The sequence below is a fragment of the Pelodiscus sinensis genome, chromosome 3 (genome assembly GCF_049634645.1).
Source record: "Pelodiscus sinensis isolate JC-2024 chromosome 3, ASM4963464v1, whole genome shotgun sequence".
Classification (NCBI taxonomy): domain Eukaryota; kingdom Metazoa; phylum Chordata; order Testudines; family Trionychidae; genus Pelodiscus; species Pelodiscus sinensis.
This window is the reverse complement of record NC_134713.1, coordinates 98,240,457-98,312,545: the sequence shown is the minus strand read 5'-3', so window position 1 is coordinate 98,312,545 and position 72,089 is coordinate 98,240,457. Positions and strand designations below refer to the sequence as shown.

At 44.9% G+C, this 72,089-nt stretch overlaps 1 protein-coding gene across 2 annotated transcripts; it reads right to left on the bottom strand.

Moving 5' to 3' along the window:
• Positions 1-13,539: 13,539 nt before the first annotated feature.
• TNFAIP3 (TNF alpha induced protein 3) lies at positions 13,540-33,957 on the bottom strand. 2 transcript variants are annotated; one of them, XM_075924266.1, is made up of 9 exons: positions 33,601-33,957; positions 28,886-29,197; positions 22,801-22,991; positions 22,350-22,497; positions 21,991-22,161; positions 20,865-21,045; positions 18,552-19,444; positions 16,674-16,903; positions 13,540-15,674 (listed from the first exon to the last, which is right to left on the bottom strand). In XM_075924266.1, exons 2-9 carry the CDS (start codon positions 29,181-29,183, stop codon positions 15,393-15,395), a joined length of 2,394 nt encoding a protein of 797 aa, XP_075780381.1. In that variant the 5' UTR covers positions 29,184-29,197; positions 33,601-33,957; the 3' UTR covers positions 13,540-15,392. The 2 variants fall into 2 exon arrangements, with proteins under 2 accessions (XP_075780381.1, XP_075780380.1); XM_075924265.1 differs by lacking the exon at positions 33,601-33,957 and adding an exon at positions 29,299-31,430.
• Positions 33,958-72,089: the final 38,132 nt, after the last annotated feature.

Here is a 72,089-nt window from a genome sequence, read left to right as displayed (position 1 = left end):
TTGTTTAGCTCTTAGTGGTTTGTAAGGCCAGGTCCACACTAAAAGGGAAGGTTGACTCCAGATGTGCAATTCCAACTATGTTAATTACATAGCTGGAGTTGACATACCTTGATTCGAGTTTTCCTGCTATCCCCACAGTGGGAGGCTGATGGGAGCAAACTCTCCTGTCAGCTCCCCTTACTCCTTGTAGGAGCAGGAGTACTGGCTGCAGATGGGGGTGACCTCTCAGTTCACTTTAGCGGGTCTTTGCTAGACCTGCTTAATCAACTCTGGAAGATCGATTGTGGCAGCATCGATCTTCCCTGGAGTTAAAACATGGCCTAAGAGTGTGAACTCACTCCTGTTGTATCTCCTGGTGGGGTGGCAGAGTCCTCTACATCTGTTTCAACCAAGCCTGCACCACTTGGATAAATTAGCTTAAATTAACGTAAAAGGGAGAGCTGTCACAGAAAGGGGAAGCAACAAAACAAAAAGTGGAGTTAGCAGACTCTTTCAACAGAGTAGCTAAGAGGAAGACAGTTTGAAAATCTCTGCTTTTAACAAGGACCCATCAGAACAGCTGTAAGTCAATTGCTGCTAGGAGATGTTGGAGATAAGCCCTGATTCAGTCTAGCTGTACCTCATATTACTAAACAAGATTATTTTTAAATACTTGGGTACTGACCACCCCCATAAATGGGAGGCCTTTTGAAGGAGGACAAGTCTCTGATAATACCCAAATGTGACTAAAAAGAGCCCAGCCTATGAGATACCTGAGAAAGACACGATAATTTAATGAAATAAAAGAGAGGAGTTTCAGACAGTCAAGAAATCTACTGTTAGTCCTGTAAAGAAAACATTCCTGGCAACTGGGGCGGGGGGAGGAAATGGGAGAAAATGCTTAGAATAACTCTGTTGAAGCTAATGGAAATATTGGAATGGCCTAATTATTATTCAGTCTCACTTTGAGAGCATGGGACTGGAGGTCCTGTACAATCCTAGGATTCTATGATTACAGATTTACACATTATCAGAATGGGTCTAAAACCGTGGTTACCAACCTGTCTATCGCGATCAACTGGTCAATTGCGAGGCCTCAACCCGTTGATCGTGAGGCGTTCGGTCCCCCCCCCCATTTTCTTCCCACCTCCGAGAAGCCCCAGTACCTACCTCCAGCGTAGTGCTGGCTTCCCGCAGGGTGGATGGAAGTCCTGCCTGCAGCTTCGCACCACTTACGGGGATTCTGGCAGTGCACTGGCTGCTCCCCTCCCATAGCTCTGTGGCATGTTGGGCGTGTTGCGGGACAGGGTGTTGGCCCCAGAGGAGGAGTGCGGAGGCTTCCCTGTGCTGCAGGAGTGGTGAATCGAGTGCAGGGGTTTGGCCCCAAGGCAGGCATGCACGGGGGTTTGGCCCCAGGACATGCACGCCATGGGGTTTGGCTGCACCACGGGAGGCATGCACCGGCCCCGGAGGAGGCACGCGCCAGCTTCCCTCTGGAGGAGGGGGAAGAATCCTGGGAGGAGGTGGGTGCAGAGCACTCTCTGCCCCCCCTGTTCCCTCTCCCCTCTCCTCACTCCCCAGGCTCCTGTTCTCTCTCCCCTCTCCGCACTCCCCTGTTCTCTCTCCCCACTCCCCAGCCTCAGAAATCTATCCCCACTGTCACCCTGTCCCCAGCCTCAGAAACCTGTTCCCACAGACACCCTATCCCCTGCCCTCCCAGCACCCTGTTCCCTCTCCCCTGTCCCCAGCCGCAGAAACTTGTCCCCACTGGCACCCTGTCCTCTGCCCTCATGGCATCCTCTCCCCACTCCCCTCTTCCCACTCCGCACTTTCCTGTTCCCTCTCCCCACTCCCCAGCCTCAGAAACCAGTTCCCACTGGCACCCTGTCCCCAGCTGCAGAACTCTGTCCCCACTGGCACCCTGTCCCCTGCCAAAGCACCCACTGGCACCCTTCCCCAGTAGTATGTCCCCTGCTTCCACCAACACAGTTGGGGCCACATTAGTGAAGCTTGGAGGGGTGTGGTTGGAGGAGGGTTTTTTTGCATCTCACTTGTGTGGCCCCAACTGACTTTTCTGTGGGTCAGTGATCCCCTGACTCAAAACAGGTTCCCTGCCCTTCTCAGAAATAAAGACAATGTAGAAACTTTTTGTGTTTGACATAGGGTATGTCTACACTACCCCGCTAGTTCGAACTAGCGGGGGTAATGTAGTCATCCGTACTTGCAAATGAAGCCCGGGATTTGAATTTCCCGGGCTTCATTTGCATGAAGCCAGCCGGCACCATTTTTAAATGCCAGCTAGTTCGAACCCCGTGCCGCACGGCTACACGCGGCACGGAGTAGCTAGTTCAGATTAGGAACGAGGTGTACAGCTAGTTCGGATTAGGAAACCTAATCCGAACTAGCTACTCCGTGCCGCGTGTAGCCGCGCGGCACGGGGTTCGAACTAGCCGGCATTTAAAAATGGCGCCGGCCGGCTTCATGCAAATGAAGCCCGGGAAATTCAAATCCCAGGCTTCATTTGCAAGTGCGGATGACTACATTACCCCCGCTAGTTCGAACTAGCGGGGTAGTGTAGACATACCCATAGTATTTTATTTAAAAATGAAGCCTGGCCAACAAATCCCCAATTGGGGCCAAGCCCCTATCTGGCCACAGCATCATAACACTCCTGCACTCCCCTTTCCCCCAGGCTCTACATTTGAGCCTATCATACACTGGAACCCCCTGCCCTGAACTCCTCACATACCCCAACCCAAATTTCTGAACCCTCACATCCAGAAGTCGTGGCTTGCTTAGTACCCCAACCCTACATCTGACCGCAACATTGCCCGGCCTGGAGCCCCCTCCCTGAGCCACCGTTCCCTTATCCACCTCCTCCTGCATCCAGATTTCCTCCCAGAGCTTGCACCTCTCACCCCTTCCAACACCCAAATCCCTCATTCCTGCCCCAGAGCCTACACATCCTGTCTCAACCCAGTGAGGGTATGGCTAGACTGCAGGAGTTTTTCAGGATTCCAGAGATATCCCAGAAAAACTCTTCTGCATCCAGGGATGCATTTGTTCTTCCACTTTTTTTAGTGGAAGAGCAAACATGATCTTTCAGTCACCCCTATATTCCTCTTTCCACGAGGAATAAGGGGGCTTCCAAAAGAAGGGGTTTCTCTGACATTTGGTCCAGTCTAGGCAGGCCAAATGTTCGAAAAACTTCTTCCTACAGAAGAATTGGGGAAAAAAAGCAACAGTATAAGGACTGGGGATAGCAAGTGATGGAGAGGAGGAGAATAGAGATGGCGGGGCTTCAAGGAATGGGCGGGGCTTCAAGAAAGGGGCTGGGTGGTAGATCTTGGCTTGTTCTGTCATTTAAAAAGTGATCTTGGGTGTAAAAATGTTGGAGACCACTGGTCTAAAATATCTAGCAGGCTTCTCTGCAACATGCAATTCTCTTCCCAGAGATTTAGGTAAGAGGAAGTGAAATGACTCCTACAGAGATTTATTTTAGTAAGTGGGGATTCTGTCTGGGTGGCATTGTGCTATCAAAAGTTTCACACACTGAGCTAAATTCTGTTTTTTGTTACATTGGGGTATATTCAGAACAGCTGGTGGAAAAAGAACTCAGCCCAACCTTTAAAGCACTGAGTAGAATGAGGTCACACAGACTGACTCGTCACTTCTGTCAGTGAAATTATTCTGGACTTATTTGAGTGTTACTGAAAAATAATTTTTGCTCCACTGTGTTAAATGACACTAAAAACAGAATAAAATATATTTTTAAAATTACAAAACCCTAGAGAGCTGTAACTAGGTCAGATCATTTGGGCAAGATGCACATATTTTAGTAGCTCATGAATCCCTTGAAATAAAACCAGAAGTAGACAGCAGAACTAAAGTTCCCCACTGTGGTAATTCACCAGGGGAAATCTTACTTCCTGCCCAACATGAAGCATTCGTATAATCATTTAACTATAGCCAAAAGCATCATCATGGGGGGAGGGGAAGGAGGCGGGGAGCGGGGAAATGACACTTTTTTACATGTCATGTTATTCAGACAGCACAGGCTGGAGGAGGGGGTAGTCTGGGTAACATGCCGTAGGTTGTCTTTCAAGATGAGACATATGGAGTTTTTTGAAAATTAACATTGGAACATAAAGCAGTCACCATAAAACTCCCAAGTAAAATTACCTGGTCTTATTACATGTTTCTTTTTTAAACCCAAAAGTTATCAAAGAGGATGCAGTAAGATACCTAAAGCTACATCTACACCGTAACCCTAACCCTAAGGATACCAGAGGGTTAAGAAATGTTTTGGAATAGTGCTTTATTTCAAAATTTGGTGCTCAAAATAAGCTATTTTGAAATAAGATTGAAATAAGCTACGCACTTTGCGTAGTGCAAATTGAGTAGCTTATTTTGAGGTAAATGTGTTGTATAGAGGCACCCTAAAGCTGTTGATAAAAACTCTTTTATACCAGCAAACACTGGTATCATGACAGTGTTTATAATAATCAGGGAGAAAATGTATGCAAGGACACAAAATGCTGATTTTTAACCCTTCCCATCTACAGTATATTTGCTGCATGTAACTAGCAAGATGAGAAACTGAACAACTGGTTTTTAAATCTTCTATGTTTAATTCCTTTGAAAAAAAGCCTTGTCAGTATAACACAAACTGAAATGATCACAGTTTGGTATTGTGGTTTTGTATTATGTTACAGTGAATTATGTTGGAGTAAAATGGTATGTTCTCCTTGTGCCCTCCCCAAATCAAGATACGTATCTCAGAACTCAGCACTTGGGCACATGCATAAGTTTTTGCAAAATCAGCACCTAACTTAGGGCGCTGTGGTTCTAGGGAAGGGGTGGGCAAAAGCAGCCTCTCAGCAGGCTAGGTCCGGCCCGCCTAGAGCTTTGATCCAGCCCGCGAGGCAGTTCCAGGCCCCGCCCCCTAGTGCAGGGGTCAGCAACCTACAGCACACAGGCCACTTATGGCATGCAAGCCGATTTTCAGCAGAATGCAGGAGGGAGCTCAACCCTATCCCTCTTCCCCTGCACAGCCACTGGGGAGCGCTCCCTCCTCCCTGCAGCAGGTTAGGCTGCAGTGGGAGGAGGCAGCGCTAGGGCTGAGGCGCCTCAGTGGTGCCTCGGCTGGGCCTGGAGGCACCACTGCTGCGGCCCTATGGTCCGGAGCCAACCCCAGAGGCTGGAGGCATCGCTGCCATGGCCACTCTGTCCAGGCCCGCATGGCTGCAGCAGTGGCACCTCCAGCCTCCGGGGCTGGCCCTGAACCATGTGGGCTGCAGCCTCAGGGCCTCCGGGGCTGGCCCCAGATCACAGTGGAAGTGGGGCCTCTGGGGCAGCCCCAGGCTATGTCAACAGCAGCAGCGGGGCCTCTGAGGCCTGTGTTGGGCCCAGACCATGTGGGCCCTGGCAGTGGGGCCTCCCTCTGGAGTGGCTGGGACAGCGTGGCTGCAGCCATTGCTGCAAGGGGGCACAAAGCCACATAAGGTCCCCCCTCATGTCCAGCCCCCCCCCCCCCCAAACTACTCACTTCCCTCTAGGGTTACTTGTGAGTGCTCTTAGTTTTCCACACACACAGGGTGGGGGGTGGCAGGTGCTGAGGGGCTGTGGTGCGATTGTCACTTCGTCTTCTTGGCCTGGCCATTGCGCTGCAGTCTGTGCACATGGATGCATGTGTAGCACCAGTCTGTACCACACAGCCCCAGAAGGCAGCCCCAGAGCACCCTTGGGATCCTGCTCACAGGTTCTGGGCAGGCCAGATACACTTCTGACCCTCGGGGGGGGGGGGACACCCTCCCACCATGAGCCACTGCTGTAAGGAGGCTGGGGACGAGGGCACGTGCACACCCACACACAGACTGAGGAGTGCTACACATGGCACACGGGCATACCTGCACACTTGAGGCAGCACCTGCGCTGCCAGGTGCAGGTGTGTGTATAGCCCTGATGGAAGCCCAGGCAGCTTGAGACCCCTCTCTCAGCCATTGGATCCCAATGTGGCCGGCCATTTCCCTTGCCTGCTTGTCTGTGGGATGTGACTGGGTACCATGGTCCCCTGGAGACCTCTGGGCCCCTGTGAGGCAGGGCCTGCTGTACAGGCCACACATGGCCTTGCTCCCAGGATATCACCTTCCTCTGATCTGAGAACTGTTGCTCTCAGTTCACTGATGAGGGAAAGGCCTCAGGGACAGTGTCTCCCCATGAGCACCTCTCTTTATTCTCCCCAGCTGGACCAGCCATGATTGTGGGGCGATGGACATGAGCTGAGCCAGCTGCCTGACCCTGAGGGAGCCGCAGGTGTTGGAGGGTCCAGGAGGACCTTATGAGGGAGCATGTGTCCATGCTCTGGGACATGCAGCAGATGCTGGCCCAGAAGGTCTGGGATGATGCACAGTCGTGGGCTCAGATGTGGATTGAGCTGCTGTAACACGGCCACAAAATGTGTGCGGCCATCTGGGAAATGATGACCTACCCAGAATCAGTCCCAGTCCCAGTCCCTGCTCCTGCTCCAGTCCCTGTTCCCCCTCCCATGCTTGACCCCGCTCCAGGCCCCCCCTCCTGCCTATCCCCCAAGGACCTCACCACTCCCAAGGTTGCCAAAGTCCCTGAACACAAGGTGGAAGAAGCACCCAAACCATGCGCCACTCTCGGCCCCAGCTCTGAACCTCTCCTTCCTGCTCCAAGGTTCTCAGCCTCCTCCCCATTTCCAGGTTCTCAGTCCCTCTCCTCCCCAGTTACTTCTGTCCCAAATAAATAACCAAAGAGTTCTATTTTTCAAAACAAAACATGTGTGCTTATCGGGTCTGCATAGAAGAGGAGTGGCTGGGGGAAGGGAGGGATTGTTGGAGGAAAGGCAGACAGCGGCAAGGCAAAGGCCCCTAGTGGGGAGGCCCTGGGGAGAGTTACTGGGATCCTAGAGAGAAACTCTCTCTCAGCGCACTCCCACTTGATGGTCCTGGCAGATGGCAGCTGTGCATGGCTGCTCAAAAGCCTGTCCCTCCTATCCAGCCTCTGACCCCCCACCCTGGAAGGAAGGCCTCCCCCTTCCTGTCCATGATGTTGAGAAGCACACAACATGCTGACACCACCTTGGGGATGTTGTGCTGCCACACATCAAGAAGGATCAGGAGGCATCTGAACCTCGCGTTCAAATGCCCAAAAGTGCATTCGGCCTGCATGTGGGCCCTGCCCAGGTGGCCACTGAAAAAGTCCTTGGTCTGGTCCAGGTGGCCGGTGTAGGGCTTCATCAGCCACAGCATTAGGTGGGTGGACCATGTCCCTCATGATACAGAGTGGCATGGCCACATCCACGACCCTGATGTTGTGCTCAGGGAAGAAAGTGCTAGCCTCCAGCTTGTGGTACAAGCTAGAGTTGCGGAACATCCTGATATTGTGCGCCTTCCCCGATCAGCCGACTAACATGTCCGTGAACTGTCCGTGGTGGTTGACCAGGGCCTGCAGGACCATAGAAAACTATCCCTTTCTGTTAATATACTGTACTGCACAGTGGTCGGGGGCACAGATGGGCATGTGGGTTCCATCAATAGCCCCCAACCCAACAGGATGGTGTTTATGGCCCTCACTACCTACAGGAGACATACAAAGAAATAAAACAGAGAATCAAAGGGGGTGCCTGAGCTCTTGGATTGGCCCTGAGCCCTCCCCTTTCTCCCTCCTACAAACATTCCAGCACCTCCATCCCCCCGCAGGGCTCTGTGAGGGAGAGATTGCAGAACTCCAGGAATGGGGCTTCCCTCCACCCCCACCTCACCCCCACACCTCCAATCCCCCCTTTCCCTAGGGTCCCCTTTTCCAGTACTCCCCTCCCCCCCATCCAGGGACTGCAGCCTGAGAGTGCCATACCTGCATGAGGAAGGCCCCGACAGTCGACTTCCCCACACCAAACTGGTTGCCCATGGACCAATAATTATTGGGCATGGACAGTTTCCAGATGGCGATGGTGACCTGCTCTTCCATGGAGGTGGCAGGTCGCATCTGGGTGTCACGTTGTTGGAGGGCAGACGCAAGCCAGGCACACAGCTCCAAGAATGTCTCCTTCCTCTTACAGAAGTTTTGGAGTCATTGCTGGTTGTCCCACCACTCCATCACCAGCCAGTCCCACCACTCAGAATTGGTGTCCAGCCTCCAGAACCGTTGCTCCACCGTGGGGTGCACTTGCAAGGGCATTTCTTCCACACACAGGCAGAGGTTCTCAAAGATGAGCTCGGGGTTGAACTCATTCAGGGCCATGAAGGCAGCCTGCAGAAACTGCTACAGAAACTGCAGCATGGCCGTGTGTGGCCATCACATGCCCAGAAGCAGCTGCGGCTCCATGGCAAGGCGTGCTGTGGTGTCGAAAGGCAGGGCAACCAGAACATGCAGAGGAAATACTTTGCTGTCCCTATAAGAGGTAGGCAAGCAAACAGAAGAACCTGAGAAATGACTGTGTGTGTGTGTTTGGGGGGGGGTCCCTTTAAGCACGCGTCTCAGCTAGCCTTAGGCAGCAGCTACCGGAAGCAGCTGCTGACGCAATACCCTGCCTGATCTGGTTCCGGGTGGCCTTAAATGCAAGATAGTAGCCAATCAGTGTGGACGCTGTCTTTCGAAATAGCACATTGCTATTTTGTGGCACTTTTTTGTGTGTGGACACTCTATTTCGAAACAAGCTTGCAGTCTAGATGTTCCCTTAGCTACGACAGTGCTGTAGACCTTACATTTACACCAACCACGTACCATTTCCAGCATATTTGCAGTGGAAATCCCTTATGTGGCATGTGGGATCACATTTATTTTTAGAAATCACTGTTTGTACCAGGGCTGGCTGAGAGATTAGCATCAGCACAGGATACAGGAGCCAAGAAATAGGAATGAGGCCGAGTCAAGATATCCGGAGGGTAGGTTACTTTGAAGTAGGAATAAGAGATCCTCCGGAAAAGGGCTTTATTCCGGAGGATCGCGCCAGTCTAGACGCTTTTTTCCGGCTTTTCCCCAAGCCAGAAAAAAAGCGGCGGCCATGTTTATTTAAATCCCGCGGGGGATATTTAAATCCCCCGCGGATTTCCCTATTCCCAAGTTCAAAATTAGCATGCCCCTTCCGAAGAAGGGGCCAGTGTAGACGTAGCCATCTAGTTTAATCTTGAAACCAGATAGATCTTTTGCCCCCACTACTTCCCTTGGAAGGCCGTTCCAGAACCTCATTTCTCTAATGGTTAGGAACCTTCGTCTAATCTCAAGTCTAAACTTCCTACTAGCCATCTTATATCCATTTGTTCTTGAGTCCACATTGGTATTAAACTTAAATAATTCCTCTCCCTCCCTGGTATTTAACCCTCTAATATATTTAAAAAGTGCAATCATGTCCCCCCTCAGCCTTCTTTTGGTTAAAGTAAACAAGCCAAGCTCCTTGAGTCTCCTTTCATAAGACAGGTTTTCCATTCCTCGGATCATCCTAGTGGCCCTTCTTTGTACCTGTTCCAGTTTGAATTCATCCTTCTTAAACGTGGGAGACCAGAACTACACACAATATTCCAAATGGGGTCTCACCAATGCCTTGTATAATGGCACTAGCACCTCCTTATCCCTACTGGAAATACCTCGCCTAATACATCCCAAGATCGTATTAGCCTTTTTCACGGCCATGTCACAATGGCGGCTCATAGTCATTCTATAATCAACCAGGACTCCGAGGTCCTTCTCCTCCTCCGTTACTTCCAACTGATGTGTCCCCAGCTTATAACTAAAATTCTTGTTATTAATCCCTAAATGCATAACCTTACACTTCTCACTATTAAATTTCATCCTATTGCTATCACTCCAATTTACAAGATTATCCAGATCTTCCTGTATGATATCCCGATCCTTTTCTGAATTGGCAATAGCTCCCAACTTTGTGTCATCTGCAAATTTTATTAGGACACTTCCACTTTTGGTGCCAAAATCAGCAATAAAAAGATTAAATAAAATTGGCCCCAAAACTGATCCCTGAGGAATTCCGCTAGTAACCTTCCTCCAACCTGACAGTTCACCTTTCAGTATGACCCGCTGTAGTCTCCCCTTTAACCAGTTGCTTATCCACCTCTCAACTTTCATATTAATCCCTATCTTTTCCAATTTAACCAATAATTCCCCATGTGGTACTGTATCAAATGCCTTACTAAAGTCAAGGTAGATTAGATCCACTGCATTTCCTTTATCTAAAAAATCTGTTACTTTCTCAAAAAAGGAGATCAGGTTGGTTTGGCACGATCTACCTTTTGTAAAACCATGTTGTAATTTGTCCCAATTGCCATTAGCCTCAATGTCTCTAACTACTTTCTCCTTCAAAATTTTTTCCAGGATCTTACATACTACAGATGTCAAACTAACAGGCCTATAGTTACCTGGGTCGCTTTTTTTCCCTTTCTTAAAAATCGGAACTATATTAGCAATTCTCCAGTCAAATGGTACAACCCCTGAGTTTAGAGATTTATTAAAAAATTTTGCTAATGGACTTGCAAGTTCATGTGCCAGTTCCTTTAATATTCTTGGATGAAGATTATCTGGGCCCCCCGATTTACTCCCATTAAATCGGATCAGATGATAGACTGGGAAGGCAGGAACCAGGAGGCAGTTACCTAGCCCAAATGCAGATACCAGAAAGACAAGATCAGGTAAACACCAGACCAGCAATGCATGGCAGGATGCACCCCTGTTGTACAGAGAACTTCCAGTTTCTGTCTCTTGAGGCTGTAGCCCAGTCAGGAGCCCCGGAGCTCTCCTAGGGCATGTCTATATTTAGCAGGCAATCGACCTTCCAGAGGTCAATCATCTAGCATTTAATTTAGCAGGACTAGTATAGACCAGTAAATTGAATGCTGAGGGCAGCCCCCTCTGGTATCCAGTACTACTCCTTCTGTGAGGAGTAAGGGAAGCCAATGGGAGTCTGTGCTCCTGTTGGCCTCCCGCTGCATGGACACCACCAGAGCTTGGTTCAAGGTAAGCTGAGACCAGCTACACAAAATGCGACTTCTTTAAGCCGACTAGCCGGGTGTACTGTAGACCGGGGCCCAGAGTGTAAGTTTTGGGCTTGTACCCCAGTTGAACTTCATGGACCCTGCAAGCTGCCAGACGGAGAACTGGAGTGTGATGACTCCCATCCCTGTCCACCCCAGGCCTAATCTCATGTCATAATGACTTTATGGCCAGGCCACCATTTGAGAAAATGGAAATTTGTCATTTATTCCCAAATTGCGATTAGTACTCTCTGCTACTAGGGAGTTGGTGTGCTGGTGGCTCCATAACCAAGAAGTAGGGATGGTTGATTACACTTGACTTGAATGGGAGTCACTTGTATCCTGCAGCGAGAGGATTAAGTTTTGGACAGAAGTGTTTTTTCTGAAAGAATGTTTCCATTCTGATAATGTAGAAGGATGTTTCTTTTGTTTTGTGATCTATAAAGCACCAATGGCTATTTCAGTATGCAAAAATGTTGTGGTGTAAATTACTATTGCTTTTAGGGATTTGGGAATAGGTCAGACATACAATTAGACTAACTCATTCAAACATGCCTCTCTTATTTCCATTTTATTGTATTCGTGGCTTTCAGAACCCTTAACTCCAGAGACTGCTAATGAGTTAACTGCAGTCTCTGCACTGAATTGTACAGGGATTATACCAAGAGAGCTAACTAAACAAGACATTTTGTTTAAAGAACTGTGTCAGGGCATATCCTGATCCCTGCTTGCTCTAGTGGAAAAATAACCTGGTATGGAGCCTAACACCTTGCAGATAATTTGAAAAGGTGAAGCTATAGCACTGATCCTCTGCCTACTCCCTGACCGCTGGCTGAAGGTGACCAAGGGGTGGATTGACACAAACCTCTGCTTATCCCTACTTACATGGCTGTCTGGCCCAGAAGTCAAACTGTGATGTTTTACACTCTTTTTTGCGGGTGTACAGCGTCAGCCATGATCTGACCCTTATGCTGCAAGGACTTTAAAACAAGGGTTATTGCTCTTGCAGTTATTTGCATGGTACTACCATAACGTGGCAGTGGCCATGACTGGAATAGAAGTGGTAAAAGATTAACTGTAGATAGGTGACATCTAGTTCTTTCATGAGTTATGTGTAGTTTACAGTTTCATGCTGTCTCATTGTACTGTTTCCTCCCTTTGCCTAGATGGTCCATTACTCTAGATGTGCAACACTCTGAAAGCTGCCTTGCCTAGTGAAATGTCAAAACAGGTATTTCTTTTATGTCCTGGGCCATAGTATGGCAAGTGACCTTCCTCTTTTCTGGACCACAGGTTATCTAGAAGTATAATATTGCATCACAATGAATTGCCATGACTACAGTATTTAATCTCCAACGTCCCAGTGACCATGCTTTGACCATTCACTTTCCCAGCTTGACTCATGTTTGAATCACTGTGTAGTTAAGAGGACACACGGGCCTTATCAAAAATAAAAATTGATTTTTGTGTTGCAAAATATTAAAGGGATTTATAAAACTACTATAGGCTACTTGCAAGCCAGTTGTTTCACAAAAATGACTTTTTTGGTAAGAAGAGAAACCTGACAAAACTAAGTTTTTTTATTTAGTCATCTAACACCAGAGATCTCTAGAAATGGTGAAAAAGGGAGAAACCCCACCTATTTTCTTCTCTTGCAATACAGGAAAGAAGACACATAAAAATCCAAAGAGAAATACTAGGTGCTCACACAGAGGTCATCAACCTTCAGAAAATCAAAATCCCCCTAAGAAGATTAGGGAAATACCAAGGTGTGTAAAATATATTTGCTTTGTCATTCCCGCACAACTAAATCACATGGACAGAGTGTGTGCTCATTTACATAAGAGACATCAGAGTGATATAAAACTTCATGTGACTTTAGAGTTATGAGTAATGGCCCCAGAAAGTTGCAGAGAAAATATCAAGGGGATTTAATGCTTTCAGTCAAAAGAACTTCCTTCCTAGGTTTAGAAGTTCCAAGCAACATGGCCAACTGTTCTTAGCTTTGCTTTCATTACTCATCGTTGGTTCAGGTTCTGCTGCGTGTCCTGAGCTCACACTGACTTCAATGAGAGCTGAAGCTACTCAGGATCCACACCCCTAAGGAAGTTGTTTGCTTCATGTGTAGTATCCTGAAAAGTGCTGAGCTCTTTTTCCAAGGCCACTGACTTCAGTAACATCTAAGTATGCTCAGCAGCAATAGTACTTTGCTCCTCAAAGGACTGGGCTACATAGTCCCAGTTCAGGTAAGCACATTCTCAAATCCGTGGGGCATGTTTAACTTTAAGCACATGCTGAAGTGTTGGCCTGAATAGAGATGCTTTCCTGGATCAGTGCCGGGTACCTATATTCTTCTCCCATCAATCATGAATGTAAAATATCAAAGTTAATCCTTCAATAATTTATTTCTTTATATTGGAGAATTTTTTTGCAGTTATACATTGACTTAGTCAAAACCTGTGAAATTCAGTACAAGTAAAATTATTATGCTAAAAAAAATCCCTTAACTGTGCAAATTTCAAGTTATGTCATTTGAATAATATAAATATTGTAAGTTTCACATTTATTTTAAAATTTCAACTACAAATATATATAAATATATATATACACAAATTCAAAACCAAGTAGTTTTGGATAGACACACTAGCAGAAGATTTCATTTGAAAAGCACGTCGGAGCAAGTGTCATACGTGCCTTTTCCTCCAAAATAATAGCAGCAATAAAAGCTGAAAAACTGGGGGACGGTGTGGGATGAAAAGCAAAGGGAAACAAGAGCAGATTTTGACACAGGAAGGCAGCAAGTTTGTTAGAGAAAGAAATGTAGCTTGAGAAGTGGAGGCCTGAGCTCTAGGTGTGAAATCATGGTGCCATTGAAGTCCATAGCAATGCTTTTTTAAAATTTCAATGGAGTCAGGATTTCTCCCTAGAAACTGATCAGGTACCTCAAACAGCAGCAACAAAAGCCAGGCCATCTCATTCCTGCAAATGTAAGTCCCAACCTCATTCTAAAGCCAGGAGGGATGCAAATTTGCAATCATTAGACACGGACAGCAGCTACAGGAGCCACACAGGTGGCCATTGTTGTGTACCAGGGAGTTTACTTTGTAATCGACCCCAAAATGTAATGAAGCCTTTAAAAAGTAACCCTCTAACATAAGAAAGAATAAGTGGCAGAATTGGTGTCTCAGCTGCAGGATATGGGCTGGATCTCACGAATGACTATATTACATCCAGTATACCCTGCCACGGTAGAAAACTATTACAAAAATAAAATAAAGTCCTTCAGCTGAACAAACAGATATCCTGGATGGCAGCAACTGCAGAGATTATCAGGGCCCAATCCTGAGATGTGCTGTGCCCTTATCTTCCAAAACAGGAAGGTTTGGTTCTTACTACTGCACAAGAAGTGCTTGGTATTTTGCAGGATTGGGCTCTTGATGCAGTTTGCACAGCTCTGACTGCTACTGTGCTTCTTCCTACACCAAAGACAACAGAGGGTCAATCTGGCATCAGCATCAAAACCTAGGGCTGTGTTTCTCATACCTTGTGGCAGCATTTCCTTCCTACCTTCACATAAACAATTTTGTAGCTGAAGGTTGTGGGGTTACTCATTACGTCACCATAATTTTTGTTTTTTGGAAAGGAAGGTATAAGGGTTAAACCTATTGAGTGTGATGACAGGGCAGGCAGTGGATTGTCCTTCACTTCTGACTTTTCTCCCAAGGGCTCAGCAAATGCAGAACCAATCAGAACACTCTACATGTGAAACAGAGCTCTTAAATGAAGGCAAATATGCAAGAAAGCAAAAGCAAATTTCTTATATAAATTCTCACCCCCATTTCACCCCAACTTGTGTCAGACTTTCATCCAGGAGTCCTCTCAAGAGGAGCCAGACTCACACTGAGCAAAACACTGATGGAGGTCATTTCAAGAAGCTCTGCATCTCAGACATTGGCTGAGTGTCCTTGTGCTCTGAATGATCAGTTCTGAGAAGGTGCAGGGGAGGTATTAGCGCAGAGGCCACGTTACAAAATTATCTGTTTTCAAATGCTTCACTCTGCCTCAATAGGCACTCTAGGAATTTTGAAATCTGAGAGGAGAGGGAGTTTGGAGTCAGCATTATAGCAGGTCATTTCTGCAAGTCTTCTGTGCAGAAAGCAAACTGACTTCTCATTGGTCCATGTTTGCAGTGTATATATTAAGTGGATATTTATTCATACCCATGGACATAAATATGTACAAAACCAGACAGCTTATTTCTCCCCCCAAAGCCCTATGTATATGTAACACACAGGGTTAATACGGTCCTTGCCATGGCTGGCCTATTAAGTGTTTTGGACGTAGCACCATTTCAGCGAGGTAAAAGCAAATGTTGCTTCCTTGCTCTTTGCCAGGACTTCTCTGCTAGCCATACATCTCCTTGAACTGGTAGCATTCATTGCAGTAGCCATTGCACTTATTATTCCCATAATGATCACAGCCAGTGGCTCGGCAGTGCTGTTTCGGAGGCTCTTCTGCTGCGGATACTCTAGGATTCCCAGACTGTACTCTTGGATTGCTGCACTGGCACTCCTGACACAGCTCATCATTTCTGCAGGCTAAATTGTTTCTACAAGAAGCTGTGGCACACTTTCGCTTTTGGCTCCCAGCTGTAGATAGCTGTACATCTCTGTGTTGCCCAGTTCTCTGTAAAAAGTTAAAGAATTGGTCAGTTGCAATGCTGGTAGCATAAGGGTAGCATAAGCATAAGACACTGCTATGGACACTATTATGCTGTGATATTAACTAATTCAGGATTGTTCTGTAAACAGCAGCAGCAAGAAGTGTGCAGCATGATTCTCATGAGCTTTCCATTAATCTGATTTCCAAAGTACTAGTCTTTTCAGTTTCTAGGAAGAGACTTCCTTATTCTGCGAATACAGTACAGCACTAAGCTTGATATGGGCCAGGATTTGTCAGAGAGCATCTTAAAACGCTTTCATTTGTTACAAAAAGTTTCCTCTCTGAGAACGCTCCATTTCTGTCCCCCTTCTCTCCAAATTAACTAAATATAGAAGGTGCTGCACATTACCAAAGCTGACTAATTCACCTGATGTGGTTTTGCAACTGTAAAGGAGATCTTTAAATGCGCTCAGCATTAGCCCACCTATTCCTAGTGAAGTCAATGGTAAAACTCCTATACACTTAAATCAGAGCAGTCCTTAATACAACGCTTGAACATGGTTGAAAATCCTCCCTTTGGAATCAAGACGGAATTAAGGCTTACTCCTACATACAGTGACCTTGAGGTGCTGTACTATATTTTAGAAATTGTGAAGTGGTTTGGCTGTGTTGCTTTTTTTAATTTTAATTTGTCAATGAAATCTCAAAGAAAATTCTGTAACTACTATGCTATTCTCCTGTAATTACTCCAAGGCTTTTCACATTAATGGGAGAAAGATATTTTGTGTTGTTCATCACCACAGTATCTGCGGTAGATGTGCTATGGGAAGGGCTTCCATACTTCCCTGGTGCTCAATTCTGCAAAGCAAAGTAGTGTCTTACTTAAAATTTTCCTTTTATGAAAGTGGAAGTGCAGTAAACACAGAGATTTTCTATTACGCAGTTGAAATTGTTTACTATGACACATTAGGATGAAGGATATGGGGTTAAACACTGGGGGAAAAGTCCCATGAGTTCTCTTACTTCAGATTGTCTCGCTAGCTGCTGTTCAGTCCTGGCTTCACGGAATCGTTGATTCTGTGCTTCAATAAAACACTTCTGACAGTACCCTTCAAGCATACTGCTGCCCAGGGTGCCACATTCTCGCCCCAGACAAGAAACAGTGTTATGGAATGTGGCAACAGAAGTCCCAGGCTGACTAGAAGCAGGAGAATTTCTTTGAGACTTTCTCTGATGAATCTGTGAGGCACTTCCTACCATACAAGGCAAGAGAGAGATTATTAGAATGGACTCAAACACTTTTGATAACAGAAAAGGCAAAACAGAATTCTTTAGTCTCCAAAACAAGTCATTTAGCTGCAAGTAGGTATGAGGCCACCCCAAGTACTCGGAACACATTTACCTTGTGTTAAAATACATAAATAACAGTGGCTACTAATCTTATTTGTAAATCAAAAATTGTTGAAACATTTCAAAGTTTGCTTGCTAGTGTTTTTTTCAAGGTATATCACAATTGCTAAAAGGACCAAAAGTGAAAACCAGACCCCACTGAAGCTGAGGGAAATTTTGCTTTTGACTTCAATGTGGCCAGTATTTCATCCCAATATTCCCTCTCAATTTCAGTTAAATAGAAATAGTAGTGCAGACGACCAGCAATGGGTGGGTTAGGTTTCACTGGCTTTTTTAAAGAAGTCTATATATAAAGACAGTATATACTACATTCCACGATAAAGACAGGAAAAAATTATGTTGTGAATGACCTCTGAAAATAAACTACTAACACACATTACTGCTACCACGTGATCTATAAGGGAGCTGCTATAACCTGGAGATATATGAAATGTCTCAGACTGTAGTACTTCCATTAGGGTCATCAATGAGCTGTTTTGCAAGACAGATGCGTTATTTCCCCTCTTACATCCAACTTTCAGGTACTAACCCTGAGAGTTTCTTGCTCATTTCAGAGAAGAATAGCAACAGGGGTAAGGACTGTATTCTTTCATTTAGCCAGCAGGCCGGCCTCTGCTCTCCCAAAAGGCTGAGGCCTTAGGCAAAAGGGGCAGGGCTGGGGCTAGGCTGCCCTAAGCACCACCTGGATTGTGGCACCCAAAGGACCTGGGGTTCCAGCTGCTGTCACTGCTGCAGTAGTGGTGGAGGCAGCAGCTGGGTGTGCCATGCCTTGGGACAATTGCTTCCTTTCCCTCCCTTCCACCTCAGGGGGCCTTTACTTAGCTATAGAATATTGCCCGTATGTGGGCCTGACTTCACATACAACATAGCACTAATAAAAGTGGGTTTTTCTAAAGGTATATTTTAATAATTTCAGCTTCCTAAACATGCCCACTACTAAATCAACCGTTAATCTTTGAATTAACTTGACTTGCATAGTGACTTTAATAGTTACCTCAGGGATGAATGTGGCCGTTGCATTACCAATGAAACCTGACTTTAGGCAGAGACAATGAAAAGATATTTGACTGATTCCTACAACTCCTATTGACGTGACATTAGGACACTTTAGTGACAGGACACTCACACCAAAATACAACTGAAAAGTGGTTTCATCGGTGAGATTTTCAAAAACTTAGCTTTCTTTCCACTGTAGTCAGTGGGAATTTTACCATAGACTTCAATGGGAGCAGGATTGGGCCAACTCTGAGTGCTTTTGAAAATCCCACTGTTACCAATTTATATAAGAATAAGGGTGTCAAGGATAAATTCTCATCACATTAATGCTGCTGCCTTACACAATTTGTTTGCTCACCCAGGATATTTTTGTATTAGCATCACCTCTCTCCAACACTGCCCCTCCTCCCAAAATTCAAATAAAAAATGCCCTGGATCTTCAGATACAATGACCTATTGCTAAGGTGTTAGGGAACTAAAACTAGCTTTGCTTACCATTATTTTCCCTGTACTCAAAGAAGCATAGAGTGCAAAAGCCTTCATTCTGAGAAGTCCCAAAATACCTGCAGCCAGGTTTTCTGCACTGGCTACTTCCACTCCTTTCCTCCAGATTGTGAGCAGCCTGAAGCATAACTGCAGAAGGCAGCTCCTCCAGCTCATTACTGGGCACTGTATGACAGGAGTGCTGAAGGACGCTCGGCGACAACTGTGAAGGGTCGGAGGTAGACCTCTGATGGAATGTAGGTAGGAAGCCAGGACTGGCAATTGACGGCTCAGTAGTCCTTTTGAGGCAAGTGCTGCAGATGCCATTAAAGGTCCTGTTTGTGTCCTGAAGGCAGATTTTACATGTCACACTGTTTAAATGTCTCTGTCTGGAATTGTAGCAGCGTTCACAGAGTCCATTGTGTTGCACATTTAATGTAAAAGGGCAGTCTGGAGTCCTGCATTTCATAGCCGTGGTTTCACTATACAGAAAAAGGCTTGGAGCTGTTGGAGGTGCAGAATGAGGCCCTGTCATTGGCTCTTCAGATGGCCCTCCCCCAGGTTCACAAAATTCAACTCTAGATGAGCCTGCTCCAGCTGATCTCGGCTTTTCAGGTGCTGTTTTGTTGCTCGGTCTCCTTGTATTATTTCCCTGATGCCTCTGCTCAAAGCACTCGTGACAGTAGGGCTGGGTGTTCACAGACATGAAGAAGGGACAATTGGGAGTTTCACATTTCATCTCTACAAGAGACAGCTGGGGTAAGGAGAGTTCCCGTTTATTCCTGGTACAGAGCTCCCTTGCAATAGGCTCATTGTTTTCTTGCCATTTCTTGTACTCATGCTGTACCAATTGAAAGTAATCTTCCACCAGATTTATCTCTTTCGGTAAGTTGCCTTCATCTAACCTGAAGGCCAAATCAGAAAACAAAATTAACATGTATATTGGTATCTAAAAGGAGTGGCTATAGTACTGAATATAAGCAAGGCTGGGAGGAAATGTAAATGTAAGGGGGTAAAAAGATAATTATCACATATACATATTGCTGAATTAAAAATACATGATGATAAACTTCCGCTTAAGAATGGCATTTTTAAAGTTAAGTGTCTAGTTAAGTTAAATGGAGCCTTTCACCTCTAGATAAGCAGTTTGATACAATCCTAATTGGTCATATTCCCACAGTGCTGGCCAATTTGTCTTTAAGATTCAGTTTTAAGCAAGTTGCAGATACTTTTGTAATGGAGTAATTTGATGGCTAAAAATCTCCAAACTTTTAGCTGCCACTCAAATCCAGGAGTAAACTGGGGATTTTGTAGGGCCCACCAGCCCGCTTTACAAATAATTTCCATCTCTAAAGATGTTGGTGTATATTTTATAAACACCTAATTCCTATTTCTGCTTCGACATCTAAAACTGGAAACCCTGCTTATGAGAAATGAGCAGATGTGGCTCAGAGAAGTTCCTATTTGTGTAGAGTCCACCTCATCAAGAAAAAAAAAAGCCACATAGCAATTATGTTAGAGACCACGATGAAGCAAATGTGGATAAGTGTTTCATTCAGTACAGGCTTGAGGTACATGAGGCCAGCAAACCTGCGGAAGCTATCTTACCACTGCCTTTGCTGCACCTGCATAGGGGATTTCAATTTTCAGAGCTTTCAATCCATCCCCTTTCAGGAGCAGAAAGAACTTTCCTAAACAAGGGGAATGGAGTTAAAGGGAGGCTGCAGAGAGTTTCTTTCTTATATATCTATTAAGGAACTGGGCAGAATGTTGCTGTTAGTGTACTCTCAGAGCAAGGAAGGATTGGTTAGCACATCCAAAAGCTCTCTATATTCAAAGAGGCATATACCAAGCGTAAAAGGGTAGGCATGGAGTCAACCTCCTGCTCTTCTACACCACATCCCAGCAGTGTTCTGACTGCAGTTGCACTGCACTGCACAGACTGCCACAGGCCACATGCACTGAGTCACAATAGTTGCACACTTTCCCCAATGCAGCAATTGTGCTTCAAGCACAATTTTCTCAAAAGCCATTTAAATAAGACTGCAGTTTAGCTATTATTTCTGGCTTTTCTTATTTTCAGTCCCACCCCTTTAGCTACAAAGGGCAGACAAAGGGACTAATTTATTAACTGCCTTCTGACACTGAAGGCTGAGAATTTCAGAATTTAAATTTGAGCCTGGTTCAAGCTAGACTCATATGCCACCGAAGGTACATTATTATTAACATGTTGCTGAGAAAGAACAGAAAGATTGGATACAATATTCTATTAGATTTTTATCAGCAGCAAGTACAAAGCTATAAGAAGAGAAGAATACCACTCACCTTGCAGCATTAATTAAATGAGTTGTACCATGGTCCCAGCCTTGCACTGGAATCTCTATCACCATCAGGTACTCTTTCAGTAGCTGTTCCTTTCCCCTCTCCTCAGCATCCGTCAGAAAGTGCACTTTCAAGTCTTCAAACCTGCCTCGTTCACTGCTGACCAGTGGGACAGCCCGGATTTCTGTGTGAAACAACACAGGTCAGTTTTACCAAATGGGAAAATATCATCCGCTCCTTCTGCCGACTCTTAAATTCATCAACAGTGCCTGCAAAGAGCAAGCACAATTACCTCCCTGTTCCCAAACACTGCAGATGGAATGAAGATACTCACGAGGGCCTGCTGAGAACCATGTATGGTTTCAACAACCTAGCACATTTCTTTTAAATTTAACATGGATAGGACAGTAGGTTTATTTTCTTGAACCTTATTACAGGAAAATTTCCCAGTATGGGTCTAGAAATGTGTTATCCCATCTACAGTAATATACCAAAAAACCTCACAAAACCCAATAACAATAAAAACTCTCGCATGAACATAGATGTCACTAACTCCAAACACATGCTGTAGATGGGCACTAAAAAGCACTTCCTCTGCTGCAGGTCATGTGATTAAAGTCAGTGCATTGTAATAAAGCTGTAATATGCTTATCCCTCCTCTCCTCCTGGGAGCTGTGGCTGGCGGGAGGGCCGAGGCTGGAAGGTGGGGCAGATTTGGCTAGTAGTGGGGTCTGGGCTAGGAGGTGGTTTTCCATCAGGGCCTGAGGCCATGGCTGGTCTATGGTTGGGGTTTGAAGCTGAAACCAGAGTCTTAGCTGGGGGTAGTGCAGGGCTGGATAGTGCTTCTTTCCTACCCTTCTGTACCCCCCCCCAAATGTTCCTCCATGTTCACCTATGGGACTATGCCCCACAGTTTGAGGACTACCACCCTAGCAGGTTGATAGCATTTGAAGACTCTCTGAAACATTGAAATAGGAATCTCTCATTTACATTTGTTGCACCCATTTTTTTAAATGTAACTCTCCATCAGAATTTTTTTTTTTAATCTTTACCATCAATAAAAGGAAGGGGGAGCAAACACAAAAATACTGAAAATATAGCCCACGTAGATAATTTAAATATAACAAACCTGGCCCGCTGTCCTTCAGAGTGAGCAGTGGTGTGAAATGCATGCTGTCATAGCCCAGGACAATAGGATATCTATAGCATTCTTCGGCTGGCCAATGGAGAGGCAAGTAAATTCCACTGACGTTCAGAGGAGAAAAACTTGAACCGGACTCCAAGCTTCTCAGCATTTTATCTATTTAAGGAAAAAAACCTGAATATTAGTAAGATCAAATTATTTTCATTTGTGACACAAGTGCAATGTGCTTGTTCTGATATTTTAAAACATGGCTACAGAACATTTACAAAGACACATGTATTGTGCACCCACTGATACTGTCCTTAATATTAGGCCATCAAAGACAACTGGCATGGAAGACTCACCTGCAAGAACTATGATCGGCCTTCTGAGGACGTTAACAAGGACAAATATATGGATTTCTTCCAGTGCGTTGTACTGAAGCCCACTTCGGGCCACTGGCGTTTCTGTGGATGTCATTTTGATGATGTTCTCCCATTCCTCTTCCCAGTTCTGAGGAAAGAATTAGTAATTGTTAGCACCAGCTTACAGATATGCAGATCAAGAACTGGTTGCAGCACAGCATGTCAAAACCCATCTCCAAGATATTAATTTTTCTTTTCTTCCAATCATTTATTCACATTATCTAATACTCTTTTTAACTTACTTAAAAATTGCCGTAGTTGTTGCCATAATTGTCTCTCACTCCATAGTCCCACCCTAGCTATCCAAACCAAGTAAACTTCACCAAGCAAATATGATGAAGTCTTTGCACTCAAGTTATCTTACTCCAATCTATGAGTCAAGTTAATTTACCCTGGTGTCATAATGGAGTCCTGTTTCTACAAACTCCTGCGATTTAATGGTCTCCCGTTGCCAACGAAGCTTAAAGTTGCGTGTATCCACTTCCTTCAGTGCGCTGTACAGTGTTTTCCTCAGAACCAGGTCAACATCTTGAACACCCCACATGTACTGGGATGCAGCATGCATGAGGCAATTGCCATCACCTATGGAAAAGGATACTGGTTAATTTAAAAAAAACCCAATTACTTAAACATTATGAAAAGGAGTTATTGGCCCATACAGCACAGTGAACAAATTCCAAATTACATAGTTCAGACCTGATCCTGAATTCCACTCAGACTCCACTAATGGGGCTCCTAAGGTGGAGATTAGAGTCCCTCTCTTTATGAAAACCTTGATAGAGAGAGGGAGGGAGAGAAGGGATGCCAAAATCTACCACCTGTCCTCCTCTTAGTTGTTTTCTCGCTGGATGCAGGGTGGTCAGCCGTGATAGGGAGGTATACATTTTGTTCTAGTTAGGGTAAATTAACCCATTACTAGCTCCAGAATAAAGGATGAAAATTACAATAAATCAACATGAGCTACATTTTGGGTTTATTTACAAATGCCTCGAACATAATTAAAATTGTCTTAAAAGGATAAATCAATAATAAATTTCAAACAAAACTACAAAGCTTAAGAGAGCTTATTAAATAAACCCAGTAAATAGGGGGAATTCCTCTATCCCACAAACATAATCTACTCTTGTTTAAGATGCAACAGAGAACACAGGGATTGAACAAGCACTGATCCAGATTTGGGGACTATGCTAAAAATGTCATGCTGCATAATCGGGGGGGTCCAGGGATAGCTCAACTACAATGGATGATACTGTACTGAAAGGCCTTGTATTTTGCAGAGTCCTGACAAGAGGAAAAGCAAAGAGGAAGTAATAAGTGACCTAAACCAAACAATGTCTGCTGCATTTGTAGTAGGGATATAATAGTGTGGTTGATTAACTGATAAGCAAAAGTTTATAGGTTAATGCTATAGACTACATGCATCCCCCTGCCCCCCACACTTGGCAATAATTTGTTTAACAGGATGGCCAGCAGCATGGCTCAGCCCTGGCTTGGGCTGGATTTGGGGCCTACCACGGTGCAGCTCTGCATTTAAAGTGTATTAGGAGCCAGGCCGACAGGCAGCCTGGGTCACTTCTGGCTCACGCCGGGTCCAGGAGCTCAGTCCCTGTCCCGGACAGGGGCTGCTGCCACCCCACACTGCTACCTGTGTAGCAGAGAGAGCAGTACAGGGGGACAGGCAGCCAGTCCACAAGGGGAGCTGGTTTTTAAACTGGCTCCCCTTGCGGATCAGCTCCCACCTAGCACCCCACGGCTGCTGCCTCTGTATCAGAGGCAGCAGCATGGATTGGCAGAGGGCTCTTTGGGAGTGGGGCTAGATTGCACTGCTGACAGCTCCATCCCCCGGGACTATAGAACAGCTGAGTAACTGATAAGAATTCATGAGGTTAACTAACTATTTAATTTACTGATATTTAACATCCCTAATTTGTAGGACATCTATCACCTTAATTCTGAAAAGTATTTTTCAATGTCCTGTTGGTGAAAAATACCAGAGATGTAGTTCTCTGTGAAAGACAGAATAAAATGATACATAAATGAAATAATAAATAGGTCTTCATTTACATAGCGCCTTTCATTTAAGGATCTCCAGGTACTTTATAAACTTTATTGACTAAAGCAGTGTTTCCCAATTGTATTTGGCCAAGGAACCTTTAAAAAAGGGGGGAGAGGGGGAGAGAAACTGGTCAACCAAAAAAAAAAAAAGAGAGGAAAACTATCAAGGAAAAAAAAGCCCCTTAAAAATGGCGGCCCCGGGCAACCATCCAGCTCACCTGCCCCTAAGACTGGCTTTGGGGGTGGGGGAGAACGATCGGGTTTTCACAGAACCCTTATTTTCACTTCGCAGAACCTGGGGATTCCGCAGAGCACTATTTGGGAAATGCTGGACTAACTTCACCAAGACTCAGGAAAGTGTTATTCCATTTTTGAGAAAGGGGAAGCTGAGGCTCTGGGCAATTAAGTGATTTGCCCAAAATCACCACAGAGAGCACGTGAAGAGGTGGGAACAAAACCACTGGTTAGCCCCTCCCCCGTCCTCCATCCTATACTTTTAATCACATGCCACTTCTTACTCCCCAGTGGTATCCAGAAAGGAAGACACAAAGAAACTAACTATACTTGGACACTTCTGGGATTTAAGCCTGAGATTCACTGTTCATTAGAGGTATTTAAGTAATCTAAGGACATGGAAACACATTAATTTCCTTGCACTTCAACATTGCAAGGAAGGTAACAAATGTATCAAGAGTCTGTACTTGTGGTTGTGGTAATTTATTTTTTTAAACCTGAAGCTACCAACAGGAAATTATTTCAGATTATTTTCAAAGGTATTTGTTTTTACATACTTTAGGAACTTTAACACCTCCCTCCACCCAAAAAAAGCCTGTTTGCTACATTCCGATCACCTAATTTGGGTGAAAAAAAAATCAAAGGCATGCATAATGCCTGCACAAAATCTTGCACATTCCATGAATCCTTTGTATACTTGTAATTGGTTACAGACTTGCTGCATAATTTCAGTCCTTCTGAATAGGATGAAATTCATTTTCTGATTTCCTAACCACCTCTTCCAAAATCTCATTCAAAATGAGACCATACGTTTTGAACTCAGAATCAAGGAAAAATACATAATATTAACTGAAAAATCTTCTGCCTGAACTAGAAGAAATTTGACATAAAAATTAAACAATTCGTACATTCTGTTAAAATTTTCCCTTTGCAAAATTGAGAACAAAGATAAGATTTTTTAAAAATTATTTTAGCACTTACTTTCAGTTCTTTATTGAGAACCACCAGTACAAAATTCCCTATGCAACATTTGGAATTCCCCAGTGTTAAGTTATTTGACTAGCAATTGAGCAACAGCTATTGTACTTCTTGTTCTCATGTATACACATTTGAACTATGAAGTACATACTGGACTTTCCAAGTGGGTGTGGTTAGGCTGAGCTGGAATGACTGCCTAATCATTATACAAGTGAAATCTCTATAGCCAATAGACACTGGAATTTTTTTAAAAAACATGGTTTCAATTTTTATACCTCCTACTCCCTTCCTCATTTACTCCATTCTCATATCCTCAGTGCATACATGGTGAATCACCCAGATATATAATCTTTTGTACATATTAGGTAAAGTTCACATTACCAAAATCCTAGATGCAGCATTTGTTTCCTTAGCTTTCAAAAAAACTGCCGTTCTAAACAGCAAATCCATTTTTGACTAAAATTTAATTCTGTTCATGGTAAGTACATGAATGCCTTTTAAAAAGGATTTTTATGCCATGTGAAAAACGTGTTCCATTCGATGAGATTTAATACTGTTTCCAGTGAGATTAAGGGGTTCCTGAAAGCCCCACTTCTATTTTGAAGAATCCTTCCCTCCAACCCACACTGCTTATCTGCTTCCTCCTGAACAGGCTTTTTATACGGTATTTTGCATAAACCATAGAAGGTAATGCGATGCAGTTCTTCTTCACCAATGCCTTGCAGTACCAACAACTCCTAGGCTTTGTCTACACTGCATGATTTTTGCGTAAGAAGCTTTTTGTGGGAGAGATCTTCTGCAAAAACTTCTTGTGCAAAAGCATGTCCACACCTCAAAAGTGCATCGCAAAAGCAATGTGCTTTTGTGCAAGAGAGCGTCCACACTGCATGGACGCTCTTGCACAAGAAAGCTCTGACTGCCATTAATAGAATGGCCATCAGAGCACCTGTGCTTTTTCTGATAGGCTCTTTTTGCTCAAGAAACCCCTGCGGAGAGTCCATACGTGCCTTTTTGCGCAAGAGCTGTAGCGCAAAAAGGAGTTATTCCTTGTGGGCAGAGGAATAACTCTACCAGCAAATGTCCTCTGTCCTGTCGATTTACTGTAATTTTTGTGCACAAAAATGCGCTTGAGGATGCGCTGCCAATTTTTGCACAAAACCAGCTGTTTTTGTGTAAAAACCTTGTAGTGTAGACATAGCCCTATTGATTTGGGAGCAGTGGACTGAATTAAAAAACAATTAAAAAATCATCAATTTTAACAACAGAGCAATGCATCTAATGTACAAATACACAGATGGAATATGTCACAACCTGAAACCATTACACTATTTCCATTTTAAATAATGTTCCTTAGTGCTGACACAAATAAAATGTATTCAGAGTATGGTGCATCACATTATGATATTAATGGCAATAGGTTGGGGTCTAAAATGTTTTTATTCATTTTAAGGAGCAATCAACTAGATTATACATTTTCTTAATAAATCTGTTTGACTGCAATATACAGGCAGTCCCTGGGTTACATGGATCCGACTTACATCGGATCCCTACTTACAAACGGGGTGAGGCAACCCCGCACTAGCTGCTTCCCCCAGCAGACCAGGGAGACCCGGAGCAGATTTTCTCAGCAGACACCTCAGCTTGAGAATAAAGGACTGAGGGAAGTGAGGTGTGGGAGAATAAAACTGAGCTCTGGAGAAATGTTTGGCTAGAGTTTCCCCTACAATATGTACCAGTTCCGACTTACATACAAATTCAACTTAAGAACAAACCTACAGTCCCTATCTTGTACATAACCCGGGGACTGCCTGTACTGTGGGTGAGGTAATTACTTTTATTGGATCTAATTGTCTCTACTATCCTGGGACCACCATGGCTAAAATTACACTGTATGAAATAGACTGTGTGAAACAACTCTCATGAGAAGGTCACTTATTTAGTGCTTGCAAAGTACTGCAAAAAGAGCTAAATGTGGTGTCAATCCTGCAAGGAGTTCCACATTTGTGGTCCCCAGGCAGAGGCTCTTGGAAGTTGGTGGAACGAGTAAAGAGGACAATTTATGTTCATTGCAGGATCAGGTCTTCTATTACTGTTACAGACTTATAGACCTATATTATGTTTAATCAATCTTGTTAGTTAGTAGTAAGTGATGCTTCTATTTTCATGATTAAATTAGTCTTTGTAAAATGTAATTATACGTAGTAAGAGTAGTAGTTACAGAACACTGTAGATTGTGAGAAGAAATGTGAACTAGGACTCAGTAATGTGTATGTGTACCCATATGAAAAAAATATGTTATGGGGAACATGCAATATTCTGCAGCTCACACTCTCATATCCATTAGAACTCACTGCTAATTAAATTTAAATATACATCCCTTGCTCACAAAATCTTTGCATTTTAGCCCAGGTTATACTACACTGGCACTGTTTTTTTCAGGATATACAAGACACACATTTATAAAGTCCCTCTCTCAAATCACCTCCAAGGCCCTGAAATAATACAAAATATATTAAAAGCAGCGCCATATGCTACTTTTTTTTTAACTCTCATTTAAAATCAAGGGGAATTATGCACCTTGTGAAACATGTATGTAACTGTCATTAATTAAAATAGGCACTATGCAGATCCAGTGGGGGGTGGGGGGGTCGGGGAAAGAAAGCTGTCTTATCCCATAAAGCAACCTAGCGTTAATTAGCTTAATTAAGGGCTGACACTGCAGCCAGAGAGCTAAAAATTGTAAATCTAAGATGTTCCAATTGGTACAGTACTTACGGTTATAGCAGAAAATCATAAGCAACAGAGTATATCATGCAAACAACAACGAGGGGCCATATCATATATAATGCTACACTAACTAATATTACAGAATATTAGAAAGCTTCATGAAAAATACTAGCATTGTAAGAGTTGAGGTTCTCATAGGTAAGAACATATTCTTCTACCATACCAAAGATTTATGATATTACCAAACCTCCATGAAATTTTTAACCTGTTGATGTACACTGTAAATCCTTAAAGATTAATAATTGGTTTGGCATGTCGTGCTAATAGGATGTTAATTTGTGTTGCTACAATAAATAGACATTATTTTAATAAAACAACTATATTTTCATCTTAGTAATTAAAACAACAAGCCTATTAATACAATATGCTAGATCCTTAGTACCCTGTCTTAATACCAGTGTAGTGACACATACACAACTTACCATTAGTCTTTAATGGTACAAGTTTCCTAACTTCCCTGCACCAGTTCAGCTTCCTCTCATGTTCCAGTGAAATCTGGGTGGGCCGGTCAATTAAAGCTTTCTGAAGGGTCTCCCGAAACTGAGGACAAAACTGGCACATTCTGAACATTTCTACTGTGTATCTGTGCATTGTTTTAAAGTGATGAATTATTCCATTGGTGGGTTTGACAAGATCCTCAGGAGTCCTCTCTCTAATTTTCACTGCTTTCAGCATATTGCTCAGATACAAAGCTTGGGGAAGAACTTGTTGGACAGCCATTTCTGAGAAGATACCTGAAGGAAAAAAGAAAGACAATCTTTTTAGTCTCACAATGTATATTATAGGATTCTTGCTGGTACAGAGGTTTAGACTGCAAATTCTTTAGAGCAGAGACCTTGTCTGAAACTCTGCCTGTAAACCACACAGTCCATGGTGAGCGCTATATAAATAATATGAAATCCAGCCACCTCTTAGCATTACTCTGCTATAGATCCTGAACTACTAATCCCAGTCTCTTTACTCTGTCTTCTCTTTATTATTAAAGAGAAGCAAGTATTCATAATGAACTAATGAAATTACAGCACTTGTAAAAGGAGAAGTTTAAATGGAAGTGGGGTGAAGAGGAGGGGAGGGGAGAACAAGAGGAGGGGAAATTACCATGGGAGCTTTGTCTAATCAACAATTGAGCAGCGTAATCTCCAGTGAACCTGCTGAACTTTAAATGCACTTTAATCTTTCAATTTGACCACGTGCCAGAGAAAATTGATCGATCGCTTCAGATTTACAGATGAGTGACAGAACATGCATAAAGCAATGTGACATGTAGTGCAATATTTAAAACACTGAGCTACAATAGCTACATGCAAAGTTAGCTCCCAGCCCAGGCTTAAGATTTCATATGAGATTTAAAATTAACCTAATGACAAATGAAACATTTGTAGCATGATAGGCACCTGGTATTAAATCAGACACCTACATAATAGGAACATTCCTTAGGTTATGTTAATGGTAGGATTATTGCAGAAGCATATGCATGTGTGCATGGGGGTGGGAAGGTACGGAATCAGACCCATTATTACTCAAGGGTAAATCAAGAGAGCTGAAGAAGCATTTCCACTTTGCTCAAAACTCCCAATATTTTTCCGATGTGCAACACGTAATGTCAAATGCTATTTGCTCCTTTCCTCACCTCCAGTCACACTGGAGAACATAAATTCATAGCTATGAATGGCATTCCAAGCCTCACACTTGTTCTAGGCAAATCAGGTCTTTGCACTGTGTCTGACTAGAACCAAGTGTAAACACAGAGTACATCTGCACACATGTACTTTCACTGGTTCTCAGTGCTCAACCCAACTTAATGTTTTTTAAAAGCATTTTTTTAGAAAAGTAAATGTATATAAACCTTACATTTCTAGCACTTGAGAACTCCGCAAGTCTTTTCCTCATCAAATGTCTTAAAAGAATATGACACCTATATTGTGATTTCTAATTTGGGGCCAAACAGAGAAAGGCTAGAGGCAAATGAAAGCTAAACCTCACATCTTTTAGGAAACTGTCCTCTCTAGTGATAAGAGCCTGGAGAGCCATGGAGCAAGCAGGAGGAAAGGAATTACAATCTCACAGATACACCAGGAAGGGAAAGCCTCATCTGCCACGCAGGAGATATCCTGCATGGTAATCTGTTCCTCCACATAGTTATATGGGCTTCCCTCTACATCTCCCTGGTTCTGGTAACTGCCATTGTGAAAGTTCCCCTGTGGCTGGTCAATAGCTACAGAAAGGAACTGCCTAGTAGTTATTACACCAAACTGCTCTGCCTAGAGCTGCTTTGTACATTCCCTCCCAAGAATCTCTGGCAGAAGATCTCAGTAGGCACACTTAGCTGAATTTCTATGGAGTATTGATCGGAAGCAATGGGGTGTCTCATGATGAAAAAAAAATGTGTACCCCATTTCTGCTCAACTGGGGAGTTAACTGAATGTTTTTATAAGTATATATTCATTACAAAGTTAACTAACTCATTTCCTATCTTGTCTATTTCCCCTTGTCCAAAGGAAATGGCACATATTTTCCACATCATACTAATTTTTAAAATTAAGAATGCGGGACAAAATAACCAGAATATAAAAGTGTCATGTCCTTTATCTTCTTCAGCAACTTCCAATCCCTGATCCATCAAACTCTTATATACACAAGCAGACTCATTGAGTCATGGAATTTTTTCATGAATAAGGACTCCTCATCTGATTATGTATTGCAAGCTTGTGCCCTGGAAATGGATCTTTCCACTATTAAGTAACAATGAAGACAGCAATTTGTTTAGCATTAAAAAAGGTGAATTCAATTTATAAGTTATTCAGCACTAGATTTCTGCCTCTCTTTTATTCCAACTACATTCTTACCCTTATATGTGAAAATCTGAGCCATTTTGATTATTAGTTATCAATTTAACTGTGCTTTTAAAAATCATGCTTAAAAATAGTACATTTTTTAAAAAACAAACCAAAAAGCTGTTTACAACTGGATAAGATAAAATAAAACAAAGCATAAAACATTCAGGAGGTGTTAAAAATAATTGTTTTTAAAAATAGATCCCAGTCATTTGAAAAAGATCAAACAAAATTATTTTAAATTCAGCCTTCATATTCAATAATCCTTTTCATATTTATGTAGTGTTCACAGAGCACTGGATGGGATTCCAAAGATCTACTTCTGTCTCTAGCATGGCCTGCTGAGTGACCTTTGGCCAGTCACTTCATTGCTCTGTGCCTCGTTTTTCTCTTATGTAAAATGGAAATAGGATAATGCTATCAACCAAAGCACTTTGAGATTTACAGATGAAAAGTGCTATTTAAGAGCTGGACATTACTAGGGCAACCTTGCCACAAACTTAGTACCCTCAAGTTCCACTGATGTCAGTGGGGCAGAGATGGTCTTTGCGTGGACTTTGTACAGGTCATGGCACATTGTCAACATTTTACAAATAACTATTTTAAAAGAATGGGAGATGAGGGTCTGTAACATTCATACATCATCATCTAGCCGGATCTGGCTTGTTGGTACTGTGATTGTCTTGAGTGTGAAAGAAACAAATGGGTGGTTATGCAATTCACTTTATATATTGAAGGGACATTGTTTCAAGGAATGTTGTCAAGTATGAGCAGTATTTGTAAACCTAATAGAAATATATAATATCTTGGCTTTTCAGTACACCAGAGAAACCAGAATAAGGCCAGTAGGTGGCAGGATGTAGGACACCAGGTCAAAACAAAATGGGTTGGTCAATAACTTCATTACCTAAAAGGTTTTTAATAAGTGTATAAACCCCAAAAGTAACATCTCTGAATGATAACTACCATAGCACTGATTTTTATTATTTATCCAAATTCCCCAGATGGTCACCATTTAAATACAGTTCAAATATATCACCTTCATAAAGCATCACAATATGCTTTACAGCAAGTGGTGGAATAAGGAAAAAATACTTAACCAAAAGGGTACAAGTAAAGGGTATACCAGTTATGCTCCTCTTTTCATGCAGAATTCCTATTTATATTGTGTTCAGTTATACTGCCTTGCCAGTTTTCTACCTAGTTCTATCAAGTGTGATAGGACGTTTGAGTCATTGGTATTGATAAAGCATTGTATAAATTCATATTTGTTTAGGAACTTTCATCCTAGATGCTCAGATGGAACACGTTACATAAGTGCAAAGTATTATATATTAATGCTCTCTGTAACTAAAGACAGATTCTTACTAGAAAAAGAAATCAGGAACTACTAATAATGAGGCTATTTGTAAAAAAAAAATCACAAATAGAAGGTTTAAGCATAGGATTAAGCATAGTGCTACTGTAAGATTTGACAAGAACACAGACACCATGGCTCTGAGTTTGCAGTCCAGCTCTCTACCCCCTACTGGGCGATTTGAGGTGTACATGCAGGTTGTTTTTCTTCAAAATGTCTCACTGCTGCAACTTAGCAATGGTGGGAATACTAATGTAGACAACCTATTGGTGGTTTAGCTAGTCTACTGTTGAACTGTACTCAGTGTAGGCCCAAAAAACCAGAAGCAACCTGCTTACACTAATACTCCAACAGTGGAGCTGCATTAGTGGGGTTATAATGGTGGGAAATTGGAACTAACCTGTTAGTGTAGCTAAGACAATAATAGCAAATCCACTTCTCATGGAACGTTAGTAGCCCCCAACCCACCAAATAGATTACAGTATACAAGCTACGTTTAACCCCCCCCCCCCAAACAATCAGAACAATAGCTCTTGCATAACTGCCTACACGAGCTGTCATCAATAATTATGTAACTTACACTACCACAGCTGGGTGTCACTGCCTCGCTACATCCTTGCCTGCCCTTTCCTCTGTCTACTCTCCAAACCTTCTTTCCTCCCCGTATGTACGTTCTGGGATCGCCAGCCAAGTTTTTAAAGGGAAGAACACACAAGAGGATCGGGGGGGGGGGGGGGAGGAGGGGTAGTCAAACACAGATCCATTAGCAAACCTCCCGCTGCCACCACCGGAGCCTTCGTTACCAACCGGCCCTTTGCAATAAATACACACGCTCACCCACAGAAGCAAGCCAGAAATGCTCGCCAGGGCATGGTCCAGACCACCCCCAGGACTCCTCGGTGCCCCACCACGGAGCGACTGCCACAAGCAGCACAAAGCGCGGTACCTTTCTGCAGAAGGGCTCCTCCAAGAGCGCAGCGCGGCGGATACAATCCTTCTCAAGATCAGTGCACGCAGGCGAGGGCAGCGCTAAGCTGGGCAGCCATGAATGCCCGACCCGACTGGGTTGCAGGAGAATCTGGCTCCTTCACAGCGCCTAGCTGGGCTTCCCTCGGCCGCCCCCTCCCTCCCTCCCTGTTGCTGCTGCTGCTGCTGCGCTGGCTATAAACTGGAGTCAAGGGCTGTTGTTTTTTTTCCTTTCTATTTTACTAAGCCGAGGGAAAAAAGCCCCAGCCCGCGCCGGGGATTTCCACCCCCAGCGCCAGGGACTTTCCGACATGTGACACCCGAGCGAACAGCTGCTGCTGCTGCGGCGGAGGCTGCTGCTTGCCCCGCGGCCCAGAGGTGGCGCTGCGCGAGCAAGCCCGGCCCCACGGCCTAAGCCCCGCCCCGTGAGGCTGAGCCATCCCTCCCCGTCTGAGTCAGCGCGCTGGCGCGGGAGTGGGGGCGCTCCCTTCGGAGCCTTATTGCGTGTGCCCGCACCGCGCCGCAGCAGGGGGGCCGCCTATTGGCCAGCGCCTTGGCCGGCTGCAGCCCGCTCTCCTCCTGCCCAGCGCAGCCGCCTACGGGCAGAGCCAGGCCTTACCTGCAGCCCCCTAGGGGCAGGCTGTGACCTGTAGCTGGTCCTGCAGCCTAGTGCTCAACCCAGGGCTCATGATACCATCGACATGGTGTGTTAAGTCTTTAAAGTGCTACCAGACTGTTGCTTTTTTAAGTTCAGCTTGCAACTGTTAATTGCGTGTCAGGGGCCCTACAGGGGAAAAGCCTCCTGCCACTGCCAAGGCTTAATTAACCCTTGTCAACCCACAAAAATTGTACCTGGTTATGTCAATAGTTACAGTGGTTCAGCCTTCTTAGTATGGTGTTAGCTTAATCAGACGCACCCCGGAGTTGCTATTCCCACTCAGACTGGTACAACTGCCTCTGCTCTAGGGTTTGTGCTGGTGTAACTACATCAGGACATGGGCATACCCCTAACCAACAGATACATCTGTAGGAAATGTGCCTGAAGCTCAGGCCTTATTTGCACCATTAACTATGCAAGAGAACAGAGGTGAGTAATGGTAATTAGATGCCCTAGGCTCCCATAGCTCTGCCCTCATGGCCCTACCCTTGCATTTGGTGATTCTACCTTTCACTTACAGTGGCACTGATGGGGGTAAGGAGGTAGTTCTCTCCCAGCAAAAGAAGGGTAGCAAACTTTCTTGCTAGGAATGACAGTTCAGGACCCCTCCCTTTCATAATCACTGTGGGCTCTCTGTCACATGGAAGACAGGTACAGGTGGCAAAAGAGGTTTGCAGTACTCAATCCCACCTGCTAGGATGTATATGCTTAGGTGGGTCAGGATCACTGCATTCTTTTCTTGCTACACAAAGTTCTCTTTGGCAGGGTCCTCCAGAGCAGGAGGTTATGGAGTTGACACCCCATTCATTATGTTGTGGTTCCCCCCACTTATAACTATTGTTTCAGGTTGTCTTCACACTCAAAGAGCTGTCTCTGATTTGGTTATACTTGGTTCACATTCTCAGGCTTTTCTTGGTAACCCTGAAATTTAATATTTGTTTAAATGAAGGGTTAGAGTCTGATGTAATACCATGACTCCAGGGGTTTGGCTTATAATGCTTTAATATGCCTTAATCTGCTCCTGCAGGTGAATAATTTCATGGTAATTGACTGTAGGATGGTAGGACTACTTGCATAAGTAAAGTTACTCATGTACGGGGCCTGGAGCCTAACATTGTAAATTCATGAAGACAGAGATCTTCAATTTGTATCTCTTTGTAAAGGGTTATCAGGTTATATACATAATTTCATGTTAATTAATAAGCATCAAGTGTTTTTTAAAACAATATTTTCAAAACTCTGTCTTAGAAAAGCTCGATAGTTGCCTTCTAACATATCATAAACAAAACAGCTACACGTTGTTCGTGTGAGAGTGTGTCTACCCAGCAGGGCTTAACTTGAAACAAGCTACGCAAATTGAGCTATGTTAATTGCATAGCTTATTTTGAAATTGGGAGTGTCTACACAGCACTTATTTCGAAATGAGCACTCTTCTTCTGACTTATCTTACTCCTCGTACAATGAGGGTTATAGGAGTCAAAGTAAGAAATCCTCCAGCTTGATAATATTTTGACATTATTTCAAAATAACTGCCTGCTGTGTAGACACGGACTAAGGTATTTTGAAATAAAACCTGTTATTTTTGTTGCTGTGTAGACTTACCCCAAGTGATTTGTACTGAACAAATAACAGGTTCCTGGCCAAAAAGCTGACAACCTAAAGGTACAGGATCCAGTGCATGTTGTAATAAAGGGCCTGAACCCTGCAAAGTGCTGAACTCCTTCTGTGGTTCTGAATTCCTCCCTCCCCCGCCTTAACTTCTCTGGGAGCTGAAGTTGCTCAGCACCTTGCTGTCTCTGGCCTCAGACCTGGAAAGTTATTACAGAAAAAGTAGATTTTAAAAAAGATTTTCGAGGAAAGCAGGAGTTGGGCATCTGTATGTCTTCCTCTTCTTTCTACCCTGTGTTCACTGAGTCAGGGCTGTGCTTGGGAAAAGGGATGATCCCATATAGATTAAAAAACTGATGTATTTTAACTTTTTCACTGCAGTTCCTCCTTTTAAGTGCCCTGCTGTCTAGTGGGATCCACAGCCTGACATTTGCATAGGCTGTCTATATAATACATAGAGAAAGGCACCTGGAATGTGATTCACAAAGCCAGAAAACTGAGCAGGGCGCTGTGCAAACTAGCCAGTAGGAAATGCCAGCATAAGGGATGGGGCTTAAAGCATACCCTACAAAAGGACTTAGGCACCTGATTCTGGCCTCTCCATTTGGGATTCACAACCATGATCCTTGTCCTGAAGTTAGCTTAGCCCTTTCTCACAAAACTCTGAGGAAGTGGTAGTTCCCCCTCCCTCTATAACTAGGGCCCTACTAAATTCACAGTCTATTTTGGTCAATTTCATGGTCATAGGATTTTTTAAATTGCAAATTTGATTATTTCAGATATTTAAATCTGAAATTTCACAGTGTTGTAATTGTAGGGATCTTGACCCAAAAAGAAGGTGATGAGTGTTTGCAAATTTTTTGTTTATGTGTGTGTGAGTGCAGGAGGGTGATAATTGTGTTTCTGCTGCCCTTATTTCTGTACTGCTGGCAGTGGCCCTGTCATCAGAGCTGTTTAGCTGGAGGGCAGCAGCTGCTGGCCAAGAGCCCAGCTCTAAAGGCAGCGCCACTGCCAGCAGCAGTACAGAAGTATTGATGTCATGGTATAGTATTGTCATCCTTACTTCTGCACCATTGCTGCCTTCAGAATTGGGCCCTTTATTAGCAGCCACCACTCTTCAGCCATCCAGTTCTGAAGGCAGCAGCACAGAAGTAAGGTGGGTGTGGCATGCCATTGACACTCTTACTTCTGCACCGCTGCTGATGGGTTGCAGTATTGCCATCCTCACTTCTGTGCTGCCTTCAGAGCTGGGTACCTGGCCAACAGCTACCACCCTCCAGCTGCCCAGCTGTGAAGGCAGTGCAGAAGTGAGGGTGGCAATACTGCTATCCCCTAAAATAATCTTGAGGCTTCCCCACAATTCCCTTTTGGATCTGGACCCCCAATTTAAGAAATGCTGATTTCCCCCATGAAATCTGTACAGTAGAGAGCAAAACACACAAAAGATCAGCATCTATGGTGCATGACACATTTTTAATGGCTGTGAAATTGGTAGGCCGTATCTATAACCAAGTGCTCTGAGTGCTTACCCATGTGGTGAGAGAGCTAGGTTCAAGTCTACCCTGCAGGGAACAGGGACTTGAATCCAGACCTCCCTGGATGCATGCTGTAACTGCTTGGGATCCAACTATGTTTTGTAGAGGATCAAATCTGGTACACAAGCCCCATAGACAAGAGAAGCAGGGGAATTTGAGAAGTTCACTGGGCGTAGGTATGAACTACCCAAGAGGCATTAGGACTTAAGCATCTTTGCTCATGCTCACAAAGAGAAATTTAGGTGCCTGCTGGTCTTTGATAGTAGAAACTTAGGTACCTAGAGAATGTAGACACCAACTGTGCTAGGTGGCAGTTGAGCAGGGCTTTAGGGGGAGTATATTTTGAATTTCAGCACCTAACTGGTAGATGGCACCTACATTCGCTTGTGGATCTAGTCCTGAGTAATTTGTGGGTCTAGTCTAGATCATTTCTCTTTTTATAAAGATAGACAGATGTAGAAGTATGGATTATCCAGTGCAAGAAACAGCAGCAAAGTGGTAAACAAGTTGTTCTATTTCCTATCAATTTTAGCCCTGGAGAGGAGGAAGAGTGTGAGTGAGAAAATTATTTAGATCACGTCAGGTATTACCTGTCTGTTATGAATAATAGAAGTGATGGGCCCACTGTGAAGTCACTGACTATTGGGAAACATCTGTCAAGGCAAGAAGTCATTATCACTATTACAAACGATGAATATCTCTAAACTTGTATAATAACATTCTTAGCCTTGATTAGCTTAAAGGTGAGCTGCTAATTACTATATTGCGATTATAGTACAGGTCTTTTTCTAGCACAAAATGACTGGTGCAGAAACCAACAGCACAGCAGGGATTCATTTGGGGCCATCATTTTTTTTTCTGTGTCTGTACTGCTGATTGAGATGAAATTACTATAAGGTAGTTGCAAAACTGCTTGAAAGATCATACTTGGTGAATAGCTCAGGCCCGTATGCAGGAATTTCTGTGGGGGTGTCTGTGCTTTTTTTGTAAATGTGGACTGCAAGGTTGCGGACACATTCCCCCCGCCATAGTCCCCCAAGGAAGCATGTTCCATGCGGCTGGGGAAAGGCAGGAGCAGCGTGCTGCCCAAGCCTCCCTCCCGGAGGAAGGCTGAGGCCAATTTTCCCCCCTCTCCCAGGAGCAAGGCTGGGGGCGGGGCTGGGCCTTGCTCCTGGGTGGGGAGTGGTAATCAGCCCCAGCCTTCCCCTGGCCAGCTGGAGCATGGGGGAGGAAGGTTAGGACTGCGCACTGCTTCTGCCTTTACCTGGCTGGCTGGAGCACATTTACATGAGGAACCATGAAGGGATGTGTTCTAATCCTTTTCACCCCCCTGCGTACAGGCCTGTAGTTATCAATGGTTCATTGTTAAATTAGGAGGGAGTGTTTTCGGAGGGGGTATCCTGCATGGGATGAGTCCTGGGCCCAAAACTATTCAATCTTTCATTAATGACTTGAATAATGGACCGGAGAATAGGCTTTTAAAATTTGCAGATGACACCAAATTGGGAGAGGTTGCAAGCACTTTGGAGGACAAGATTAGAATTCAAAACAATCCTGACAAACTGGATAACTGGTCTGAAATCAGTAAGATGAATGTCAATAAAGAGAAGTGCAAAGTACTGCTCATAAAATGGAAAAATCAAGTGCAAACTACAAAATGAGGACTAACTTGCAGGGTAGCAGTATTGTTGAAAAGTATCTGGTGAACCATAACATGGAATATGAGTCAACAATGTGATGCAGTTATGAAAAACCTACTATTATTCTGGGGTGTATTAACAGAAATATCATATGTAGGACACAGGAGGTACTTGTCCTGCTTTGCTTAGCACTGGTGATGTCACAGCTAGAGTATTTTATCCAGTTGTGGCTGCTACATTGTAAGAAAAATGTGGACAAATTTGAAAGGATCCAGAGGAGAGCTACAAAAGTGATAAAAAGTTTAGAAAACCTGACTTAGGAGGAAGGGTTACAAAAAACTGGGAATGTTTAATTTTGAGGAAAAAGACTGAAGGAGGGACCTGATAAAAGACTTCAAATACGGTAACGGCTTTTATAAAGAGGACTGCAGTTGACTGTTTTCCAGGTCCACGGAAGGTACAACAAAAGGTAATAGGCTTAATCTGCAGCAAGGGAGATTTACATTAGATATCAGGAGAAACTTTCTAACTACAAGGGTAGGTAAGCTCTGGAATAGGCTTCCAGGGGAAGTTGTGGAGTCCTCATCACTGGATATTTTTAAGAATAGGGTGAACAAACATCTGTCATATAATGCTCTTAGTAACATGGTCCTGCCTCAGTGTAGGCAGCTGGACTTGCTGACCTTTCAGGGTTCCTTCTAGCTCTATTATCTATGAGTCTATGATTTTATGACCAGGGCTATGATGATAACCATTTGGGTAATAGTAATCTTGTCATCAGTTAGCCCTTGTATTTTCATGCTCTAGACAGCCTTGGAAAAGGCATGATTCATCTCTAAGGGAGGAAGAGGAGGAGAGGGAAAAGAAGGAAATTCCTTCTCTTGCAATAGCATTGCCTGAGGTTATGCTTGAGTTCTGCATCCATGACTTCCAGGGGTCATCTGAGAGCTTCACTGCTTGTCCCGACCAAAGAGCGCAGATGAGATGTGCCTGACTATGAATGGGAGAAGGAGAGAGGAAAATCCCTAAAATATCTGTCAGACAGAGAACTGGTACTTACTATTGAGTCAGTTGCTACTGGTAGAAATTACCCAAACTCACTGCTGCCACTTACCAAGAGCTAAACTGTTTTGCAAATTTTCCATTTTACTCATCTGAATATAATAAAATAAACTCAGGATTCCCAATGAGGCTTTTTTGGAGCAGGGGAGGGAAGCATGAGAGGCTAAATTAGAATATAGGGCATTCCTTGGTCCAGTACTCTTATCAATGGATTATGCTTTGCTCATCTTCTCTCCCCTCTGCAAACTATGGACGTTTGTGAAATAGTGACAATTCTAAATAATGATATCTACCTACCTATGGTTTTGGATGGTAGCCATCACTTGTGGTATCTAAACACCACAAAAGGCCTCTAAGAGTTGCACAAAATATAAAGCTAAGCTTTTACACTTTGGATAGGGCACCATCACTCAATAACCAAATGCAATAGGTGATCCAGCACAAAATGTATACTGTCAGTGTCTGAATTTACTGCTTCAGTCAACAGACCTTTGTTTACAATTTGCTTTAAAAATATTTCATTAGTGTGTTGCGAAGATTATAAAATCACACCTCTAAAAACTGTCATCCTTCCCGACTGCCATTGGGCATGGTGGCACCAGTTTAATACTACTCCATACAGCCCCACAATCCTAAGGATGGCCCTGTTCTTCATCAGAGAATGAAACGGTCATGTGGCTAAGCCACTTGAATGGCACTCAGTTCTGAATTCTGTTCTTAAGTATGCCAAGGCTTTCTCTGTGTCCGTGGGTAAGTCAGTTCATCTCTTAGACCCAGATCCTCAGAAGTATATAACGCCTAACTCCCATTGACTTCAGTGTAACTTAGAGTAGGTCTGCACTAGAGATGCAAAGGTTTAACCAGTTAATTGGTTAATCAGTGGGGCTGGAGCAGTGGAGGAAATTTGGGGAATCACTGGCCACCCACCTCCCTTTTCCTATTCCTGTTCTGTGGCTCTGTTGAGGAGTTAATTAATTTGAAAGTGAAAAAGCCTGCCACAGCTATTAGCACAACACTGAACCTGTGAAAGAGCCATTCAAGTGGTAATGAAGCCATTTAATAGGCATGGGAACCTTCAGGTATATACTGTCAGTTTCTGAATGTACTGTTAGTCTATAGCTGGACTCAAGTTTAAAATTTGTTTTAAAAATATATAATTAGTGTGTTGCTGAAGATTATAAAATCACACATCTAAAAAAATTGGGTCCCCGCCCGAGGCTGACATTGGGTTTAGGGGACCAAGTTTAATAGTACTGCATAGGGCCCCATACATCCTAACGATGGCCCAGAACATGACAGAACTTTAAGGCTTATGCCTATATGGCTCTCTACATGCTCAAGCAGTGCCTCCCACATCTACTCTGCTATTTTTAACAGCACAGTGTCCCACCTACACCATAGTGTCACCAATGAAAGACTGCGGCTGTGGAGAAAACCCTGGTAGAGGGGGAAGCAACCACAGTCTTTCTGCAGCTGCCTTCTTGTTGCCAGAACCTTTCATTACCACATGCAGCTATACACTGCAGCATGGACACAGCTTGCCTTTTCCTGTGGTGTGTAGTTATACATGCTCTACATGCCATCTGCAGTGTAGATAATGCCTTAGGTACCTGTGAGGATTTGGGCCTTAGTGCCTCAGAGTATGTGCATATTATGAGCTGGAGACGTAATTCCCAATTTGAGGAGATGGAATGGGACAAAGGGGGCAGTTGCCCCAGGACTTGGCAATTCAAAAGAGCCCGAGGCTCTGGACTGCTTCTGCTACTGCAAGAGCCCTTTAAATTGCCACTGGAATGCTGTCTGACACACTGTAAGGGTCTGGCTACACTAGCCACCCTAGTTCGAAGTAGGGTGGCTAATGTAGTCATTCGAATTTGCAAATGAAGCCCGAGATTTAAATATCCCGGGCTTCATTTGCATGTTCCCGGGCACTGCCATTTTTAAATGCCCGGTAGCTCGAACTACCTGCTCGCGGCTACACGCGGCACGGGCTAGGTAGTTCGAATTAACACTCTTAATTCGAATTACCGTTAATCCTTATTGCAGGAGGAGTAACGGTAGTTCGAATTAAGAGTGATAATTCGAACTACCTAGCCCGTGCTGCATGTAGCCGCGAGCAGGTAGTTCGAGCTACCGGGCATTTAAAAATGGCAGTGCCCGGGAACATGCAAATGAAGCCCGGGATATTTAAATCCCGGGCTTCATTTGCAAATTCGAATGACTACATTAGCCACCCTAGTTTAAACTAGAGTGGCTAGTGTAGCCATACCCTAGGTGACTTTGAAGGCTGGAGGGGATGGTGCAATGCCTTCCAGGCATTGCTGAGGGCCAGCTGCCCGAGCCCTATCCTTTCTACCCAAGGCCCCTTCCAGGAGCATAGAACTGCCCTCCATCCCCTGCCTTGCCCAGGGGCCTGGCAAGTCTGTTGCTCCCCTGCTCCAACACTAGCTTTGATTAAGCTAGAAAGCTAAACATAGCTGTGTAGAGCAGCACTACTAGTGACAGGAGGTATCTCTCCTTAAGCAGGGAATCACAGCTCAAAGTGTAGACATACCCTTGTTCCTCCTACTTTTATCTGTCATTTATATTTGCCAGACTGTACATTCTTCAGTACAGAGTCTTATTTATTATTTGTGTATTGTAGTATCTACAAGCCCATTTCCCATTGCCCTAAGTCATGTACAAATATTAAAAATATTCCTGCACCTCAAAAGCTTATAATCTAGTAAACTAGCTTTCTGTATGAGTTTTTTGTATATCAGAATGGGAGCCTGATGTAAATTGTGAGCTTTAAGCACTACTGCAGTACAAATAATCAGATGAAGGGAAAATGTTCCATAGTTGTGGGTTCTTAACAGAGATGAGCCTGCTTTCTCAAAATGGGATGATTAGCACTTCACACCCCTCAACTGCACAGCGCCACTGGCTGTCCCTGAGGTAGAGTGGACCAATATTATTTTAGATTTTATATCAGTTTGCATGCTGGGGTAGCTTTCTAATGCCCAAATCACAGTAGAGCGCTTCAAAATAATATCAGGACTTCCAGGGGAGACCTGTCACTTCAGTGATCAGTGGAATTGCCCTTCATTCATAGGAATTATAGACAATATCTCATCTAAAATATGACCAAGTGTTACCATTGTTTTGTTTTCTTCAAGGTTTCCTACTTACCTGTTCACCAGACCTCATGAGACCTCGAAACCTTTTATCCTGTGACTAAGGTCTATGAGACATTGTCATATCAAAGATAGGATTTATCAGCAAATCAAGCTAATTAGGCAGCCCAAAATTGCCTCTGGAGTTGCCAGCTCTGTGAATCTCTTGTTCTGTGCTGCCACAAATGTCAACCCTTCTTCTGAAGGAAGAAGCTTTTTCTTGGCAGTGACCATATTCCATGGACACTCACCAAACTGTGTAGGTAGTTAGGGTTATGGAAATAGGGTCCCAGGACACACATTCATAATAGTTATATGGATGAGGGGTCTGTAATTATTAACTCATACCAGTCAGTCATAGACAAAAATTTAAAGGGATTCCATGCCCGACAAAATATCTCCCTGAAGGAGAAGATGGGCTACCAGCCAAAAACATCCTTCCCGTCAATGGGAGAGTGGATGAGGAGAACACATTTCGCAACCAGCCATGCCAACCCAGCATAGCAAATATGGTGATCAGGGGCAGGAGTTTCCTTGAAAAAGCTAGCAAGATTTCCTGGTCATACATAGCCTTGGCCTTTAGCACTTTGGCTGAATGTCTCTGAGTCCTTTCCAGTCGCCTTTCAGGGTGAAATCTGTTTTCCCCGGCAGCTATTATTCTGTGCCAAAACAAATGCTGTTTATATAACCTGAATGGGAAAATTCAGTATCACTTCTTACTTTTTTCTGATGATTCCCATTGTATTTTCCTATTCATTTTCATTTCTTAAGCCATCATCCAGCTCCCCCTTTTAAATGTTTTATTTTTATTTTTGGTTCAAATAAAGCTATTTTATGTAATGTCCATATGTTCTGTGAATATGTGTGTGAATGACTCTGTATCATTCCTTACTAATGCGGAAGAATCAATGGGGCATATATCAGGGTGGAAACAGCTTCTTATCCTCCTCAAAATGCTCAGAAATTGAATTATTTGGGGCCTTCTTCATGAATCTGAAGTGATCGCATTAGGGTAACCATTAGTCGTGAGTCACTCACAGAACAACGAATATGCTCTCCTTCCTCCTGCATAATTTACAGTTTTCCCCTGATTCATCTTGCTGCTTTCCTCTTGGCAGGGTGTTTGTCTTCTACTAATGCACTCCAGATGAAGATTATGCCTTTAATGGTGATTTTTTTCAGTTGCATACAATATGTATAGTGTTTATGTTTAGAAGGATCCATTCGCATTATCTATTCTGGCTGCTTAGTTACCCTAGCCAAAGAACTTCACCCAAGCTTCAAACCCACACCTAGAGCTGGGTGGAAAATGTTTACCATTCTTAAAAAAAAAAAAAAAAAAAAAATTCAGATAACTTCCCCATTGGGATGAAACTGAGAGACAGAGACAAGACGTGTTCCAAATAGTCAGTAGCCAGGTGGTTAGGACACTCACCTGAGATGTGGAACAGCTGCAACAGGAGAGACCGAAAAGGAGCCACCTTATGAAGTGCTGCTCATCTGGGATGTAGGAGACCCAGATTCTAGTCCTGGGGTGGGCCAATAAGCAGCCAGACAGTTTGCCGGTGTTAGCCACAGGTGGGCTGCCAGATGTTTTGTTTACCTGCATGCTAACAGGCATGGCTGCTCGCAGCTCCTGTTGACTAATTAGCTGTTCCTAGCCAATGAGAGCTGTAGGAAGTAGTGGCCAGGAACTGTGAATGGCAGCCAAAGGGAGCTGCCAGCATCGGTGCATCTCAGAGCCCTGGCAAGCCTTGTCCAGCCTGTTGGCTGCTTATTGCCCACCCATGTTCTAATCTCTCCTCCACAACAGGGAGAGATTTAAACCTGGTTCTCCTACAGGCTTAAATCCAAACCACTAGGCTATTGTCTTTTCTAGGGGCTGTTGTTCTTTTGTAACCAAATAGTCCATCCTGAAACTAAGAAACCTTCCCAATCGAAGTTTCATCAAAGCTAAATCTTCCTGCAAAGTATTTCCATTTTGAAGAATCAACACTTTCCAACAAAAACAAATTTGTCAACAAATTCCCACCCAGCTCCACCTGTAACTTCTGTTTGGGCTACGGCCTGTCTTTTCAAAAGAGATCCAATCATGATTTAATTAGTGTGCAAAGAGTCTCTAACCCAAAATCTTTAAGCCTGTTTCAAAGTAGGTCTAGGACATACAGACAGTCCCTGACAAGACCAACCAAGTAGTTTTTCTAGTGTTTTGCCCTAGAACTCTTATCATTTTGGACCCAAGAGCTTGTATTTTAATAGGTTAAATATACCTGGGTTGTGTTCAAAGTTCAAGTATGTGGATACATTTTATGGCAATAAGGAAACAATTCTTTCCTGTCCTTTGAGAAAGACATTTCCCAAATGTAAGGCATATCCTGTTCGTGGGGAATAAACGGCAATGACAACATGCCCATATGAGTGTCCAGGAAATCTAATCTAAGATGACGTATGTGGAGAACTGAATTCATCTTGAATCAGCACAATCAGAATTTCCCCAAGAAAAATCCTCCAAAGAAGGATGTTTAGACGTGGATGGAAATTACAGAACTTTGTTCCCAAGTGAAATAACAAAAGTACCACGGTATTGTTAATTTATAGGAAATAAAACTTTTTTGGGGAAACCAAATATTTGCTTTCCATACATGGATTCAAGATAATCAACTACAATAGGCTTGAGTCTGACCTCACCTAAGTTTATACTGTCTTAAATCTATTGTTGTCAGTGTCCTGGTGGGTTTATCGCTGAGACTAATAATATATATTACAATCTGAAACAGATTTCTGCATAAGGTCCTGCCATCCCCAAATAGGGAATGTTTTGGTAGTCTTAGTACATGCTCTGATTTCTGTAATTGATGCTGCTACAAAACAAACTGCCTGCATGTGGGTGGAAGGAAGCAAAAACAGGTCCAGATGGTGTTGGGAACACAGAAGAGAGGAACATCTTCTTGGTAAGCTAGCACATCATGGTAAGCTACCACATTATTATTATCAGGAGCAGCAACACAACTGGGACCCCATTTTGGACGGTGCTGTACAAACACAGAAAAAACTAGTCCCTGCCTCCTTTATCACTCCTTCACATAGTTGGCAATGCTTGCATTGAAAGAGGGTTTATTGCTTTCCTAACAAGTATTCCTATTAATTGTGTCTACATCACCAAGGTACTTGTGATGGAATGCCCATCCCACATTCTGTCTGAAGAATAAATCGATTAACTTTATAGGCTGCACCTGGCAGGAAGTGGAGACTGGCAGTAAACCTCTGCTGGTGGAGGAGCTTGGCTAGAAATAAAGAGAGGAAGTTGCTGGTAACAGAGGGAACTGGGCAGCTCTGGAATAATTCCCTAGAGGAGGTAAGGGTGTATGTGTGTTATTATCTAGGTAGGAGAAGGAGATCTAGGGGAAGAGTAAGCTTGGGAATCCAACTGTAGACATAGAAATTCTGGCAAGAACCTGAAATGGAATGAAGAAGCCCAGTAGGAGTTGGTAGAATGGGAAGGGAGGGAAAGGAAGAGAGGAAAAAGTCCAGGGCATCATAAAAAAGATCAGAACTTGAGCAGGCAGTGATTGGTGGATATAAGGTCCATGGGCTGGAACCTGGAGTAGTGGACCAGCCTGGGTTCTCCTGCTGGCTACTGGGAAAGTGTCACAGGCTGGGCAGTGGATCAAAAGACTGAGATTTCAGACAGATTGTTTGGCTAGTGGATCTTTGTTACCTTGGAAGGAGAGAACTATAGTAATGTGGCTGGAGGGCAGAGCTCAGGGAGAAAGGGAGCAACTGAAAGTGGGGGCAGCAGCTGGTCAAGAGCCAATCCCAAAATGAGCTGCAGGAAGGTGCCCCAGCCATGAGTAGTAACCTTTTGACAGTCCTATAGTATAAAAATGAGGTTTGCTGATTGTTCTGTAACAATAGTACCTAGCAAAAGCACCTATCTGTTTCCTTTATTTTTATGGAATAGAAGAATTCAATTTCAGAAGATATTCTAAGCTCTGTACTAGAGAGGCTGTGTACTTCTTGAGTGGCTGAGGCTACATCTAGACTCCAGGCTTCTTCCAGAAGAAGCTTTCCCGGAAGAGATCTTCCAAAAAAAACTTCTTCTGAAAGAGAGCATCCACACTACCAAAGCACATTGAAAAAGTGATCTGCTTTTTCGAAAGATAGCGTCCACACTGAAGGGACGCTATCTCGCACTTAAAACTGTGATTACTATGGGCAGAATGGCCACCAGGGCATATTTGCTTTTTCATCTTCTTTCGAAAGAACTCCCTCTTCCCTGTCCACACACGTCTTTTTCTGAAAGAGCTCTTTTGGAAAAAGGCTTCTTCCTTGTAGAAAGAGATTTACCATTGTCAGAAAACCCCCAGTTCTTTCAGTTTTTTTCTGAAATAATGCAATTGCAGTGTGCACGTAATTGAAGTTTTTTCAGAAGAATGGCCGTTTCCCCAAAAAACTCTGCAATGTAGACATACTCTGAAGTTATTTGGCCTTTGTATTGTAGGTTTTGTCTAATTTTGTAACAACTGGGCATGAAGCTAGGGATATTTTCCATTATGGACTGTTTCAAGGCTAGTCAAAAGTTCAATAGTGTAAATATAGATACTGTATTTAAGGCATTATTCCAGTAAGTGCGTATCTTCCTCCTGAAGCAGCAACTGTATAAGTAATTAAAAAGGCTAGCGTACAGCATTTTTAAATTGCATTGCAAATTGTTCTTTGTATATACACTTCCTCTCTTCTGCTAATGTCATTTTCACTTTTATGTTTACATGTACTACAAAAACAACCAACCAAACCCACCAAAAAACCAAAACAAATCAAAAAACCAAAAAAAACCAAACCCAGAAACAATCTGAAAAAAAGTTTTAAAAAGAGATATAAGGGAAAATCTAAGTAGATGATTCATTTTCCAAAACATCGTCGCAAAACTTTATGAAATACGTGAGACATAAACACAAGGTTTTTATTATCATTAAAGACTCCATAGAACTGAAGGGTTATTAACTATGCTGTCTTGACCAAACTCCAACGTACATCTGCATAATTACATCTGTGTACTTAGGTTCCCCTGGTAATTTCAGTTGGATCATACAGCATTTTTTCATTTCCCGTTCTCATGTAATGTCCTTGTGTAATTTTGTGCACTATTTAGCAGCTTCCTCATTCCACCTAAAAAGAGGCTGTATTTTAGTGGTGGATGTAGCTTAGACAGAGAGGGAGACATTCTTGATTTATGTTACCTGAAGACAAACAGATAGAGAGACTTTTTTTGTAATGTAAATAAGAAAGTACTTGGAAGGGCCAGATGGAAGAAAGGTAAAATTACATAGTATAGCGTGCCACCAAAACCAAGACTGTTTGCATCATAGGCTTGTCTGCAAGACACTGTGAGAACTTGGATGTCATAACCTTCAAGAAGATGAGAGTCATCGGGGAGCAGCTCCAACTCTGAGATCGTCATGGATTTCCTGTGTAAACTGATTTTAACTGAATTAGTAACTTAGCCAAGCAGAATGTACAACGTAATTCCTGTGCTTATTAACAGTTTTATCATCACCAAACAAATATGGGGATGTGAGGGTGGGGAAGGAAACAAAGCAGGACAGATGCTAGATTGAAAGAAGCTACAGAATGTGAATGACAGGAACAAGAATCCTGGAGCCCTCCCACGCTCAGGGCACCATGGTTTGCAGAAGTCATCTCCATAAATTTCCCAGTGACACTTTTCCCTTTTGACCTTGCCCCGGGAGCCCTTTGACACCTTGTAATTCACTGCAGTGGGAAGGCACAATGCAATGCAATATCCACATCTCTCATTCAGTGTCTTGCTCCGCTAATCTTGCTCTCCTGAATAGACATAGATAGGTAAGATGTAGTGCTTTACAAAATATGGACTTAGGATTCTCTTAGCAAGATACATTTCTGTGATATTAATTATGGTCCATAGCTTCTTTATAGCAGGAATAGGAAAGAGGAGAATGCTTGGTGGGGGCCTCAGAGGTGAGAGTGCTCTTTGGATGGTATAGTTCCCTCAGGAAGGGCTGGGGAGAGGTTGGGCTCTGATATGTGCTGGGGAGGGGTCAAGGAAAGAGATTGGATGCTGTTCATAGTGTCCCCCCCCCCCCCCCCCCCCACTCCTCACATATCTCTGAGATGCTTGTGTGTAAAATAATACTGACCCTGTCAGGATTTAACAACAGGGAAAGTGGGAGAGATTGGGGTGTTGTGTAGCAAAAATGTGTTGTATAGCTAAGGATTGAAGTTGGAAGTAATGCAAAGGCACAGGGCCTGTAGGTAGTGGCACAATGTATTCCTAAGATCTGTGTTTATCTTGGTGATCTGATGAATGAAGTGTTGAACCCTGCTGCCTCTTCTAGGTTAGGGGGTGGACTAACATTTCTGTCCTAAGGGAAGAATTTGCACAGCTACAAAGTCATTGCTGTTTCTTGCCTCCTACATAGAAAGGGATGATAGGCCTCAACATTATTATTTGTATTGGTTTTATTTATTATTTATTATTATGACCAGTTGATAGTATTAGTGTTCATGAAATGCCTGATGGTTGATTGCACTAATTTACATATTTTAAAAACTCCAGGGTGACGCTGACCAAATTCCTATAAGATGTTGTTTAACCTTTCAAGATGAGCATAGCTATTAGTGCAATAAAATACAAATATGTGGCTTTCCCAAAAGAGCCTCTATCTAATGATTTCAAAGCACTTGGCAGCCATAAATAAATTAAACCTCAGAACATCCCTTGAAAGATTGATAAGTAATATTATCCTTGCATTGCAGGTAAGAAAACTGAGACACAAGAGGCTCTTCTGTGGTAGAGAGAGGAGTAGAACCCATATAATGTAAAGCCCAGGCATACAATGGAGCCACAAGACCATCCTAAGCTGAGCTGCTAAGCTAGACTGTCTTCTCCGGTGGCCAAAGGGAGCCTGGCTGCCATGCCGCAGCCCTAGCCTTCCCCAGCCATGGCCCCAGCCTTAGGGGCTCAGATGTGCAGGCAGTCTGGGAAATCTGTGCCTTCCCTTGTCTATATTACCAACCACCCATGGTTTTCTGTTCCTCAAATAATATCCCCTTCCCTTTGAATTGAGTACCCAAACAGTGCTTTAAGGTGCTTGAGTTTTTCTTCACAGTCTTAGGTCTTGTCTATTCTACACAATTTTGTCAACAAAACAGTGGAGGGGCACACGCAACAATGTCCCTACACCTGATGTAACTCTTGTGCTACACTGACATAATAAAATCACCTCAAGAAGTGAAATGCAGCATTTTGTGCCAAAGTTAGAGTCACATAGTTACTCTGATGCCCTGCAGCCATGTACACAGGCCTGCACCTCTCCCACTTTAAAGCCTTGGGAATTTTTGAAATCTATTTCTTTTTTTCTCAGTGTGGACAGCTCACATTGCATCATCCCAGCTCACCAGGCCAGCTTTCCACAGCACACAGGCTCCCTTGGGAGTGCAATGGCACTGTTGGGATTGTGGAGAGGGAAGACTGTGCAGTTGCACTTCCAATCCAGCTGCTGGAACTTTGACACCTGTGAGCAGATTGTTCGTGGCATGGATGAGAAGGAGCAAGAAAGGAACATGCAGCAGCACCATGCTAAGATCAAGAAGCCCCAGAAGGCAAAGGGAGACCATCCATCACGTTGGTATGGCACCAAAAACATGCTGCTTATACAAGGTGCCACATGCTATCCTCAGCAAAGACCCCACCTCCACCCCCAAGAGCTCTGTGGATACTTCACGGGGACTGGAGGCAGCAGCCAATGAAGTCCACACCAGGGATGAGGAGATTGAGTTGGAGGAGGATGTGGGACAGGTGACAGGCTCGTCCAGTGGTGCAGCTCACCAAGACGTCTTTTGGACTCCAGAGAGGTCTGGGCAGTCTCAGCCATCTGGCTCTGGTGTGCCTGAGGGAGGAAAGGGAAGCTCTGGTAAACATTACTTTTTCTTTGTTAGTGCACGGTTCCAGGCGGTAGCGGTGGGAGAAGGGATTGAAATTAATAATGATAGGTACTCTTTGCATGTCCTTCACATTTCCATGAAGAGCTATGCTGTGGGGGACCCTGTGGAAAAGTATGTTACTGCACACCAGGATCTCTTGTGAATCCTCCATAGAGAAATTTAGGAAACTGTTCTGGAGATACTCTGCAATGCTGTGCCAAAGGTTCCTTGGGAAAGCTACTTTCTTTCTTCTGCCATTGTAGGAAACTTTACTGTGACAATTGGCAACTAGGCAGTTTCAGTATTTTGGATGTCAATAGGGTCTATTACTGGAATTGGTCTGATAATGACTAATTTGGGTGTGAGCAGGCCTGGGTTCATTAGCATCTGGAGCAGAGATTTCCCATCAGTCAGTGCATCTTTGCTTTCGGTATCCCATAGTTCAGTGCTGCTTTGGAAGAGCTGGTCTCCATTCTGTTTGCTAATGGATATGATTCTCTGTTCTATCTTCCATGCAGATGAGGCTGGGGTGCTTCCTTAATTGTATCACCCTTGTCTGAAGCAGTTTAGGTGGGTCTTCCCCGGCCTTTTCATTGCTTTGTCTTTGATTTAACAGAGGCCTGGGAGAGGGGATGGTTTTCAATGAGTGTCTCTCCCTGGCTCCCCAAGAACACAGGGCTGGTAGGTATCACCCCATAGTGGACTTCCCAGCTCCAACCTGACTTGAAATGGACCAGTAGCCATCTGGAGTCGTCAGCTCTGACACAGCAACAATAGCTACATGCTTTTTCACCATCAGGGCTGTTCTTGCTTTGTTGTCCTTTTGCCACGGGGTAGAAATGAGCTCCGCACACAGATTGAGAAAGATAGCTATGGGCAGGGCTTGACAAATAATGCAATCTACTTGCCTGTGGCGAGTAGATTGCAACCCGGAAGAGCCAGGTTTGGGCGATCTGCGCATGCGCAGATTGCCGAACAGCGCAGCAGGCGAGCGGGGCACCGTTCATCATCCCCAATCTACATCATGTTTAGATCCCACCACTTAGAGTTTGTTTCCTGAACTCATTAGCAATGGTCAGCCCTATGCAGTTGTTCCATGAATGCCACAATCAATCTTGAATTGTTTCTTCCCATGACACTCTGCATGACAGCAACCACAGATGCCTGTTCACATTTGTAGCTCGTGAAATTCCACAGCAGGATCAGTAGTGTTGTCTTCATAATGCTTAGTACATGCTTTCAGGCTGAGATGGTGGGCACAGTGTTTACAGAGGCAGTTGAAATGTTGTTGGAAGCTCTGGGAATTATGGGGCAGAGAAAACTATCTTGGGCAGTGATCTTGCCCGCACAAGGCACTGTGATCTGTTCTCAGAACTCCTTGTAGGAGATGTTGGTGATTTGCACCGTGAGATAGTTATCTCTGTGTATTGCTATCTTTGCTGGTGTTAGAGCACCTACTATGGATGCTCTGCACTGACACAAGGAGTGTTGTGTGAACATGCACAAGTGATGTAATTAAAGCAGTTTATGATCATCAACATCAGTTGACTTAGCTCTGTGTAAACGTGGCCCCAGTTAATTCAGCTTATTTTTCCTGGGTGTCCCCATTTAGAGAAGCCTTTACTCGACTTTGGCTATGGAGCAAGGGGTGTGTGTCAAAACTCTCAAGTGACCAGAAAGTAGTTTTAGTCAGTGATTCTCAAACTGTAGGTCAGGACCCCTAAGTAGTCACAACCCCATTTTAATGGGGTCACCAGGGCCGTCTTTAAACTTGCTGGGGCCCAGAGCTGAAGCCAAAGCCTCCATCAAGGGCCAAAGCCCAAGCCCCACAGCTCAGGGCCGAAGCCCAAGACTTTAGACTTCAGCTTTGGCCCTCCCTGCCCTGGATGGTGGGACTTGGGCTCCCCCTCCCCTGGGCAGCAGGCCTTGGACAGGCTTAAACTTTGGTTCCCCCCTCCTGGGATCATGTGGTCTTTTTTGTTGTCAGAAGGGGGTCAAGATGCAAAAATGTTTGCAAACCCCTGATAGGAGGCAGTTTGGGTTTTGTGTCTGAGAATCCTGAATGAGAAGCTGTTATGCGTGACCCAAAAAGGAGTCAGAGAGGCAGACGCTCCTTTCTAGCATTCTCCTCAAGAGGGGCTCAGTTTGGGATATCTGAGGAATGAACATGCTCCTGTGATGTACATTATGTTCCTATCACAATTAGGGAGGCAGGACTTTGTGCATATTTCTGTAAAAAAATTCCCTAATTTCTCATCCCATTAATGCTCCAGATTACTAATTTCTGCTTACCCTAAGGGGCAAAAAAAGGATTAGACTTAGTCAAAAAATGGGGAGGGAGAGGAGAGTGGCATAAAAGGCTTTTCTGCTTTTTGTTTAGATTTTTTAGGAAAAATTATGTTGAAATTTTGAGTGCTAATAATTAATCTTCTGAATATGGATGGATGCACTAGTTTGGATAACATAATAATACCCCACAATGCTTTGTCCAAAATTCAGTTCAGGCATTTCATTTTTTGTTTCTCTCTCCTATCCCAGCCAAGACTGGGAGCTAAAATGCTGAAATGGCATGAAATCTGTTGTTATGGTATTTCTGATCTTATCAGAAGCAGGAAGTCAGAGGAAAGCTTGTTCCTGTGAGATTTTCAAGACAGATTTTCAATAGCAAGAGGTCAAGAATAGACCTTGGGTAAACTTCACAGAAGCAACAAAGATCCAAAGAAAACATTATTTGATTGTCTTCTTTAAATGGCCTCTTTCCACACTCTATCTTGGCTTTTATTTTCCCCTCATTTGCCTTAGGTTGAAAGTTCTCTGCAGCACGACTCATTTGTTGTGTGCATTCTTTCTACTAAAACGATTGCTGCTATTGCTACAATTACAAAAATGATGTAAACTGAACTGAATTCTCCACCACTGCTTTTGCATTCATTACCACCTACCTGAAAAAGAAAATACCATGATTTGAGTAGCATGTGGGTTTAAAAGCATTGTGATCAGTTGTGAATGTGATTCAGAGCTAACACAGAGAGAGCAGCGATCTGATTCATTTCAGAGTGATGGAAAATAAAGCATGATGACAATCTTCAGACTCTTCTTGTGATGCTGCCCGATCATCTGATCAAGGTACTGTTTTTCAACGTCCATGAGGCTCAGAGGGCACTCAGTAACATGGTCACTAAAGGCATAATTGTACAAAATATACACAGCCTCAAGTGGCAGTGTGGAGCCAAGATGCACTGCCTCTGAGACAGAATTCCTCCTTCGTTGTAATTAGGAGTGGTACAAGTTGGATCTTGCTGGTCCGGCACCAGTGTTCCCTCTAAGCTGCACGGCAGCACAACTTCTGATTAATCAGCCCTGCCTAGTCAGTCAGCTCCGTGCACGGAGTCCTGAGCCTCTGACTGGGCAGGGCTTATTAATCACCTGCTGCGCAACTTAGAGGGAACTGTCCAGCACCCTGGGGACCTGACTGGTCCCAAATGGGGGGATTTGCTGGACCAGGGAAGATCCCTCTCCTCATAGCCCCTGCTGCCACCAGGGTAGGACTCCAGCCTGCCCCTGCTGTTGCCACGGCCAGAGCTATGCAAATAGGGCAGAGCTCCACACATTGGGCCAGAGCTCCATGGCCAGACCAGAGCTCCACAGCCAACAGTCTCCGCAGCTGGGGCTGGAGCTCCACGGTTGGGGCCAGGGTGGAGGGATGGGGTCGGAACTCTGCAGCCCAGGACAGCACTCCCTGGCTGTCACTGGAGCTTCCTAGCTGCTGAAGCCAGAATGAGGCCAGAGCTCCGTGGCTGGGGCCAGATCTCCCTGGCTGCCGCTGGAGGTCCCTGGCCGCTGGGGCTAGGGAGCTTTGCTGGGGCCAGAAGTCCCTGCCATGCCATCCGTCCTCCCTCTCCCCACACAGACACACACTGGGTTCCTGGCTGAGTCGCCAATGCCCCCTCCGGCATTCCTGCCCCCACCGCCAGACCTCCCTATTCCTGGGTTCTGTGGTCCAGGAACATCTGTAGCCAATGCTGGACCACAGATGTTGCCGGACCAGGAAGTCCCATGTTAAGCGAGGTACAACCTGTAGTAGCAGCACATAGTGCCCAGAAGCCTCATCATGAACCAGGGCCACTTTGTGCTAACAGTGTACAAGCACTGGACAAAAAGACAGTCCCTGAGCTCCTTTTGCTACACACCTTCATTGATGCAACTGCAGCATACTCTCACCTGATGTGCTGCTCCTCTGTGAGCTAGAAGGCCACAGCCAGGGCTTTACTTGTTGCCTTATGTAGAAGATTGCATCTCTCTGGGTGTAGGGGGGGAGCAGACTGTTCCCAACCTAGTGTAAGAATGGCATTTTTGGCTGCCTCCTACACATCTTGTGCTCTCCTGACTCAGGTACAGCTGTATAAGGACAAGCTACAATCTGGCCTTAACAAAGTACGGATCAGAGCGGCCATCCCGTTTTACAGTGGAAATCTGGTCTCCTTGTAGAACAAGTGACATTGCAGCAGGTGTTGTTTTCTTAGGCTGTGTCTACATTGGCAAGCTGAGAACTGGCTGTCCAGGAGGGGGTCCCTTTAAGCACAGGCCTCAGATAGCCTCAGGCAGCAGCCACACAAAGTAACTCCTGATGTGATTCCCTGCCGGACCTGGTTCTGGCCGGCCTTAAATGCGATTCAGGGTCCACTCAGTGTGGACGCACTATTTCAAAATAGCAAAAAGCTATTTCAAAATGCATTTTGTATGTAGATGCATTATTTCGAAATACAGGCAGTCCCCGAGTTACGCGGATCCGACATAAGTCAGATCCGCACTTACGAACAGGGCTTTCTCGCCCCGGAGCTCGCAGGCAGCGGGACCGCCCAGAGCACAGCGGTCCCGCCACCTCGACCTCCGGGGCGAGAAAAGCTGCTCCGGGTGACCCTGGTCTGCTGGGGACCGTCTCCAGCAGACCAGGGACACCTGGAGCAAAGCCGGGGAGGCGGAGGGGTCCTGCGCCTCTGAGGCTTTGCTCTGGCAAAGCCGGGGAGACGCAGGACTCCGCCGCTGCTGTGGCTTTGCTCCCGGTGTCCCTGGTCTGCTGGAGATGGTCCCCAGCAGACCAGAGGCACCGGGAGCAAAGCCGCAGCGGCGGTGGGGTCCCGCGCCTGTGAGGCTTTGCCAGAGCAAAGCCTCAGAGGCACGGCACCCCGCCACCACTGCGGCTTTGCTCTGGGTGTCCCTGGTCTGCTGGCGGGGGGGGGGGGGGGGCGCAGCTAGTGCGCCCCCCCCAGCAGACCAGGCTTTTGTTGTGGACCCTGGGGTAGAGCAGCTGGGGTGCTGCCGGGTTGGTCCTGCAGGGACCTACCTGACAGCCCAGCTGTTCTGTCCCAGGCTCGAGATTCAGCCGCTGTTGAAACTGATCAGTGGCTGATTCCAGGAAGCTGGGGGCAGAGCAATTTTGCCTCCAGCTTCCTGTAGTCAGCCCCTAGTCAGTTTCAGCAGCAGCGGCTGAATCTGGAGCCAGTTCCGACTTACATACAAATTCAACTAAAGAACAAACCTATAGTCCCTATCTTGTACGTAACCCGGGGACTGCCTGTAACTTATTTTGAATTAACTATTTTGAAATAAGGTATTTCGAAATAATGCTGTAGTGTAGACATACCCTAAGAGTGGGAGAAAGTACATGGTATTTTCCACGTTAAAAAAATCCTGATAACTTTTTTTTTTTTAACTGTTCTCCCTTGCTTTGGAGCAGAGGCTGGAAATTTGGCAGGAAGAGCCTTTGTGTTAGGATGTGCCTTTGGCAGGGCCAGATTTCCAATTAGGCATGCTAGGCATGTGACTGGAGGGGGAGGTGCTGGCATTCTAGGTGCACCTAAAAGTTAAAAGTGGGTTCAAAGTTTCAATTTTATGGAAAACACAAAGGTCAGCTGTAGGCGAAGGGAGGGCAGTGCTGAAGATGCTGTGCCTAGGGATGTGTAGGATATAGATCAGGCCCATACCTTTGGCCACTCCTGTGAAAATCTGTCCAAATTTGCCTAAATTATGAGTCTTTATAAAATCAGAGCTTGCACATGATTAGTAGAGATGTACCTTTTAACAACTAAAATCTCAGAAGATTACATCCTCACCGAGCATGTGCATGAACCTTCTCCCTAAAACCGCTGATTATGATCCTTCCAAGGAGTGACGCTAACCTTTTCCTGAGATGGCGGCTTCCAGCTGCTTCGGACTGGAGTTGGCCTAGGCATCAGGACTGAGGACAGGGACCCTGTCTCTCCTGTGCTCTTAATGACCTATTGTGCTCCATCGCTGCTTAGCTCCAGCACTGTCTATCTCAGTGTTATCGGGGGTTGATCAAGACTGAAGCCACAAAGAGCACAGAGAGTTTGTGGCAAAAGAAAGGCACATCAAATACATGTAAAATTAGGTTACTAGCCTTGTGGCTGGTGAGTATTGGACAGTTCTCCCCGGGGATTGGCATGTTTGGAGAGAGTGCTTCCCAATCTCTTCAGACTCACCAAATGAAACTTAGATCAACCCATAAAAACAACAGTAAATTCTGAGTACCTGCTCTAAACCACTTGGAGGTGACAAGGGGACTATATAAGGGTATGTCTACACTTGCCCCCTAGTTCGGACTAGGGAGGCAAATAAACCATACCAAAGTTGCTAATGAAGCATGGGATTTAAATATCCCACGCTTGATTAGCATATTCGTGGCTGGTTGCCATTTTAAAATGTCATTCGTTCCATTTAACTTGCCGCGTGTAGACGCGGTAGTCCGATCCAAAACCCTTCCCTCGAATTAACTGTTACAGCCCCGTCACGTCCGCCTCACCAGCACGGCGCCGGCTCATGCAGAAGCGATAGTGCGGGATGCGACGTCTTTCAGGGCTGTCCGCTGCACCCCGTCACAACCCCCACTCAAGTTCTCTCCTACTTCTCCCGATGAACTCTTTTCCCCTAGTCTTGAAAAAAAGTCTGCATTCGTATGCTTCTTTCCAGACCAGTGTACCACTTCAAATCAGTACGGCTGCAAGGCTAGGTACCATCTCATCACTCTCAAGTTCGACTCCTTCATGGATTGCAGCCATTTCAGTGGGGCGTGGTCTGTCACCAGACAGAACAAGACTCCAAGCAGGTAGTAGAATAGGGATTCTACCACCCATTTCACTGCTAACGCCTCTTTTTCCACTGTCGCATACGCCTGCTCCCTAGGAAACAGTTTTCTACTTAAGTATAATATGGGGTGCTCTTCCCCTTCGATCTCCTAGGCCAGGATAGCCCCTAGCCCCACAGCTGAAGAGTCTTTTTGCACTATAAAGTCTTTAGAGAAGTCCGGTTGCGTTAGTACTGGGGCCCTCATGAAGCAAGCCTTAAGTTTACAGAATGTGCTTTCGCACTGCGCTGACCACTTTACCCGGTTAGGCTGTGCTCCTTTCGTTAAGTCCATGAGGGGGGCAGCTATTGTTGCAAAGTTTGGAATGAACCTGCGGTAGTACCCAATCAGGCCTAAGAACTGCCTGATCTGTTTTTTTGTTGTCAGAGCTTGGTATTCTGCTAGTGCTTGTACTTTACTGATTAGGGGTTTCATCTTTCCCCTCCCCACTGTATACCCCAAGTACGTAACCTCTCGCTACCCTATGCGGCATTTCACCGGGTTTGCTGTCAAGCCTGCCTTTTCTAATGCTTGCAATACTGTTTCCACATGCTGTAGAAGTTTCTTTCAGCTACTGCTATATATTACTATATCATCAATGTATGCTGCCGCATATGGGCTATGGTCATGTAAAACCTGATCCATTAGCCTCTGGAATGTAGCAGCTGCCCCATGTAGCCCGAAAGGCATGGTTTTAAATTGGAACAGTCCAAAGGGAGTTGAAAATGCATTCTTTTATGTGGACGCCGTGGTCAGAGGTATCTGCCAGTGTCCCTTGGTTAAATCTAATGTGGACAAGTATTGGGCCTGTCCTAATTTTTCCAACAACTCGTCGACCCGGGGCATGGGGTAGGCATCAAAAAGCAAGATCGTGTTGACTTTTCAGAAGTCCACGCAAAACCTAATAGACCCGTCTGGTTTTGGCACCAGCACAATTGAGCTGCGCCAATCACTACGTGACTCTTCTATCACACCCAATTGTAACATTTCTTGTACCTCAGCCCTCACTGTTTCCCACATCCTCTGGGGTGGGGGGAAGACCTCATCACATACCTTATGTCCTGGGCTGGTGGCTATATGGTGACTCACTACCTGGGTTCGCCCTGGTACTGAATATAGGACCCTGCAGTATCACCGGGCAAGTCTCGTCACCTCCTCACACTGCGTCGCTGTCAAGTCTTCTCCCATCTTCACTGCCAAGTCCTGGCCTAGCTTGCCCCCTCAGGGTCCCACCTCCATTTCCTCCATCACCGGTGCTATCATCAGCGTTTCTTGTGGTTTCCACTTTTTCAGCAAGTTGACATGATATACCTGTGACTTCCTTCTCTTTCCCATTAACCACACTTCATAATCTACCTCCCCCATCTTATGGATTATCTCAAAAGGCACCTACCATTTTGCTAATAGTTTTGATTCTTGTTGTGGGTAACAACAAGAGTACTTTATCCCTGGCCTAAATTCCCTTAGCTTAGCCTGTCTATTATAGTAATGGGCCTGATAATTTTGAGCCTGCAGTAAGTTCCCTCTCATGAATTCCCTCGATTTCTGTAACCTCTCCCGTAAATTCAGAACATAAGCCACCGAGCTCAGTACCCAGGTCTCCTGGTCCTCCCAGGTTTCCTTAATTAGGTCCAGGATCCCCTGTGGCTATCAGCCATACAAAAGCTCAAAGGGTGAAAACTCTGTTGATGCTTGGGGCACCTCCCTCACCACGGACAACAAGGTGAGCAACAATTTGTCCTACTCCCGCAGTTCTTCCTCTATAAATTTGCAGAGCATGCTTTTAAGGAAATGATTAAATTGTTCTACCAGGCCATCCATTTGAGGATGGTATACCAAAGTCCGCAAGGTCTTAATTCTCAGCAACCCACACAACTCTTTCATGAGGTGGGAAGAGACGTTAGTCCCCTGGTCCATTAAGATCTCTCTGGGAATTCCCACCTGCGCAAAGATCTTAACCAGCTCATTTGCGATCATAGGGGCTGTTGTGTTTTTCAGGGGGACGGCCTCCGGGTATCGTGTGACGTAATCCACAAGGACTAAAACATACTGGAAGCCTGCCTTGAATCGTTCGAGGGGTTCTACTAGGTCCATGGCTATTCGATCAAAGGGGACTCCCACCACTGGGAGGGGCACCAGAGGGACCTTGTGTTCGCTGGCACTCAGGGCAGGACTCACAGAATTCTTGAACTGCCCTATATATCCGAGGCCAAAAGAATTGTTGGGTTAGACGCTGTAGCATCTTTTCCTTACCTAGGTGGCCCGACCTGGGGTTTTCATGGGTGACGGCCAGAATTTTGTCCCGAAAGCAGGCTGGCACTAGTAGTTGGTGTGCTCCCTCCCGTCCTCTCATCTCGGGGACTACCCTATACAAGTAGTCCCCCTGTACCTCAAAATGCAGTCCTTGGAAGGCTGGTTGTGAGCGCTCCCCTTCCATTCCTTTGCTCTCTGATTGCTCCCACGCTCTCGCCAGTGAGGGGTCCTTGCGTTGCTCCTGAACAAAATCTTGGCCTGTCACCCAGTCTGGTTCAGCTATTTCTTCCCGGGGCACTGTTCCTTCTTCTCCTGTTCCCAGGGACACTAGGTCGTTGCTCACTGTCAGTCTACTAGCCTTGGGCAGACTTCTCTGTAGCCACCTGGCCATGGTTCGGGTAAATCCAGCCCAGTCGCGCCCTAGTAGTACTGGGTAGGCCAGTTGTGTAGCAAGCACCACCTGGCACACCATTTCTTCTACCTCATCCTGGACCACACCCATGCTGTCGAGTATGGCTGGGACTCCCCATGCACACGCTTGATCCAAATTGTAGTACCTGCTGGCTCTGGATCCAGGATTAAATCTGCCCGGACCATGATCTGCCTGCACCCGGAATCTACCAGGGCTGTTACAGGTACCCCCTCTGTCCTTACCCGAGTGGTTACTTTGGCTTCATCCTCCTGGTGAGCCAGAGAGATAACTGTTACCTCTTGCCTGAAGGAACAGTCCATAAAGGGGCAGTCCCTCTGGAAATGTCCTTCCTGGCCGCATTCGAAACAACGCCCCTGGGGGCTGGTTCCCCACCGTGCCACCGCCCCCTTCTCTTCTAGGCAGTCCTCTCTCTCTCCCGGGGTTTCTGCAGGGCCCTCCTTTATATTTCCTGTGGGGGTCTATATCCCCTCCTTCTTCCTCTGGGGATACGGGGTTCTGGGTCCTGAAGGCCCCGGGGCCGACGAGCCCTTCCCTGACCTATCAGCTTCTTGGGGATTTCTCTTCTCTCCTTACTTACCCCAGTTGGTGTTTTGGCAGCCAAGTAGTCCTCCATGAGGGATACTTCATCAGCCACTTTTGACAGGCGATACCTGCGTACCCACTGCTGTGCCTCCGTCGGCAGGATCTGGAGGAACTGTTCGAGGACGATGGTGTCTGCTAGCTGAGTGCCATCGTGCTGCTCAGGCTCCAACCACCTCCAAGCCCACTCACGTAGTTTCTGGGCCACTGTCCGGGGTCGGGCACCGGGCTGGTATTTCTCTTGCCGGAACTTCTGGCAGTAGGTCTCGGGGGTTACCCTCGCCTGGTCCAATATCGCTTCTTTGACCTTATAGTAATTCAGGGCATCCCGGGTGGCCATACCCCTATAGGCTAACTGGGCTGACCCTGTTAAATATGGTGCCAGGAGGGTGGCCCAGTGTTCCTCCGGCCACCATGCCGCAGAGGCCACTCTTTCAAAAGTCACCAGGTAAGCTTCGGGGTCATCAAATGGCCCCATTTTGGTCAGTCTTATCGGGAGCTGAGGAGCCCCTGCTGGTCCTTCCATTGGCCCCACGGGTGGCTCCGGGTTAGCCCGCCCCAGGGCTGCCCTTTGCTGCATCCATCGTTCCTGTAATACCTGTTGTTGTTCCTTCAATTCTCTTACTAGCTGCCTCTGCTATTCCTGATTATTGTATGGCTAACTGCTGTATCAGTTGCTTCTGCTGTTCGCTTAGGCACTCAAATACTTTTGCGGGGTCCATTGTCTCCCACCCCCTGTCAAGGAAGCCTATTCACCTTACTTCTTCTCTTTCTCTCTCTCTTTTTTTTTTAAAGCTACACCCTTCACCAAGGTGTCCGGAGTCATACCCACGTTCTCCACCACCTGTTAATGATCTCCCCTTGCCGGGGAGAGGTATCGTTGGTCAGTCCCCCACCCTTTTCCCCTTAATCACAGTCCAGACTGGGGTAACATTCACCAAGAGCCTTTAATGCTGACCATTGCATGTTCTCTCACATCAGCAGGAGTGGGGGAACCCGACACTTCCGACCCCGCGCCCTCCAGCAGGGCACCCATCCACCCCCTTTATGGGAGCTACCGCCAGGTTTTGAAGCTTGTGTCCTCCTCCTCAGAATGCCGGTGCAGGTGCCACACACCTCCCACCGGCTATGCAGACTCCTGCCCCCACGCAGGCGCTGTCCATTGCCCACCCATCAAGTCGCCTCTCGCCGCCGTGCCAGTACTCGCTGTGGCTGCCGAACAACCCTGGCACGTCCACCTCCCCGGTGCGGCACTGGCTCATGCAGAAGCCGTAGTGCGGGGTGCGGTGTCTTTCAGGGCTGTCCGCTGCACTCCATCACACATGGGATTGGATATCAGAGGAACACTTCAAGGGACTGGCGTGCACCTCTTGCTAATCTGCAAGGTAAAGCCAGGGCTGGAGTGATCCAGAGCAAGGTGTGAGTGGCTGGAAGGCTGGAGGTGTTAAATAGCTGACATCTGTTACCACAAACAGTTCCTCATGCTGGAGGCAGGGCGTAACTGGGTGACTCACAGTCCTGGGTACTCCAGGAACTGCCACACTATGTACAGCAAATTCTATGTTCTTCACATTCTAAATACTTGGAAAGGTTAATGTGATCCTTGGAAGTATAAGCTAGTGAGTAGGAGTGGAGAAATGATTTTACTTCTGTATATGGCATTGGTCTGACCAATACTGGGGTGCTGCATATGATTCTGGAATCCACATTTATAAAAAGGATGTTGAAAAACCAGAGAGAGTCTAGAAAAGAAACACAAATAATTAGAGGGATGGAGAAAATAACTTTCAGTGAGGGACTTAAAAAGTTCAATCTCTTTAGTTTACAAAAAGAGGTGACTTGATGATAGTACCTTCACGGGGAGAAAATACCAGGCACTAAAGGACTCTTTAATTTAGAGGATAAAGGAATAACAAGAGCCAATAGATGAAAACTGGAGCCAAACAAATTAAAATATGAAATAAGGCAAAAGTTCTTAACACTGAGGGCGATTAACCATTGAAATAAAGTACACAAGACCAGATGCTTTTCTGGGAGATATATTCCAGTCAAACACAATTCACTGTGTTCAGTACAGGGGTAATTCTGTGAAACTGAATGGTCAGACTAGATGATCTAATGGGCCTAGGAATCTATTAAATACGCATTAGTCACTTTGCTAATACACATACACTGAAACATCTCTCTGCCATATAAATTGGCCACGAAACCCCCACATGTAAACTTTGCATAATAAAGGCTTGAGTGAAATTTTCAAAGAACCTTATTTTCAAAAGCATCTTAGGCTTTGTCTGTGCTAAGTTCTGTTACTTAAATATGCTGCCATACTTAAAGCTGCAAAAACATTCACCATATGTCACAACCTGGTCAATTTCCACTCCCTGAATAGATATTGCTCTGTTGTGGTTGGATCCAATCTCTGAATGTCATATAAATCTAAGCCCCATAGATCTAGGTAGTAATGGATAATAGCGCTTATGGAAGTATAGCTTATTGTGATTCAAGAAATGAGATCGAATGTACCAGTGTAAAGCACCTTCTGCTAGTACAAGTGCATATTCACTGGGGCTATGTCTACACTACAGCTTTTCCCAGAAAAGGCAATGCAAATAAAGCATGGATTAGCATTTTCTTGTGCTTCATTTGCACAATCTCTTCCGATCTGTTTTTGTGCAAGGGGTTTTTGCGCAAAAACATGCAGTGTGGACATTTCCTTTTTGTGCAAAAAGCGGTTTTTTTTCTTGCACAAAACAGCCATGGCCACACTGTTTGTTTTTGCATAAAAACCCTTGCATAAAAACAGATCAGAAGAGATTATGCAAATGAAGCACGAGAAAATGCTAATCCACACTTCATTTGCATTGCCTCTTCCAGCAAAAGCCGTAGTGTAGACAAAACCTGGGAGTTTTGTTGGCATCATTATGTCAGCAAAAAATTGGACTCCCTAACTGAGGGTATGTCTACACTACAATGTTAGTTCGAACTAACGGACGTTAGTTCGAACTAACATTCATAGCCGCTACACTAGCGCTCCGCTAGTTCGAATTTGAATCGAACTAGCGGAGCGCTTAGTTCGAACTAGGAAAACCTCATTTTACGAGGATTAAGCCTAGTTCGAACTTACTAGTTCGAATTAAGGGGTGTGTAGCCCCTTAATTCGAACTAGTGGGAGGCTAGCCCTCCCCAGGTTTCCCTGGTGGCCACTCTGGCCAACACCAGGGAAACTCTATGCCCCCCTCCCGGCCCCGGACCCCTTAAAGGGGCATGGGCTGGCTACGGTGTCCGTGCCAGGTGCAAGCCTGCCAGCACCCAGCCAGCAGACCCTGCACCTGGCACGGCACAGAGCCACCCACCCGATGTCCCCCAGCCCTCCCCCTCTTCCCGGGACCAGGCTGGCGGCTCCCGGGAGCTTGCCCTGGACCGCAAGAGGCGGGCACCTTCCTGGGCTAGTGCGAACATCGTGGACCTCGTCCACGATCTCCGCACTAGGCACAGGAAAGTGGCCGTCTAGGGCAGGAGAGCTGCCAGCCTGGCCACCCAGGAGCAGGTGTGCATGAAAATCAAGGGGGTCCACTGAGACCCCCGACCCTGAGCCCTGAGCTTACAATGGCCGTCCTGGGTCAGACCAAAGGTCCATCTAGCCCAGTAGCCTGTCTGCCGACAGCGGCCAACCCTAGGGACCCTGGAGGGGATGGACCGAAGACAGTGACCAAGCCATTTGTCTCGTGCCATCCCTCTCCAGCCTTCCACAAACTTTGGGCAGGGACACCACTCCTCCCCCCTGGCTAAGACTACTCCATGGACCCAACCTCCATGACTTGCTCTCACTTCCCTTTCAACTCTGTTCTAGTTGTAGCCTTCACAGCCTCCTGCAGCAAGGAGTTCCACAGGTTAACTCTTTGCTTTCTGAAGAACAACTTTCTCTTACTAGTTTGAAGCCTGCTACCCATTCCTTTCCTTTGGTGTCCTCTAGTCCTTCTTTATGGGAACTCATGAAGAACTTTTCTGTGTGCACCCTCTCCACCCAACCCCTGCTTTTAGAGACCTCTATCCTGTCCCCGCTCCATCTCCTCTTTTCTAAGCTGAACAGTCCCAGTCTCTGTAGCCTCTCTTCATCTGGGACCTGTTCCCAACCCCTGATCATGTTAGTTGCCCTCCCCTCTCCCAGCCTTTCTCTTCCCCTCTCCCACCTCCTTTTCCCAGTCTCCCCCAGTTATGTTCAATAAAGACAGAGTCAATGTTGGAAGAAACGTTATCTTTATTTTGTACATCAATAAGAAGGGGGGCTAGGGAAGGGTAAGTGGGAGGATGTGAGGGAGGAATGGGGTACGAGCCCCCGATGGGGAGGACTGGGCTGGCTCTGCGGGCTTCTGGGGGTGGAAGCTCTCCTGCAGCCCCCCGATTGCCCCCTCTCCCCAGATGGCAGCCTGCGGCAAGTGCAGCCGGGCTGATGGCTGAGTGGTGTGATGTGCCCAGTGTGGGTACTCCGGGCAATCCAAGCCAGGACTGCTTTGCAAGCGGGGCACCCCTTAGAACTGTCTGTCCGGGGTGGGGGTCGGGTCCCTTTAAGCACAGCCCTCGGCTAGCCTGAGACAGCATCTCCACGCTCTAAGTCCTCCTCTGATGCCCTGCCGGCACTGCTTCCGGCCATCCTTAAGCCCTGTTCAGGGTCACTAATTCGAACTAGTTTTTAGTTCTAGACGCGTTAGTTCGAATTAGCTTAGTTCGAATTAACGTTGTAGTGTAGATGTACCCTGATTGAGTTGAGTCTAAGTGCCACCGACTTTCATTGAGACTTAGCTTCTTAAGTGTCTTTTGAAAATAGTACTTAGGCTTCCACGTCACTTAGAAATAACAAGGAGTCCTGTGGCACCTTAAAAACTAACAGATTTATTTTGGCATAAGATTTTGTGGGCAAAAACCCCATTTTGTCAGAGGCATGGAATGGAAATTACAGAGGCAAGCATAAAATTGTTTCTGTGGCTATAGACTAACATGGCTACCCATCTAATTTAGGTCACTTTTAGATGTTTTGAAAATTTTATTCCCTCACCCCTCATTAAGTATAGCTAATGTAGTATAACACCCCACTCCCCAGCCCCCGTGCAGATGCATTTATATTGATCTAATGGTGCTTTACATTGATATATCTATTCCTTTATGGGTAGGGGAATAATCTATATTGGTATGAGGCATCTTTATACTGCTATAACTGTCTCCATACTATGAGCACTGTTGGTACAGTATTTTAGTACAATATTTTTGCAAAGCTAGACTGGTACAAAAATTGTGTAAGCTAGGTCTTAGAGGCTAACTTGTGCCTTTGTTATTATTTTACAAAGAGGTATTGCTCACTTTAGTTAGCTAGTGGGAAACTGACATTTATAGGATGCCTTGAATGAAAACTGCAATTTGGCTGAAGTGAATTCCAAATCCATGGAACTATTTTCCTACTAGCATAGTCATTAAGCTATAAATTATCTTCCCCCACCAAATCATTAACCCCTTTACTTAATGGCTGTGTCTAAATCAGCCGCTTTTCCGGAAAAATTTGCCAGCTGTCTACACTGGCCGCTTGAATTTCCGCAAAAGCACTGACGATCTCATGTAAGATTGTCAGTGTTCTTGCGGAAATACTATGCTGCTCCCGTTCGGGCAAAAGTCCTTTTGTGCAAAACTTTTGCGCAATGACCTCCCACACTACTTTGCAGTATAGCACAAACTACAATATGTTCTCATGTAACTCCACTGAATGGAGTTCTTGCATGGCAAGGCATGGTGTGTAAGCCACAGTGTACCACCTATGGATTTGCAGGTGAGCATATACACATGCCTCCATGGATTTGGGAGGCCAGTGTAGACAGCTCAGATTTGTTTTCCACAAAAAAGCCCCGATCGCGAAAATGGTGCTTTTGTGGAAAAGTGACCGTGCCAATCTAGAAGCTCTATTCCAAAAATGCTTTTAACGGAAAACTTTTCCGTTAAAAGCATTTCCAGAAAATCATGCCAGTCTAGACGTAGCCAATATGTAACAAGATACCATTCTATTATGCATTCGGGAAGACTTTTTTTTAACTCCAACCTGGAGTGGCAGTACCCACACAGCAGATCTGATTTCTAATGAAAAACAGCCACCGTCAAATTAGGTAACAAACACTTTCAAATATAATCTTGTAACTGAATAGTGTGTACAAATTAAAAGGACCGATATCCTGTTTAGAAAATTATATGTAGATGCATTTTAAAACAATACAACCATTGACAGTTACATTAAAAGAACTACTTTTTGAGTAAGGGTTTCAAAAATGACTGGTTAATTTTGGGTGCCTCGATATTTGGTTGCCTAACTTAGGCTACTTTATAGAGACCTGATTTTCAGAAGGTGGACTGCTCGCTCTCCTCAACAGGCCACGTTTATAATCTTGCCCCTCAAATACAGTCCTCCATTTCTGCCTGTGCATTTGCCAGGCAATAGGCACTGCCTATGGGATGTTAAGACAAGCAGCTGAAGGGCATGTGTATATGCTCACCTGCAAATCCATAGGTGGTACACTGTGGCTTACACACCATGCCTTGCCATGCAAGAACTCCATTTAGTGGAGTTACATGGGGACATATTGTAGTTTGTGCTATACTGCAAAATAGTGTGGGAGGTCATTCGCATTACCACTGCAGCTATAGACTGCAGGGACTTTTCTATTGGTATGCACATATCCCCAGAAGGAAAATTGTTTAACGAGGATAGTTAATCTGAGAAATGAGGTCATGCCACCCCCAGCCTTTCCTCTTTCTTCCTTAATATATGAAACTACAAAATGTTTACATTTATGACTGAAGGTCCCCCAGATTTTTAAATCATGAGCAGATTTCACTTCTTTTCATAACTGTCAGTGGCCAGAATGGATCAGTTGCTAAGGAGCAACTGCTGTCATGAAACCATTTTTCTTCACCCAGGTCACATGCTGAGTATCACAGTGCCGGACTGAGCCATATTTGCACCCAGGGCAGTGGGTGTGCGGCGCATGTGCAGCCCTGCCCCCGGGTGCGCGGCGCCCCTTACACTTTAATCAGGCGCCCTCCATAGGTTGGAGCCCCGGGCAGCTGCCCGGCTAGTCCCCCCCTTAATCCGGCCCTGGGGTATCACCCAAAGACTGGCTTGTCTGGATCACTTGCTGGCATAGCTATTTGAGGAGAGGACAGATAAGATTTAAGTTTCTGGGACAGCATGTTTGTTCCTTAGCCAATTCATAGAATGAAAATGCACACTATTATGGGATTAGCTGGGCTGGGGGGAAAGTGCATGTGATAGCCTTCACATCATATTGTGCTGATCTGTGACATATAGCAATCAGAAGCTACTACTTTCTTAGAAATGGGCGACCTCTGGAAGTGGTATTATGGTGACTATTTCAGGCTACTGCACACACCGCTGGATATTCATACTTTGTGGCATGTATGTAGGTCTCTAACTATGGCTTTACTTGCTTGGGTTTTTTTTTTAATACAAGATGTACTCTCTTTTTTTTTTTCAAGAGGGGAATGCCAGACTTGACTAACAAAGCCAAAGCAGACTAAATGTTTCCTTGACAGGAAGCCACTAGCCATAAGCTTAGCAGGTGGGGAGGGAAAACCTTTAAACGTCTTAAAACTTATGCAAATGTTACTTGCACAAAAGTGCAATTTTTGGAAGACAGTCCATGGGGAAGTAAATTTAATTGGAAATTCAGTACTTTGATTCCTTCAAAATGTGGTTTGTGGGTTCCCTGTGATTATAAATGATACATGTATAATGACCTAAAAGTGCAGTAAGCATCTCAGACAATGATTCAAACAGAATCTTGTGAAAGATTTCTTTACACTCTAGGTGAGTTGCACCTACCCACGCCAGGTATGAAATAATCTGAAGACCTCTGCACAATTTCTCTTCTGAGAATGGCTCTAGAGGAGCTTTGAGGCAGAAATATACCATTGAAAGACATAGTAGTCCTACTACACTGATAACAAAACAAAATGGGATCTTTAAATGTAGGTTGGCATTGAAGTATATAAATGTAATGTTAATATTGAGTTCTCCGATAGGTACAGCCAAATTATTATAGTAACTCCTAGCAACCTCAAACAGAAATCAGGGTCCTTTGTGCTTGGTGCCGTACACATGTGTAGTAAAAAGATATTTCCAGACCCAAAGAACTTGCAGCCTTGGGGCCCAATCCTGCAAAATATTTACAAGTGTGCCTACCATTATGCAGTGTGATTTCAGTGGGATTAATTACAGTGTATAAATCTGAGTGCATGCATTAGTCACGGAGGCAAATTAAGGTCTTCTGGAGCCTGGGCCAGAGCAAGGGGGGTGGGGGGGTGGGCGGCACCGAAACATTGGCTCTGCCCACCCTTTCCAGCCACAGCCCTACTCCCATTCCACCATTTTCTCCACAGCCCTGCCCCCTTGTTCCCTTCTTTCTGTCCTCCCCTCACTGCAACCTCAAGACTGGAGAAGCTCGGTACCCTCCCTCCTCCCCCACCCTTCGTGGTCCTGGGGCCACAGCATGGAGTAAGGGGTCCTCTAATCCTGGGACTGCAGCTGGGATCTGGGTGCTACTGCTGCTGGGGACTGGGGTGAGGAAGCTGGGGCTTCTCCCACATTCCATGTCTGACATTGCTGCTGGGCCCTGGGGTTGGAGCACTGGTCTTTCTGACAGGGCTCTGGGCATCTGCCATCTTGTGATGAATTTCTGCTGGGCTCTCCAGCTGGCCAGGGCTCTTAGGCCCGGGTGCGATGGGCCCAGGTCCCATGGGCTCACTGGCTAATCTGTGATTGGTTTTTGTCATCCCGACTACTAAGGCAGCAGAGAGGTGTCCCAGCCATGTTCCCTTTCTGTAGTCACACTCCAAACACTGTCAGCAAGCAGATGGTAGCCCAGGAGCCTCTACCTACATCACCAGAGGAGTTCTGCACTGGAGTGATTCTCCTGGGGCCTGGATGTATCAGCTCTATGGACAGATTCTGTCAGAAGAATAGTACCAGAGGATGCTGCTACCTGAGTTAATTCTTCAGGACTAGCCCATCTTCTCCCCCAACACAAGGATCTGATTTTTCCATCTGGGTTCCTGCACTAACAAAAAGTGACCTTTCTATTTTCTAAAGATGTGGAACAAGTAGCAATATCATGTGACTGGATCTCCCTCATGAAGATAGAGTGCTTGTATGATACCTAGTGCTTATGGTGACTTGTGGTTTTGGAAGGCTACGGGGCTAGGACATGGATGACCTAGGTTGCATTATCAGCTGTGCCACTGTACTGCTGGGTGACCTTGGATCAGCCATTTCATCTCTGTGCCATAGCATCCCCATCTGTGAAATAAAGGTCCTACCCTCCTTAGTAAAATGCTTTGAGATCTACTGAAGGAAAACCCTGTATAAAACCTAGATATCATCATTATTAATTAACTCTGAATTGATGGAAGAAGTTGTTAACAGAATATGCTGCAATGCTCTGGCCTGAAACATCAGAACATTTATTATTAATTATTATTATTATTATTATTATTGTTTAGATAAGTTAAAATGCATGTATTGTTACACCAGCAACTATTCTTCATTTTGGCCCGCCAGACAGAGGGACTGAGTCGCCACAGTTACCTTCAGTTTGCTTATCTTCTTGAGGAAATAGCAACTTTTATAGATGTGGCTGACATTTGAGGCAAATTGCAGTTCTCAAGAGAACTGAAAGTGCTCTTGGCAAGGAGGTGAACTTTGTTGTCTATCTAATAAACACCAAGATCATTAGTGGGGATAACCTTTACCTAGTCTGTTGCCTTTAGCCATGTACCACCTTGGGTTGTCCCATCTTGCCAAACTTCAGAGAACAAACTGGTTTGGACCTGTTTAAGTATTAGGACGGGAGACTTTGAAGGAAATTCCAGGGTGCCGCAGAGAATAATGTAGTAATGGAAGCAATGATTCAGTAGGTAGTATTCCTTTCTGAGTCAGTGCTGAACTAAAGCCCCTGAATGGTGGTAAGAGGAATGACTTAGTTGCAAGTGGTACTTTTCAGATGATACTTAAAGTTGAGGTCTTGACACTAGTGAACATTAGAAGATGCCACAGCACTTTTTTTACACGAGTACATTATTACTAATCATCTCTACTGGCACCCTAAGTTTGAAGCTAGAGGCAGCTACACTGACAAGAAAGCCGTTTTACACTGATTCTATTCCTCCTCCAATTTTTAGGAGGGAAGTCAAGAACAATGTTTTCAATGAAAATTACAAGAACTATTTAGGGGTTTATAGTGAAAATCAGTTTAATTAGGTATTCATATAATAAGCACCTAATTAAAACTGGTTTTCTTTATCTATAGTCAAATTCAAGTATTGATGAGTGTCTGTCAGTACCTGTTCTGTGCCTGGACTTCAGAGGACATTATTAATTATGCT

Bases quoted from the DNA above. Each gene is read 5' to 3' on its own strand.
- TNFAIP3 (XM_075924265.1), bottom strand. From the start codon at position 29,335: ATGGACTGTGTGGTTTACAGGCAGAGTTTCAGACAAG. The intron at 29,198-29,298 runs GTCTCTGCTCTA...TTTTTCCTTCAG, and splicing joins CAGGCAGAGTTTCAGACAAG to GTATCTTCTCAGAAATGGCT. The intron at 22,162-22,349 runs GTGAGTCTTCCA...TTCCTTAAATAG, and splicing joins GCCGATCATAGTTCTTGCAG to ATAAAATGCTGAGAAGCTTG.